Here is a 72,089-nt window from a genome sequence, read left to right as displayed (position 1 = left end):
GAAAATTGGAGAAGAGGAACAATATTATATCTATGAAATGCAAAGGTCTCTCTTCTCAAAATTGTGTCATTCAACTTTAGAGCCATTATATATTTATAAATTTAGGCACTATTGATATTATGGGTAAATTGCAAAGTGCAACCAATTAATGCTTCAGATTAGTGATGCAGAAGGTGAGGACACAATGGACATCGATAATCTTGGAAACAGCCTCTCTACGTTACTGCCAAAGTCCTTCAACATAATCTTTCCTTTCTAAGGGGAACATATTCAGATTACAATAATTGATGGAAATTTTTTCTTTGTTTTTTAATATTTGAATTGGAGTGTGTGTGTGTGTAAAGCTTATCCACAATTAGAACTTTGCAAGTTGACATCCTATGCCCATCTTGTCATTCACTAGATCTGGATTATCTAAAATGAAACTTCACGTTCCAGATCTTTTTACTATAATATTTTGTAATATTTTATTTTTTTCCTAAATTTGTTTTAAAAGATAGTCTTTTAACTATTTGTCTTTTTTAAAATTTTTACATTAAAAATTAAAAAATAAGCTAATAAAAATTAATCCGCTCGATAAAGATATAAATCGATCATATCCCCCAAAGGCAAAGGTTTGAATTGCACTACTACTGGTATAAGAATGTTGTTAGTAGGTCCCGGCCTGTTCCTTATTACAAGTTATTTACAGGGAAAGTTTTTGGCTCTAAGGGGGTGTTTAACAATCCTCAAAAGTGCTTTTCAAAAGTATTTTTCCGCAAAACGAGACAAACTCCTCTACATATTTATTTCGTAAACCATAAAAGCACTTCTAAAATCATGGTTTGGTTTCTATTCAAACACCCCCAGTATACATTATTTGGAAGGTATTTAATAATTATTTTTTAATTTTTATTGAAAAGAGAGAAATTAAAGATAAGACAGATGTGATAATAATTTGTAATAAAGATATACAAGTGATAATTTGTAAGTATTTTTTAACCACGAAAGCTTATCATATTTCCCATAGTCCTTGGCACCCATTACACAACTCACATATTCTATTTGAAAAAAAAATATAAATGTAAACCATGTAAATTAATTAAATTTAAGTCGGCTAAATCTCGTCTAAAAATAAATGTAATCCTTCAAATGAGCACCCCCGGATAGGTGCAACTAGGGGCGTAATTAACGTACTTACAAGTTGCAAGTAGCTTGCTAGTGGCAAGCCTTTAATTCTCGTTTAATATATGTGGCTGCAATTTGCAAAGTACCCATCAAGTGATATATTCCTGGCAAAAAAATCAAGGGGTAGATATATTATTTCTAATACATATCACTTCTATCCTTGTGAGAATAAGATATCTCCAACTACTTTATTAGAATAAAAAAAAAATTCAGAGTTAAGATGCACCAACACTCTGAAATATTTTATGATGCATTTAGTATCGTAAAGTATTTTTCGTGGTATGCTACTGCGAAGCTGGAAAGTGGGGCTTGTTCTGTGTGACAGAGAGGCCAACGCAGTTGCTGATGCTATTGCTGAGGAGGCCAGAACCTTGATGCATGATTTGAGGATCCTGCAGAATCTGCCAGATGGTGCTTGACATTTGATTCAGGAGGATGATACGAACTTGGTTTCTTGTTTGAACTGAAGTGGGTAGTTGCTGTAGCGTTTCCTTTCCTAATAAAAAAACAGTATTTTGTGATGTATCCAATATTATAAAATATTTTTTAAATACGTCTAGCACCCTGAAAGTATTTTTTTGCCTTGGTGCTAGATGCATCAAAAAATATTTTTAGATAATAGATGCACCTAAAAAATATTTTAAGATATTGGATACATCAAAAAATACTTCACAATTCTAGACCCACCTAAAAAAAAATACTGCAGGATGCTAGATGCACTATAAAATACTTTAAAGTACTGGATGCACCTTAATCCAAAAATTTAAGTCATTAAATTTGTTTGAAAATGAAAAAAAAAAACATCAATCTTTATTGAACACTAATGAATTAATAAACCATACTCATTTGGTCTAATTTATAAGTTACTTTTAACATGTTTTATTGAAATAAAAACAAATTTAAATCTTGTTAATTCTGCCTTAAAATTTAATAGCTTTGCAATTTTGTCCTGATTTAACATATATTATATATATATCTCATGAGGGCAAAGTTTACACAATAATAAATGAATGGAAAAATTATACATTCATATAAAAATTTAATAAAATTACTTATGAATTGGGCAAAAAAATCTTTTCTCTTTGTTTTACAGCAACAATATCTTGAAAAGTGGAGCATAAAAGTTGCATCAAGTTCCAAGCCTGGACAACCTTAAAAGGCACTCATCCGGTCCTTAATGTATAACATAAGTATTGAGTTAATATTAGTTCTAAATATAAAACTTATTTCTTATATTTATTAATTTTTTTAAATTATTCCTATTGATATTAGCTCAATCATAATCAAGTATAGAGGAGAGGGAGGGAGGATCTTAAGCAAGATAATTATGGTATTTTAGAAAAAATTTATCATATTTTTCATAATTAACTAACTTTCCTAACTTTATTAATTTAATCAAATTAATTATATAGATTTTATATTATGTGTACTATTGTTAATACCTCACTTAATGATTTATAATAAGAACTATTTGTTCTTTCTAGAAATTGCTTTTATGATAGACACGGGAGTGATCAATAATTACTTAAAGATAATATCTAGGTCGAGTTCTTTATATCTATTATGTCAAGTTATCTAATCACACATAATTTTATGTTCTCTTTTCAAAAACTTTATCATTAGTTAAATTACAAACCCATATAAAAAAAAGACACATGACTATTTGTGATTGGAGAATTTCATATATAAAATATGCTTCTCTAGTCCTATTTACAGGGTAGAGAGAGAATACATTTTTTGATCATATTTATAGGACACTCAGAAATTTTTTTTATATAGATGTATAATTTTATCCTTTATTTATTATTGTGTTAAATTTGGTTATATGAGGTATAATATATATTAAATAGGAATAAAATTAAAAATTTATTAAATTTTAAATAAAAATTAATAAGTTAAAAGTCTTTCTTGATCAGTATAAAATAAATACATTAAAAATGATTTATAAATAAAAAGATATGCGGACAACGTCCCAATAATTCATAGCCTCCGTACCCACATGCCAGTCGCTGTATCAATGCAAAGAAAGCAGAGAACCCGACTCCTCTCCAATCATTGCCCTGCATGTCTGCTATACGTCCCAAAAAAAATAAACGCTTTACACACGTTTTATAGGACCCAGCTATAAAATTTTCGACTCTTCTCCTAAATATTATTGGAATAAAATATTTAAATATCTCAAAAGTATTTATAAATAAATATTAAATACCTGAAAGATTTTTTTGGTTCTTTATGTCCTTGAAGTTTTATATCACAATATTTCTACCTTGAAAGTTATCTATTACTCGTATTAATTATTAAGTTTGACTGTCAAACTATGATCAAATAATGATTAGGATATTTTTGTTACAAAAATAAATTTTCAAAATATATAAGAGTTAAGAAAACTTTCAAGTGTTGAGTATTAAGCACCATATCCCAATATCTTTTACCAAGGACCCCATCCTTCGTTTTTTTTTTTTTTTAAATTCTAACTGGATATTTTTCTGAAATAGTAACTTAAAGGGGTGTGTGTATGATAGGACAAAAGTGAGTTTGATAAATATATAAAAATTTTACGATAAAAAAATTAGCACTATTACTTCTAAGTATGAACACTAGCAGAGCGTGTTTGGTTCGTTGGAGTTATTGGAGGGAAAAGATATAAACAGCGAGTACTATTCAAGCGAAGAATTTGGACAAATATGTAATCTTACCTTAATTTCCGTAACGAACACAGTATTACAGCAACATTAATTCCATCAGTCTATTGATGGAATAATTTGTTGGATGCTTTTAATTCCACAGGGAATGAGGAAAGGAATAAAAGTCATCATTTATCTCAAAAATGCCTGTGCCAGGTTCATTTGCCTTTTCCCATGCCAATCCATTTATTTTCTATAAAAGTCGGAGTTCTCTGATCACATGCGATCACATATTTTATTTTAAAAAATATTTAATAATATTTAAATATATATTCATATAAAATAAAAAGACATATGACTCTATAATTAGAGAATTTAACATAATTATAAATTCACATGAAATAAAAAAAACATACATTTAAGTAACGCTGCACAAGCTTTTTTCCCAGAAAAATAGAAAAGAATATATATGAAGTGGTCAAACACTGTGGGACCTAGGAAGCGGTTAAAACAGAAGGCTTGCGTCTATATAATCCTACATTTGATACACCATGTATATCATATACCTCTTAGAAAGTAGCTTAAAGTACACATTTGCTCTTATAACTTTGTATAAAGTTTTAATTTAGTCCTTTAATTTTAAAAAGTATATTTTTAGTCTTTTAACTCTAAATTTTTTAAAAATGATGACATTAAAATCTTAAATATTGATAAAATATTCTCAAATGCTAACATATTAAGTTTAATTTTTAAAATATTCATGATTGTTACAAAAAATTATCATTGAAGCCTAATGATTTGAGGGTTAAAGGACCAAATGTATATTTTTTAAAGTTAAGGGATTAAATTGAAACTTTGTATAAAGTTAAAGGACAAAAAGCATACTTTAGCCTAAAAAGTATTATACTCCCCCTCCTTAATATAAAAACTAAATAACTAATTTAGGAAGATTAAAATAATTAGTTAAATTAGTTAAATATAATAAATATTTGTTGATTTTTTTAAATTACCCTATTTCATCATGTGCATGAAATTGTCCCTTGTTAGGATTATGGTTTTGATGATAACAAAGTTAGATTAAAATTGGTTAGGTATGTTGATCGATCATCTGATCGATCAAATGATTATCGATAAGCTGTCAGATAATTGTTCAGTATAAATCAAATCTATGTTAAGTATTTTAATCGATAAGATGTTCGGTAATTCATTAACAGATAAAATGATCGATCATCGTTAACGTGAAAGTCATAGAAGGTAACTGTCGGTTATCGATAGTTTAATCGATAATCTCAGATGATTGAACAAGTGACAGACAAAAAGAAGTGAATCTGGACTGATCTTATCGATCAAGTAATCGATAAATGCATTATCGATAACGACATCAATAAATGGTAAGACACTCTACTGTTTGAATATTGTTTCTAGCATTGTTTATCGATCACATTATCAATCACCTTATTATCGATAATATGATCGAAAATTGAGCTTTAACCCTCTTAAATGCAGTTACTGATTTTAGACTATTAATCGATAACTTTATCAATCATCAAGTTATCGATAACATGATCGATAATCTATGTGCCAGTTGCTTCTACTGAGTTTTCTTTAGAACTAAGTTATCGATAACCTTATCGATAATTAAGGCTTCCCTACTTACCCTGTTTTCAGATAACATGATCGATAAACAGCTTTAGTACCAATTCTTCCTATCACTATTTATCGATAATCTGATCGAACATGTCTTGATCGATCACCTATTCGATAAATCTTGAATATCCTTGTTTCTCACGAAAAGTTTTATACTTGACTTTTATCGATAATGTGTTCGATCAACATACACTAAAGTTTTAATTCTGTAACACTTGAATTATCGATAAATTGATCAATCAACCTTTACTCAATAATCTAATCGATCATTTGATTCCTGTCAGTTTATTTCCAGCAAGCTATAACATTTCACATACTCACTTGACTACTCACTTTCAAGTTGTTTCTGCTTGCACAATCCTCATGATTACTGAAATAAGTAATGCATATTTAAAGGAACTCTGATTTACATATCAATCGAAGATTTCCTGTTGCCCTTTATCGATCACCTGATCGATAAACCATTGCTCCATCATTTGATCGATAAACATCTTCAACTAATCGAATGTTTCTCTTTTGGTTTTTTCTTCGATAACCAAATCGATCAATCAGTAATCGATCACCTCTTCGATTAACCATTTCCAGAATTTCCTTTTACAACTTTTACGGATAATTCATTTCATCTAGAATCATTGAGTAATCAATTAGTCATTCATCTTTATAAGCTTACACCATATTATTCTTACTTGTTTAAGTTTAAAATATGGATGCAGATTACTAAGAGAAATTACAACGGCTCTTCAACGAGATTACGTAACCTGTAACCCGTAGTGTCAGAAAGCTCAGACGCATTAGTGGCGGAACCGTTGGAATTGGCTAAACACGCAAGCGGAGTCACAACGACTAGAAGTTCTTCCGTCTAACGGATACTCAATGATCTCAACTATAAAAGACGCGAAGAAGCATTAATGAGAGAATTGAATACTGGAGCTACCATCTGTGATTATTAAGTCTAGCATTCAATACTTTGTTTCTTCAATACTATTGAGCATCAGTGTTTATCATTAAATTTCACTCTGTAAGAGAGTCGATTCCTACTCTTTATTAACTACTATTGAGTGATACTCAAGAGTGTGGACTCTTGAGCGGGTTTGTATCCTTACGGGAGTAAGGGGGAGTGATTGAGTGATTCAATTACTTATTGTACTGAGGCACCAAGAGCCCGAACAATCTTGGAGGATAGTGGAATACTCAGAGGTGTTCTGAGGACTGGACATAGGTCAAGTGGTTAAGACCGAACCAGTATAAATCCTGTGTTTTCTCTTTGCGGTGAAATCTTCCTTAATTCTATCTCTCTGTTTCCGATATTTTTTTATTTCCAAGAATTTTTTTTACTCACCCAATTCACCCCCCTCTTGGGTGAGATTAGTTCTAACATCCCTTGATAAGACCCTTTACAATTAATAGGATATTTTAGAAAAAAATTATAAATTTTAGAGAGAAAATGAAATAATATCTTATATTTATGATTAAATTCAATTCTCAACTAGCTTTTATATGAATATTATTAAGGACTAAGGACCAAAGGTAGCACTTTGTTTTATGAAGAGAAAGAGTGAGAGACATAATGAATGGAATGATACAATATGTTTTTGAAAATTTCAGATATTCCCTAAATATATCTCATAAATAAGATCATGCCTACCACAAAAATTGTATTTTATATATAAAGACTGCTGGAGGGAGCTAGGCGTTTACTGCTAAGAAAGACGAAATGAAATTCTCAAGGACAAAAGAATCACCAGATCAATTATTAGATCTCTTATTATATACTAGTATTTTATTTGTCGAGAAGATCTTTTATAAAACAATATCTTTTCTGCAAAATATCTTTCTCAATGTCCCCATTACTTCACTTTCACGACGTAAAGATATAATAATAGTAGTAGTAAATAATAATAAAACCCATTAAATCACATTTTAATTTGTGTTCTATAAATTGCTCACATCTTCTCTTTTTTTCCTCACCGCCACAATAATAATCCTTGGTTCCTCCTATATCCCATTTTCTGAGAAAGATGAAGACATTTTCTTCTTCTACAAACCATTTCTTCATCTCCATCTTCATAATATTTTTTTCAATAATCTCAATCTCATCATCTACTTCTGAAAAACCCTACCAAGATGCGAACACATACTTCATCAGAACATCTTGTAATTCCACAGCCTACCCAAGGCTCTGCTTTGCCTCCTTATCAAAGCACGCTGGCTTCATACAAACCAACCGCGTCCTCCTGACCAGTGCCGCCCTGAACGTGACTCTGGCGTCGGCAAAGGCGACGTCGGTGATGATTTCGACGATGTCCAAGAGCTATGGGATAATGAAGCCAAGGGAGGCCGCGGCGATGAGAGATTGCCTGGAGGAGCTGCGTGACTCGGTGGATGAACTCAGAAAGTCCATTGGTAAGATGAGTCAACTCGGAGACTCCAACTTTGAGGTCACCATGAATGATGTTCAGACCTGGGTTTCTGCTGCTTTGACTGATGAGAGTACTTGCACTGATGGGTTTCAAGGAGTTAATGGAAATTTGAAGAACACTGTGAGAAGCCGAATTGTGCAGGTGGCTCAACTTACCAGTAATGCTTTGGCTTTCATAAATCAGCTTGCTTCTTCTCATGCTTAACTAATAAATTAGATAAAATCCATGAACTTTCATATTTTCCTATAGATTTCCTTTCAAGTTTTGAAAACCAATACTTTTTTTTAAAATTACTATGAGGGCTCAATGAAAAACTGCAATCATAAAAAATTTTCGATGACGAGTAGGCAATATAAACTTGTCATTTCTACACTGAAAATTACAGAGTTATTGTGAGATTTTTTAGAGATTAAATTTATTTCTCGTGACCTTATAGGTTGAGAAATTTTGTGTAATTTTTCAAGATTTTGTATTGCTTGTCTCCAAAAGTGCGGAAAACGTTGCGTGTATGTGTCTCATGTATGTATGTATGTATGTATGTATGTATGTATGTATGTATGTATGTATGTATGTATGTATGTATAGCATATAATTTTAGCTATTTGATGTATGTAGCCAGTAGTTCGGTCAAGTGTTAATATATGGCTCCAAGCTGGTGGTTATAATGTTGTATCATTGTAAAGTTGTACTATAATGCAATACCTTCTCCGTCTCTAAATGTGTGTAACCTAAAGTTAATTTGCTGCTTTACTTCTCTCGTTTCAACAGTGCATTAATTACATTTGTAGTTTTGCAAGTTCTATCCATAAAATATGTAAAACTTTGTACTCATCATAACAATGGGGAGCACTATGATAAAGTGATAATCATCAATGTGGTAGGATTTATATCAGATAAATATAATTTTAATGTTCTAGGTTTAAAATTTTCAAGCACTGGTATCTAAATTAAAAATTATCTTCTAAAAAAGGGTTAAAGTACAAATCTACCCATGAAGTATATCATCATATATGTCCAACATCATAAGCTTTTCTTAGGTACAAAAATACATATAAAGTTTTAAAATGATGCAAAAATGACATGACTATAAGTTGCCAATAGAGGTGTTCAATTTGTCCTTTCCTGGTAATCCCATTTTAGTCCTGGTGGGTTCGGGATGGGATCAGATGGGACGAGACAGGACAAAAATTTTTTGAAACTAGATAGGACAGGGGACGGGGTTGTCCTGTCCTGTCGTGGGTTTTTTTTTCTTTTAAAAATTATTTAGTAATAACTATTATTAGATTATTTAATGTACTTGTCAATAATTATTATTATTTTTATAGTGATTTTAGCTCTTAAATTGTAGTATTATCTCAACAAAATCTCTTTCCTCAATAAAATAATTCATAAAGTCATTATATAATTTTTTTTACGGCACTTTTTCTTTACAGTATTGTTTTTACGCCTTTTTTATACTATATAATTGAGCTTTCTACATAATAATTTTTATAATGTTTTTATCTTCAAAAGCCCAATAAAAAATAAGCATTATAACATAAAAAATTCATATAAAAAATTATAGTATTTTTTTTTAAAAAAAGGGGGAGCAGGAAGTCTCGGTCCCGTCTCGGTTCTGTCCTAGTCCCAAGGGGATCGGGACAAAACCGAGACTGGACGGGACAATTGCCAACATTGACCATTTAGCAAGCACATGGGTAAAGAAACTTGTGCAAAAATATACATGAAGTTTTCATAATGATACAAAAATACCATGGGTCTTGGAACCTTCATGTGTATTTTCACCATTTTGAAAAGTTCATATATATTTTTGCATCATTTTCTTAGCCGACATGTTTATTAAACACCAACATTAGTTAACTTAATAGTTGTGGCATTTTTGCATCATTTTAAAAATTGTGTACTTTTTCACCCAAGAAAAGTTTACGGTGTGTGATGCCGGTAGAATATTTTATTGGTATATTTGCACTTTAATCCTTTTAAAAAAATGAACAATTAAAAAAATTAGTTTTATAAAATTTTGGGAAGCTAACACTTCTTAATGCCAAAATGAGAGGAAAACCTAAATTGTTTTTTTGAAATTAAGATAAATGATAGAAAAGCCCTTTAAAAAAACCCAACCCTTATTGGAGACCAGCCAGTGTCCCTCCACCTGCTAGCGAGATGGCCACCAAAGAGGGCTTTTCTTTTGTGGGAGGGAATTTTTTTAAAAGGAGGTAGAGGTGGGATTTAATCCTATCACCCCTTAGCAATGTTCGCAAAACCAAACCAGATCGGACTGGCTGGTTCAGACTAGAAATCGACAAACCAGCCACTTGTCTGGTTCGATTCGTCGCTTAAACTAGAAAAATTTTGAACTGGTATGAACCGGGTATAAACTGGACAACTTGTTGGGTTTGGCAGACTAACCTGGTGGATTAAAAAAATAAACAAGAAACTGAAAGAGAAGAAACTATCATCTATGGAGCTGAGAAGAAGAAGGAAAAAAAAAGAAAGAAAGGTCACCATCTTCTTTTGGCTATGCAAGTTCACCTTTTTTATCCTTTGCAGCTACAAGTCATATGATCTTAATCTATTCACTTTTCTATGACCCTGCAAGCGTCTCTAAAACGAAGGCAAGGAGCTCTGGACTATGGCGGTATGAAAATGAAGAATGGATGAAAAGAATCTGAAATGAAAAAGAAAAGGAAAAAGAATAGAGAAAGAAGAAAGAGCAAGAAGAAGGGAAGAAAACAATTGAAATACGAGAAACAGTGATGTGATTTGAATTAATGGTTAGACATAGAAAATCGTGAGAAGCACTGAAAATAATAAAAAGGAGGGGAGGAAAAAAATAAAATTTAAAATAGATTAAAGTAACATTAATAATATAAGTTTGCCACCTAAAAACCTTCAAGGCATCAACGGAAAACACAGATTTATTATATATAATTTTTTAAACATATATTTTAATTATATATATTATTATAATTACAAAATAAGTCACACTATTTGTTTTATATGTAAATATTATGTATTTATTATTATTTAACATTTATTTTTATATCTTATTTTTATTTTTATTTAAAATAACCAACATAAATTTGAAAACATATTATTTTAATTAGTACTGGTCTGACTCCAATTCAACCCCGGTTTGACTCATTAACCCTTAACCCTCTATCTTAACCTGTTTAGTGACCGGTTCAGTTTTCAGTACCTTGCCTCTTAGTGGTTTAGGCCAAAATATAAGATAAAATATAAAATGATCATTGGGTTTCCAACATCTTGCTAACTTCCTTTAACAATCTTCAAAATACTATCGAGTATTAAATATGAAATTTTTTTTAGTGGAGATTCAAATTTTAGTTCACCATGTTGTGAGGAATAGTCTATTTTGTTAGATTTAGGGTGTGTTTGGATGAAACCAAACCATGGTTTGGAGAATAGCTTCTGGAGAATAGATTCTGAAAAAAATAGATTTTGTGAAGAATAGATTTGTTGAAAATGTAATTCTGAAAAGTGAGAATGTTTGGATAGTTATTACCAGAAGCACTTTTTATATAGAAATTACCAAAAGGGTATAAGTTAATATAATGATTATATAAGAGATATTTTTATAATATATTTTGATTTGAAGAAATAAAATTGTTAATAAATAATTTTTTGATATATTCAATATCCTATAATATTTTTTATAGATACATCTAACATTTATAAATATTTTTAATAGATTAAAAATATTTTAAAATATTAAATATATCTAAAAAATATTTTAAAGTGTTCGATATATCTAGAAACTATTTCGGGCTCCTATGTCACTATCTAGAAACTACTTCGGGCTACTACATACATTTTTAATTATACCCATTTTTAATTATACCCTTATTTAATAAAAGAGGATATATTAGATATAATAAGCAAAAATTAACTTTAAAAAAAAAAGTTAGTAGCATATAAACGACAGAATTTGTTTCCCCCCCACACACAGATTGTTTCAGTAATAAGAACAGCATGTAATTCGTTTAGTGAAAGCATGGATAACTGATACAGCAAATGAATCCAGAATTTTCTGGCCAATTCTGGAAACACATTCGTTTCTCAAGCGCAACACTAGTTGCAAAAATTAATCAACCAATCCAGCATATACGGTGTTTCCATTACCACTCAATTACTGATGATACTATGATACATATTCTTGAATTTACAAGGTCTCACAAAACACTAAAAGAGAAACAGAAAAATTGCTGGTCAAAAAAAAAAGAGAAAAAGAAAAAGAAAAAGGATTGAATATCAATTAGGGCCCTAGCAGCTCAAATACATGATGGTTTTGAGGGACTCTTCGATCTACTTGAGTTTGTCAGAGTTGGAAGCCTTGAAGGTGGGAGAATCGAAGGCATTAGAGAAGCGCCTGACCTGCTTGGAGGAAGAAGAAGAAGCAGAATCACGGAGAGATTTGATGGCGGAGTCGCCGCACTTGGAGCCACGATCTTTCATTCCCTGCCAGGCGCGCATCCTTGTTTGGTACACTATCCTCCACACGTACCTCAAGCTCATGCCTAGCGATCTCTCTCTCTCTCTCTCTCTCAATCACACAGAATATGAACGAAGAAGCAACAAAGAGCTGTATGCGAATTGAAGATTGAACTGAATTAATGGCGCTTAAGGGAAACTTGCTAAGTTCAAGAGCGAGAGGTTTTATTTCAGCGATCGAAATTTAGAGAGAACCACTCCAGAAGAGCGAAGCGGCGAGCAGAGAAAGAGGCAAGGTTCCTGAGTGAGTGAATCCGCGAGCAGAGCGAAGAGCGAAGAGAGCGAAGAGTGAATGTGCGAGCAGAGCAGAGCGAATGTGTCGACCAGCACTGCAGATGAAGGGTATTTTTGGGTCAATGCCGTTGCCTTCAATTATTTCAGCCAGAAGCAACAAATTCTTGCTTCTGATGAAACCATGGTTTCACCAGTGAAAACCATGGTTTCAACCTGAACCACGGTTTCACCAAAATGCTTGCCTGTTTGGATGATTTTATGTGCAAACCATGGTTTGGCCTTCAAAACCATGGTTTGCAATGTCATCCAAACAGAGCCTTAATCCCTCTTGGTTGAACTTTTTCTATTACATGAGATATGACAACAACAAAAAGAGTGTGGGCCACGGGGTCAAACAAATAAGTAAATAAAAGCATGTAGTGCTGGTAAACAAAAAAAAAAAACAAAAAGCATGTAGTGTCTCATCCGTCCAACAAAAAAAAAAAGGAATCAAGAATAAACCACGAAGAAAATTAAAAATTAAAAAGAAAAAGGAGAAGTGAATTGAAGTGACAATAAACCATGAAGCAAACACAATACTTGAAAGCAAACAACTTGACTGACTAAATTAAGGAAACTTGGAAGGACGCATTAATATTCATTAATTGAACAATAGGTTAAGATGCATCAAGCACCTCGAAGTATTTTCTCAGGTGCATCCAACATCCTAAAGTATTTTGTGATGCATCCAATACTTTGAAATATTTTTTTATGTGCATTTAGCACCGTAAAGTATTTTTTTGGTGCTTCCAGCATCTCAAAGTATTTTTTTAGGTACGTCTAGCACCAAAAAATATTTTTTGGTGCATCCAGTACCCAGGCAAAAAAAATACTTCAAGGTGCTGGGCGCCCCTAAAAAATATTTTAGAGTGCTGGATGCACCACAAAATACTTTAGGGTACTGTTTGCACCTGAGAAACTATTTCGGAGTGCTGGATGCACCTTAACCCTTGAATAATTATGAATGATCAACAATAAATCAAGCAACAAAAACTGGACTGAACATTAAATAAGTTGAGGCAGTAGTTTAAGAGTCAGTGAATTAGACCGAGATTAACTCGAAGTCAAATTGGTCATATTAAAATAACATAATTTAATTAAAAATAATAAATTACAACAACATTAATACTAATTAATAACAAAATACAAGAAAATATAACAATATTAGCTTGATTGTAACAATAACAAAGTATAATAAGAATTTTGATCTTTATAATTTTTCAATAATAAAATTAATAATTATTGACACTAAAATCAATATTAAAATTCATTCAAATCTGTAATAACTAAGATATTAGAAGTTGAATGAGGAAAAATAGCATCCATAGCAACATAATAATCTAAACCGATTTATTACCGGTTCACATAGGTTTTCACCAGTTTTTGTTGGTTCGCATTGATTTGACCACTTAGATAGTAGTTCAATTTCTAATCGGTTGAGTACTTAAATCACATCGAACCACTGGCTGATTCACTGGTTTTCTAGTTGAACATGCTGGTTCAGTTTGATTTTTTTTCTTGGAATAAACTTTAAAATAATATTTTTAATTCTTGAAGTTTCAGCTGGTTTTTTGTTTTAGTTTATAAAATTTGAACTTATTTTGGTCCACTTAAAGATTTTTGATATTTGAACAATATTTTTGGTATTTAAAACCTTATTTTAGGAACCAAAACCATTATTGATTTCAAATTTTAGAGAACGAAGCTAAAGTAAGACCAAATTTCAGGGACTAAAAATGATATTAACCCAAATTAATAAGTACATTTTCCAACTCAATGTGTAAATTCTCTTTTAGGAAAGAATATGTTAATGTTAATCTTGGGCGTCATTTTTTGATGACATTGACATAAACTTCTTCATGACGGAACAATTCAGGGAGGCTTATAGGTGGTCTACAATTTCTAGATGGAACAACCTGGGAAATATCTTTTATGTCTATGAAACTCGATCTATCTAAATTTTGATTTGTGATTATTTTACTGCACATTTACCTTTTGGTGCTTTTTGTGTCAAGTATAGTGGATGATGAAGATTCTATATTTAGATTTAGGACCAAACCACATTCATTATGAGTTATATATATACCCCTTGAAATTAATTTTGAAAGACTCATAACTAGCCAATTCTTACCATTAACTATGCTTCTTTCACCTGTGTTTACTTTGTTTCATAATTAATGTGTTAGCCTCATTGTTTAATTGTCAGCCTCGAAAACTTTTCATGTTAAGTTGTCCATGTGATCCCTTTAAGTGGATAGAAGTGAACTAGGATAACATCATTTTCATGAACTCTTGGAGAAATTAACTTTTTGGAAAAATATATTTTTTGGCGACTGAAGTTTTGAAAAGAGAAATCGATAAATTGAACTAAACTAGTTGCAAAGTGACAATCATGTAACAACTTGAATAAGACATGGATACTTTCAAAGGAGGCAGCCAGGAACGGTGAAGCAGCTATCAACTTTAATATAGTTATATGCCACAATCAAACAAAGAGCCACCACTCACATGCCAATCACTGTATGAATGAAAAGAAAGCAATAATAATACGCCCACTTGTTCAATTATTGGCTAGCATCCATGCATGCATGCGTGTTCATGAATTTAATTGGACAAAACATATCTCCTTGAGATACATCTTTCTTTTTCTTTTTCTTTTTTTCAATTTAGAGAGATCTATGCATGTCGTATATAGAATACTGAATTTTATGAAATTTATAAAGACTATTCCCACTACAAAAAAAAACCAAACGGAATTAGCGACAGAAAATTATTCTGTTGCTAATTTTTTACGAATTACTGATAGGAATTCCGTCACTAAATTTAGCAACAGATTAGCGACAGAATTTCTATCTGTCATTAATTTGTCAAAAACTCTACCTATATTGTATAGCTGGTCCCAAGCCCGGATAAAGGAGGAGGGTTGTGTTAGACCCTCGACAGCCAACGTAAAAACCTGTCGAATCTCATGAACATGGATCAACGAAGTAATTACGCTAATGCTAGGTCGTTGTCCAGAAGTGACGCGTTGTATGGCTTGAGTACAGTGAGAAATGAGCTAGAGCCGCTGCATCGTCGCCCGGATGTAGTGTTAAATGAGCGAGGGCTACCGTACTCTCTTGGACGGAGGCGGCTAAAGAAGTTAGTTCATGAGACTGAGATTAGATTTGGCACTTGGAATATTGGGACGCTGAATGAGAAATCTATGGAAGTAGTAGGAGTTATGAGGGACAGAAGGATTAATATCTTGTGCCTCCAAAAAACCAAATGGACTGGAGAAGCTGCCAAGGAACTTGGAGAGTATAAACTTTGGTATACAGGAAAGGTGAGTGCAAGGAATGGGGTTGGTATCATCGTTGATGGAACATGGAAAAGAAACATGGTAGAGGTTAAAAGGTTTGAGGATAGAATAATATCATTAAGAGTAATTGTTGGAAAAGATACTATCAATATCATTAGTGCCTATACACCTTAGGTTGGGGCAGAGACACACCTTAAAGATAAGTTTTGGAAAGATATGGAGGGGTTAGTTCAAAGCATACCACTCAAAGAAAAAAATTTTATCAGTGGGGACCTTAATAGACATGTCGGTAAGGAAGCAGGACAATTCAGCAAGGCCCATGGTGGTTTTGGTTTTGGGGAGCTTAATAGTGGAGGACAATCTATTCTCGACTTTTCTCTTGCATATCATCTTAAGATTGTCAACACTTGTTTTAAGAAGAGAGAGGAGCATTTAATCACGTACAAAAGTGGTGTCTCAAAATCACAGATTGATTTCTTTTTGGTTAAGAATCCAGACAGAAGATTGTGTACTAATTGCAAAGTGATTCCAGGAGATGGGGTGACTGCCTAACATAGAGTACTTATTCTTGATGTACGTTTTAAGAGTACCAGGCAAAAGTACCATCAAGTGGTAAAACCCAAGGTTAGGTGGTGGTAGTTAAAGGGTGAGAAACGAGAGTTATTCAAAAGGACCCTTGTGGAGGAAGGGATTTGGGAGTCGTAGGGAAATGCAAACATGATGTGGGAAGAGATAGCTACAAGGGTTCGTTTGGTAGGTAAAGAAATTTTAGAAGAATCCAAAGGTCCTGGTTAGAGAGATAAGGAGACTTAGTGGTGGGATAAAAGTGTGCAAGAGAAAGTCAAACAGAAAAGAGATTGTTTTAAGGCCATACACTTGTGCAATAGTGTAGAAAACCGGGAAAAGTATCAGTTGGCTAAAAAAGAGACGAAGAAAACAGTGAGCGAAGCACGTACTAAAGCTTACGAAGGGTTTTATCAGGAGTTAGGAACAAAGACGGGAGAAAGAAATATTTACAAGATTGTGAAGCAAAAGGAGAGCAAAAAGAGAGATTTGGACCAAGTAAAGTGTATAAAGGATGAAGATGGTAAAGTGTTAGTTACTTATAGTGATATTAAGGACAGATGGGAGGCTTATTTTTACAAGTTGTTTAATGAGGGAAGCAATTATGCAACTCAGGACTTACATGACTTGCTAATTAACGAAGATGATCAGAATTTGGCTTTCTACCGCAGGATCCGTATCGGAGAGGTTAAGGCAGCTCTCAAGAAAATGGACAATGAAAAAGCCGTTGGGCCTGATGGTATCCCTATTGAAGTTTGGAAATGTCTGGGAGATGAGGGTGAGGTGTGGCTAACTAAGCTTTTTAATGAAATTTTACGCTCTAAAAATATGCGGATGAGTGGAGGAGAAGCATTTTAGTTCCTATTTACAAGAATAAAGGAGACATTCAAAACTGTGCAAGCTATAGAGGGAACTTATGAGTCATATAATGAAGTTGTGGGAAAAAGTGATGGAATATAGGTTGAGGCTAGAGACTTCTATTTCAGAAAACCAATTTGGATTTATCTCAGGGAGATCTACTTCGAAAGCAATCTATTTACTAAGAGGGTTAATGGAAAGATATAAAAGTAAAAGAAGGGATTTACATATGGTCTTTATTGACCTGGAAAAGGCTTACGATCGTGTGCCAAGAGAAGTAATGTGGAAGGCTTTGGAAAAAAAAGGTGTACGGGTTGCTTATATCAAAGCCATACAAGATATGTATGAGGGGGTAACTACCAGTGTAAGGACGCCTGGAGGTGAGACAAAGGACTTCCCTATTCAGATTGGCCTACATCATGGATCTTCTTTGAGTCCGTATTTGTTCAACATTGTTTCGGATGTTCTAATTGAACCTATTCAATAAAGAATCCCTAAGTCCATGCTTTTCGCGGATGATATAGTTCTCATGGCCGAATCAAAAGAAGAGATTAACACTAGATTAGAGTTATGGAGAAGGACGTTGGAGTCAAAAGGTTTCTGCTTGATTAGGAAAAAAACAGAATATATGCATTGTGATTTGGGGGGGAGGCAAGGCAATGGGGATTTGGAGGTGAAGATGGAGGAGCAAATCATTCCTCAAGTATCAAAGTTTAAATACCTAGGATGTATTATACAGGAGGATGGAAAAATTGATGAAGACGTTTCTCATAGAATACAAACTAGCTGGTTAAAGTGGAGGAAAGCTACTGAAGTTATTTGAGATAAGAAGGTACCTGAGAAACTTAAAGAAAAATTTTATCGGACTGCTATAAGACCGGCTATGTTGTATGGTAGTGAATGTTGGGCAATAAAGGGAAAACAAGAGCATAAACTTAGGGTAGCATAAATGAGGATGTTAAGATGGATGTGTGGTCATACAAGAAAAGATAGGATTCGAAATGAAAATATCAGAGCAAGAGTCGGTTCGGCACCTATCGAAGAGAAAATGGGTGAAAATCACTTAAGATGGTTTGGACATATGTAGAGAAGGCCATTGGAAGCCCCGGTGAGGAGGGTGGATCAGACAAGATGGAGTCCCATAAAAAGGAACAGAGGAACACCAAGAAGAACGCTTAATGAGGTCATTGAATGAGACCTCCTAGTCAACAACATATCTAAGGACTGGGTTGTTGACAGAGCATGATGGCGTCGTGTGATTCATGTAACCGACCCTACCTAGTGGGATAAGGCTTGTTGTTGTTGTTGTATTAATCTGTCAAAAAATTCGTCAGTAAATATTTAGCGACAAAATTTTTTTTGTTAGAAATTTCCATCACTAAATTGTTTGTCACAAAAGTTTTCATCACTAATTCCGTCATAATTCCATCACTAATCCATTACTAATTTTAAATTTTATTATTTTAGATTATAATCTTACAACAATTTATATAATAATATAATTAAGAATATAATGATTTAAATATATTTTTAGGATAAATTTGAGGTATACAAATTGGATATGGCACGGAGAAATTAGAAAGACTACACTTTCTGCAAAGGAGAAGATTGTGAATGAAGACTTTGGTGATAGAATTTTGGATATGTTTCGTGATATAAGGTCTAAATCCTCTACACAGTTCTCTCCCACTTTTGAAAATTTGTGTAGTGATGCAGAGACATATTTATAACCAGGGTGCAAAGATGATTACACAGGGTTAACAACTGTGTTGAAACTGATAAACTTGATGGCAAGAAGTGGTTGGACCGATGCTAGTTTCAGGGAATTGCTTGAACTACTGAGTGATATTCTTCCAAAAGGGAATTCACTTCTGAAACAAATGCATGAGGCAAAGAAAATTGTGTTCGATGGGTTTGGAATATGAGAAGATACATGCATGTCCTGATGACTGCATATTATTCAGAAATGATTATGAAGGCTTGAATAAGTACCCTAAATGTGGGACTTCAAGATACAAAGTTAAGAAAGATGATGGTGATTATAATGAGATGACCAAGGGTTCTCCTTTGAAGGTTTTGTGGTATCTTCCAATAATACCATGATTTAAGCATCTATTTGCTAATGCCATAGATGCAAAGAACTTGAAATGGCATTTCGATGAGAAAATATGTGATAGAAAGCTTCGTCACCTAGCAGATTCTCCTCAATGGAAAACAATAGATCAAAAATTTTGTCAATTTGGTGGCGAGCCAAAAAACCTTCGGTTAGGGCTCTGTATAGATAGAATTAACCTATATGGTAATCTTAGTAGCACACACAGTGCTTGGCCAGTGCTCCTCGTAATTTACAACTTGCCTCCTTGGTTATGTATGAAAAGAAAGTATATCATGCTATCTTTGATGATCTCGAGGCCAAAAATAGCCAGAAAATGATATCGATGTGTATTTGGTACCTTTGGTTGAGGATATGAAGAAATTATGGGAGGAAGGCATTGATGTGTTTGATGCATATAAACAAGAGACCTTTAATTTACATGCCATGATCTTCTCCATGATAAATGACTTTTCGGCATATGAAAATTTGTCAAAATACAATGTTAAGGGGCATAAAGCATGTCTAATATGTGAAGAAGGCACCCACTATATGCAACTTAAACATGACAGGAAGATGGTATACCTTGGTCACAGAAGATTTCTTAGTTGGTATCACCCTTACCATAGATTGAAAAAGACATGTAACGGCTCATTAGCATATGAAATGGCTCCAAGACCAGTAACTAGAGAAGAAGTTTATCAGCGGGTGGAGGGAATTAATGTGGTCTTTAGTAAAAAGAAGAAGAAGACTGTCGGTGAGAGGAATCTATGGAAAAAAAGATCTATCTTTTTTGGTCTTTCATATTGGCAAAGTCTTGATGTGAGGCGTTGTCTAGATGTGATGCATGTGGAGAAGAATGTGTGTGAAAGCCTTGTTGGTACACTTTTGCATATAAGTAGAAAGACTAAAGATAGAATCAATACAAGACGAGACTTAATCAAAATTGGAATAAGAAATGTCCTCCACCCACAAGAAAGAGATGGTAAGAGGACTTATTTACATCCAGCTGCACATACATTATCAAAAGAAGAGAAAAGAAATTTCTGTGGTTTTGTCAATAGTATTAAGGTGCCACAAGGTTATTCTTCTAATTTAAGCAAACTTGTTTCAATGTAAGATTTGAAGATAACAAGAATGAAGTCTTATGATTGTCACGTGTTGATGCAATAATTATTTCTACTTGCTATTTGAGGCATTATGAAAACCAATGTGAGAAATATTATTACAAGACTTTGTATGTTTTTTAGTGCCATTTGCAGCAAAGTCATTGATCCTGCTGAGTTAGATGAATTAGAGAATAAAGGTTATCTGATCCTCTCCCAATTGGAAATGCATTTTCCTCTATCATTTTTTGATATTATAGTCCACTTGATAGCTCATCTTGTGCAAGAGATAAGACATTGTGACCCTATGTGTTTAAGATGGATGTATCCTTTTGAGAGATACATGAAAATCCTAAAAGGGTACTCTAAGAATCCTTATCGGCCTGAGGCATCAATTGTTGAGAGATATGTAGTTGAGGAGGCAGTTGAGTTTGGTAACACATATCTTGATAGGGTAAAGGCAATTGGTCTTCCTCAATCTCGACATGATCAGGGGAGAAGCAAGGGAACACGGGATGTCATAGTGAGGTCTATGTCAAGAGAAGTTGTAATGCAAGCACATCTATACATTTTAAACAACACGGATGAACTTTTGCCTTACTTGAATGCTCACAAGAATATGCTGAAGAACTTAAATCCAAAAAAGAACGATATGAAACTAGCTAATGAACATAATAAGTCATTTGCAGAGTGGTTCAAGCAAGAAGTGTTAAAAGATGGCAATCCTTCTGAGACAATACAAAAGCTAGCTGCAGGGCCTTCTTTTAAGGTTTTGTATTAGGGCAGATATGACATAAATAGTTATTCATTTTACACAAAAACCCAAGACGATAAGAGGACTATGCAGAATAGTGGGGTGATGGTAGTAGCGGAAGCTATACATTTTCCTAGTTCTAAAGATAGAAACCCAACATTGGCGGCAATGTCCTATTATAGAATAATAGAAGAGATATGGGAGGTTAGTTATACCAAGTTTAAAGTTCCCATCTTCAAATGAAAGTGGGTTAATAGTAATGCTGTGTAAGTGGATGAAGAATTTGGATTTATTTCGGTCAATCTTGAGAGGTTTGGATATGGAGATGAGCTATTTATTTTGGCAAGTCAAGCAAAACAAGTGTTTTTCATTCCTGATTAGCAAAAAAGAAATTGTCTATCATGCTTTAAGGTAAAAGGCAAGGAGTTAGTGGAGATGATGGTGACTTAGAGTTTAATCTTGATGAAACCCTGCCTTTCACAGCTACTTGATCTAAAATATTTGAATTAGATTTGGTAGATGATGACTATGCTGTTAGAGATTATCATTGTGAAGGAATTTGGGAGGATAATTGTTGTAAGGCTTAAATGAATTACTTGATGTTTTTTGGTTAAATATACTTAATAATGTTTTATATTAATTTGATATTTCTTATTCTTACATTTATTAATTTGTTGTTCTTTAAACAGGAAATGGATGGATCCAGTCAACAGGGTTTTGGCGATGACAGCTCTTTTACTAGCCAGAGAAAGGGTAGAGGGCCAACCTGTATGAGGCATTTGGCTTTACATGATGAGACCACACAGCCTATGAGGATTCCAGTGGAGTTTGATGATGATTTAAAGCCTATAGGAAAGACTGGGGTTTAGGTTACTAGTTATGTGGGTTATATCGCACATAGTAAGATTGAGATTGACATTCCTAGCTGGAAGAAAGTAGACAAAGATTTGAAGCAAAACATTTAGGAGGATATCTTGGTACATTATGAATTGTTTTCTCTACTTGTTTCAATTATAATTGCTTATTTACTTTATAACTCTATGCTATTGTATTGTGGCTGACATTTGATATTCCCGTCACTGAGCAAATAAAAGACCGTCTGTTTAAGCAACTTGATGAACGGTGGAGGGATTTTAAATCCATGCTTACAAAACATTATATTCGCGGAAAAAGAAAGGGTGAGCATCCTAAGAAACGATACCCGTTTATTAATGACAAGGTATGGGAGAGTTTTGTGAAGCAATGTGAAGACCCTGCATTTCAAGTTTGGTTTCTTCAAACTTAGTTTTTAATCAGGTCATATTTTATTTAACTAAACTAACTTTGTTGAATTTGTTTCATTGTCATAAGCATTGAGTCAGAAGAACAAACACATATCTGAGCAGAATGTATACCCACATACCATGTCTCGTGCACGGTATAGTGGGTTGGAAAGAAGTATGATGGAGGAGCAGATGAAGAATGCACAGATGGCTACTGCTTCAGATCCTACTAGCTACATTCTACCCATTGAGCGTCCTTCTCACCAAGAAAATTAGAAGGCGACAGGGATTAAAGAGGGTCAATACATTACTCCACAATTTGTTGTTGTTGCTGAGAGAATTATAAGTAATATTTAATAATTATGCTTCATTAATTGCTTTTTTCAATTATCTTAAATTGGATTTGTTGCTTTAATGTTATAGGATACACTTGAGGAGCAATTATCCCAAGGTACATTCATCCCTCAAGGATGGATGGATATCTTGGCCACTGCCATTGGAAATGTTGACCATCCTGGTAGAGTTAAAGGAACCCCTAAAGGGATTGGTATTAAAGAATTTTTTGGCTCTGCTTCACGAAGAAGCACTGGATCATCCTCCGCTAATATGGTATCTAAACAGGAGCTCGACCAATGATTACAGGAAGAAACAGAGAGAGTTCAAGCTAAATTCAGTCAACAATACATGGTAGAGATGCAAAAGATATGTGACGAATTCGATGCCAAGTTTCAACAGGCTCTGATGATGATGGGCACGAGCGGATTCTAGATGCTCTGAGTATCTGAACCTTCCCAGGTAATAATCACACATCTTTTCAAATCTTCTAAAGATTCATTTGATTCATTTAAACTTATTTAATGTGCCTTAACTAATTTGACATTATGTTTCAGGGTTCATCTATGATAAAAAGCGGGAAGGGTAGTAATAATCAGACATAGCAACTGACAGTGTCTGACCTTGACCCTAGCCCTAACCCTATCAAAGACAATGGAATTCCGCGTACTCTCTATGTAGATTATTAAAATTCATCTGTTCATGTCGCTAGTAGTAGAGCATTCATGGGCACAACGATTCACGGCAACAAAATTCTGAGTGATCAAGCAAGGGTGACAGTGGAGAGGATTGTTCGTGGTCAAGGCGGTATACTAGTGCCCAATCCTACTGATAAGGTTCAACTCTTGGCCCAAGCTAAATGATATTTCATTTTGTGGCCAAAGAGACTTATTGCAAAGCCAATGATGAAGAAGGTACCAACGAAGAAGGCCACAAAGAGTGCATCATTAGATCCTGTACTTTGCCTCTTCCTGGTGATGTTGTGCTTATGTATTCCAGTTTAGAGGTTCTTTATTTCATAGTGCCAAACATGGATAAGCCTGTTACTTTCAAGATGCCGCTGGGGATTGTGGATTCAGATATAACATACAACTTCACTATTGACAAGAAGGACCTCGTTCAGTTCCTCAACTTTGAGGAGCTTGATATAGTCTTCATGCAGCTCGCTATTTTGTAAGTTACAATATCATTTTCTTATTTCATGTTATACTTTATGCATGTCCTAATGTTTCTTATTTAAACAACATGCACTACACTCAAATCTGTCAGAACGGAGGACTTGAAGGAACATGTGATTTTATGTGTCCTCCAAGGGTGCAGAAAGAGCTTAATACTATGGAAGCGAGGTCAATCTACATGATGACCACAATGACTCAAACCAGAAAGCCAATATATTTTTTACCTTACGTGGAAGGGTAAGTGTATTATTGTATGTGAGATACACAAGTTGTATGTGTAGGATTATAATTAACATGATTTGTTTTTTACAGTTATCATTGGACTCTAATTGTTTGTGCCCTTTTTGATAACAAAGTCTACTGGTTTGATTCACTCTGTAGAAGTCCATCTGAAGAAACCAAAGATATCATCAACACATTAGTTTATGTTTATATATTTATTACGTATGAAGTTTATAAAAACATACTCTAATATCATTTTCTTTTATATTGTTGATAGGGTTTTTCATGGTTTCAATGTTATGGCAATTAAACGAAATAGATAACCACCAATATGGATTCTCCCAAAGGTATGTTGTTTTGAACTAAATATATACTTTAAAACCTTTTTTAGATGAATTAAAGTTAATGTTTATAATCAATAATGTCTAATATTCAATTTTATATTTTATTTTGTTAGTACCGTTGTCAACAAGGACATATTGAATGTGGATATTATGTCATCTGCTACATGAATGACATCATTGAGATAAGAGTGACTGAGAAATTAGACGAGGAAAAGATAAGTTACATTGCATGACATTCTTCAATTCATTTCATATTTTTGATTAAGTTCACTATGTTATTTTTTATTAACAGGTATTTCAAAATGTTGCACTATATCCCATAGATGACATCAACTTGATGAGGGACACTTTGTCAACAACATTGCTACAAAATGTTGAAACTTTCAAATAGTTAGGTCATCCCCTAAAAAATTCATTGTTAGATATTTTCTCTTGGTTCCCTCCTATACATATTCATTATTTCTATTGTACAGACAGAAGTAGTTACTTTTCTTTCAAGATGTTGGTTCTCTTAGTTCCTATACGGGTTCTTTGGTCTTAGGTTCCCCTTAGTTCTCTTGGTTCTCTATTTTTGCTGTGTAAAAGAAATTTCAATGCTTGCTGTATATATTAACTAACTAGTTGATTACTTGTTCATATAGTCTTATTTTGCGTATTCTACACTATCTACATTTATTTGGAATTGTAAACTGCAGGGTGATAAAAAAGAAAATCACGCAGAATTTTTTTAAAAAAAAATAAATAAATTTTAACAGCGGTTATTCAAATAACCGTGTTAAAACAATTTTCCACGGCCGTTATGTAAGAAACCGCCGTGGAAAGTGAACTTTCAATAGTGGTTTAAATTAAACTGCCATTGAAAGTTAACTTTCCACAACAGTTTCTTACGTAACTGCCATGGAAAATCAATTAGAAAACTGTTATGTTTTGTAAACCTTTCAACGTCGACTGTATCAACTTCGCCTCTAAAACTGCCATGAAAAACCACTAATAACCGCCATTAAAAGCCTTTTTTTTGGTACTGCCTCATAGGAACTTGACATTTAAAAAAATAATTAATAATAACTAATAACTAAATTATTATTTTTCTTCAAATCATGTCATTGGATTAAAAAAGGGTAAAATATTTTAATATTACTTTTAAATGTATCAAGTGTTGTTAACCACAATAAAAAAAGATATTGGGGGTTGTGTTTCTTAAAAAGTATGTCAAGATAAAAAATAAAAAGAATTATTTTATTTGCATATAAAAATAAAATTATTAATAATAAAAGAAGAGCTAGCTTGCCACAACCCATGAGCTATGTGATGGTGGGAACATCCGTACCCTGGCGAGGCGGCACCTTAGCCTAAAAGGTGGCACCGGCTATTTCCTTCTTCGGAGGATTTTGAGATAATATGTCCAACGTCAAGGTTTAATCCAGACTTTTTTTTTTCATTAATGTAGCACTGGTAATCATGAAATCCTCTTTGCAACTTGATAAAAAAGCCAGCTGCTTGCTTCTTTGAAGCTGAAACAAAAAGGATATAACCAAATATCAGTAGTCGCATTAGCATATAACATGGGGAAGAGACTTCGTCGTCACTGCTCATGTTCATTAAACACATTCCTCCTTGCAACTGCCATATTCAATTGTTTTTTCAAGAAATGGAAAGATCACGAAGCAAAGATGACAAAATGCCTGCTTGAGAAATATCAACACCTTGCAAATAAAATCTTCCTTCTAACAGCAAAATATTGTTCTTCATATTTTGCTCAAGATAAGAAAGAAGTACTTTATTTTCCACATGCTTGGCACCTATTAGAAAATTTCATATCAAGCACAGTTTTCTTTTTCCTTTTAACCCAAACTTTCACTAGTTCTGATTGGGATATCTAATTGCCACTATCACCACTTTAAAAGCAAAGCAATATGAATAAGTTATTAAGAAAATATACAATTTTTTTGGAAAATTTTCATCTTTGTTTCCCTCCTAGAGACTTGTTTTGTGAAAGTCTTTTTTCTTTCACATTTTGGTTAAGATAAGAAAGGAGTGCTTTATATTTTTCCCATGTTTGGCACCTATTAGAAACTTTCCTATCGAGCACAGTTTTTGTTTTTGCTTTTGACCAAAACTTGTAATAGTAAGAAAAGCAATATAAGTAAGCTATTAAGAAAATAGACAGCTTTTTGGAAAGTTCTCATTTGTGTTTCCTTCCAAATGACCCATTGTTATTTGCACGAAACCCACTTTCTTCTTGACCCATTTACTCTCCTATGATCACATGTTATTTATAAACAGTTGCTTCTGCTCTCACCAAAGCAACGTGAGACTTTATTTGACACACCTACATACCACAATTTATAACAAAATATTTTGCAGTAGCAATATAATCATTTTGAGTATGGTTGTTGTATTTCAGATTTTGTAGGTGTAATAGGGGTGTTAGGTTGGATCTTGCAAGTTGACATATTGTAAAAAAGTGCATGGTGAATTGTCAGAACTCAAACTTGACAAACAACAAGGTATAATCTTATTAGGTGGGGTGTGTTAGATAAATCAAATAATGTCATTGTGTTCTATTAAAAACAAAATCCTTTAATAGATTGTTAACCAAAAAGTCTCATTCAAGCTCTAAAGTATTTTATATTTCAAAACTCAAGTTACCTATTTGATCTAAGTTTGTTTGTTTTTTTTTTTATTTTGTTTTATTTTGAGTTTCTCTATTGGAGAAGAACTTTAATATTTCCTCTTATACACCCATTGGAATTAATTAAGCCATGAGTTTAACATCTCCATTTTCTTCGAGGATAATATATGGCCACTGGATCTAGAAGCTCTCAAATTCCTTTTTAATAAATGTAAATTAGCATAAGCAATTAGATTCAACTGACAACACCGTACCTATATGTAAAGAGAAAGCGCATGATGTCATCACAGCTAGGAACAACTTGTATTGAGATTAGATGGGCATATTGCTTATTATAGCTTTGATGAAATGAGCAATAAATAAGTACTCCTCCGGTCCTTATTATAAGACCCAATTTGACTTTTTATTTGGTCCTAATTATAAGACCCAATCCATTTTGTCTCTTATATTTATGCATTTTTTTTCAAGATAATCCTTCTAATAATGATAGTTTTAGCCAATATACTTAATTAACAAGGATATTTTAGGAATGACAACACTTATTTATTATAAATAACCAACTTAACTTACTTCCTTAATCTCCTCAAATAAGTCAATTGGGTCTTATAATTAGGACCGGAGGAGTACTAATTAATCTTTTCTAACCAGTTAATTAGTATTTTGATGTTTGGATGAGTTTGCTTGAAATGTTTGATGGGACCTTGGTTTTGTTTTAGATCCTTCTTTTTCTCTGAACAATGAGGAAAATAAGAGAAAAACATTTCATTCACTAAAATCCTTACCCTCTTAGTTTTTCTCAGACAAATTGTAATAATTTGTAGTTTTTTATTCACTATAACTTCTTGGTTACTATTTTTTTCCTCAGCTCCTTTGGATTTTTTTTAATAACTACTTTAGAGTGCACTTACATACAAAATGTTTTGTTAGTTCACCATGATATATCTATCCTATGAAGATGTCTACCTCATGGGTATAAATTTTGTAGATTTTATAGAGAGATTTTTAGATTATTTGCTTCACATTTAATTATTTTTCACTCTGTTTATGAAATATATGTTATTATATATGCTTACTTATGTATTTAAATTTTATTAGTATGGCTCCAATGAAGGCGCTTGTCACAAATATGCTACTACTACTAATAAGAATACTGCTGATAGGAATAACACTAATCAGAGTTTGATTTAGAGTTCCAAGATGGATGATGGCCTAATTGATGCATTTATGCATGAGCTATATCTTGATAAAAATGTGAATGGAACATTTACAACTAAAACTTATGATAACATAACACAATATTTAAGTGCTTTGTTTGGGTTTAAAGTTGACAAGGAAAAGGTCAAAAATTGTTGGAAGACTTTAAAAAAGGATTTTTCATAAATTTATGATTTTTTTACAAGGGTATGAATGGTTTTTCATGGAACTCAACCACTAATCGATAGGAGGCTAAAGACCAAGTATTGGACCAGTTGATTGAGGTTAGATGAGTAAAGTTTTTTTGCTTTCAATTATGCAATATTTGTAAGTACTTTTTCACCTTATATATTTATTATATATATTTTTAGGTTAAACGAAAAGCAGCCTTTTAGAGGAATATCTTTTACTTAACTACGAGAATATGTTGGTTCTTTATGGAGTTGATAGAAACAATAGAGATGAGGCTGATACTCCTTCAGAAATGAAGAAATAAAGGCATGTAAATTTTCAAGAATTTGTTGAGATTGAGGTTGATCAGCATACCTCTCATAATAGGTGTCTTTGGAATTTTTGAATTTAAATTTTAGTGTCATATATTTTATTTTTGAGCATTAATTCATGTGCCCCAAAAATATTCAATAAAATTATATGAAGTTAAAAAAAACTAAAATGAAATAAGGGCAAAGTTGTCCAGATAAAAATATTTTCCCTCCCCTCTCTTCCTGAACCAAACAAGGTAACATGAAAGTCCATCACCTTTCCTCTCTTCTTATCAATCCAAACAAGGTAATGCTAAAATCCCTCTCATCCCTTCTCCTCTCCCCTCTCCTCTTCTCCTCTCCTCCTCCTCTCCCTTCTCCTAATTTGAGCCAAACACCCCCTCACCCTTTAAATCTCCCAATATTTGAAGGGAAGTATTAGAAGGAGAGGGGAAATTTTAGAGGGAGCTTGCATTACTGGCCTTGAAAAAGAGTCATTGTAGAGGGACAAGCTTCCTTAATAGACAAGTGGAGCTTGCATGAAAGAGTCAGATACTTCATCTATTTTTTTCCTTGGCATAGCTGGGCCATCCTAGGCTTGAACTGGAGACCTCGTCCATGAAGTAAACCATCACACCTACAATCCAACCAATTAGGATAGAATCAATATATTCCTTTTCGAAAGTGACTCATCCTTTCCAAACACAACATACAACTCTTTGTTGTACTGTGCTCTCTAAGTGTGTTTCTTATTCCCCTATTCTTCCTTACTATTAGGGGCGTTCAAAATAGGCACGTCCCTCTTTGGCCATAGTAGGATGGAGCAGACTTGTCCCAAAATTTTTCGAGATGGGACAAAAAATAGGATCGAGACGGGACAAGACACCGAACGGGGTCGTCTCATCCCGGTAGTAATTTTTTTATTTTTTATCTTATTATAATTATTAAATGTTAAAAATACAAAATGTTTAAGGCATATGTGATACAAAATTTTTGTATTTCTAGCTTTTAGTATATATGTAATTGGATGGTTATTATTTATTTAGAGCTTTTATAATTGCTCATGACTTTTAGAATAGTGAAAATGAATTTTGGAATTATTATGTTACCAACTATTATTTATTTGGGCTTTTGTTTAAAATGGTTAGGCCCAAAAAAGTAAAAACAAAAAAGAAAGATGCTTTCAAAAAGGCCAAGCCCAAAGAACTAAAAATAGAAAGGAATTAAAAAAATAAAAATCCATTACAATAGCCCAACTATAAGGAAAAAACATTTTATCCAAAAAAAAGAAGAAGCAAAACAGGACATCCTAGTGTCATCTTGTCCAGAACGGGACCAGGATAGCACTGGGATAAGACAGGACAGATTTCTTGTCCCTTCTTTGTTCATCAGGACAAGACTAGTACAGGTCTATCCCGGTCCTGTCTCGTCTCATGAATAGCCCTACTTACTATGACAAGTTTTTGTGAAATAATTTCCATGAGAAGAAAAAAGGTGTTAAGAGACTCTCTAAGCCCAGCCCTAGATACTCTAAAATCTTTTTTCAAACATGCTCCCACTTCGAGTCAAAAGATAGATAAATAGACACATCTCAAGAAACAAATTATTTATCAGCTAAGCATTCTATTCTTATTATGGTTAGATTCAATCTTTTAATCCCTATAGAAAGGAAAAAGAATTTTTCATTCTTCCTTTTGAAAGGGGAAGATTAGAAAAATCTTATTGATTGCAATTTTTTCTAGACCCCTAGGAAAAGCATGAAAAAAAGGTTCTAATGGTATAATCTTGCTGTCATCCTAGAATGAAAAGGGCGATCTTATAATTCTTGGTTTGTGAAGATATATTGTTAGGTGTCCCGTTTTTATTTTTCCATTGAGGCCAAACCTAAACCTTTGTTTGATAGGTAACTATTTATATACTGATAAAGAATATATGAATTATTGAGAAGAGAGGAGCCGTAGTGGCCCTTTAGACTACCCTGATCCCACAAGTAAAATAGAAAGTTAGATCTACATTGGATTTTACTTGAATCGCCCCATCTATTCTCTTGGAGGAAAAGTTTAGTTTCATTCGACTAGTATCATATGGCCAAGATTTGTCTTTACTCTTATGAGTGGATTTCTCTAACTATTATGTTAAATTTGTTTCTTTATCTCCTTTTTTTTTTTTTTCCGGTTGAGTTTAAGATAGTAGTGAGTAACCTCTTTTTATGGTAGACTTTTCTAAGAAGTTTTAGTATTGGTTATGAAACCCTTTTCATATATACCACTAAGGATCAAATAGTTAAAAAACTCAGCTAAGCACTAATTATGTTAGGTCTTGTGATTTTTTCCCCCCTTGTATTAGTTCTTCTAAAGTCATTTTGTCTTTCATTACATTTCAATTGATCAGTTTTTCTGGACCAAAAAAAAAAAAAACAAAGTTTGTGTTGGCTCATTTCCGTTTTCCGAAAGCCCGTTCGAACCGTTTCTGTATACTATTTCGGTTCTTCCTCGTCCGGCCGGCGCCTCCCTCATCTTTCACTTCTCTTCTTGGACCTGCTTGTGGATCCTCCGTCGGGCGTCCTCGTCGCCGCCTGCAACTGCGTTCTTCATCATCATCTTCTTCTTCTTCCTCCGTCATTGTTTTCCGTCTTCCTCCGTCGTGTGTTCCCCATCCTTGTTGTGCACACTTGAGCTTCACCTTGTCAACGTCAATACTCGTTCCTCGCTTCCTTCCCAAAGGTAAGTCCTGCTTGGCTCTTGAACTCCCCCCTTGTTTGCTCGATTTCTGGTGGCAACTCTGCATTTAAATCCTTCTTGGGATGATTGAAATATGTCTTCGGATTTAGATCTGGTTGAAGCGACTGAAACTGAGTGGATTTCAGCTTGTATGCAATTCGGACTGTTTTGAATCTGATACTGGTGTCCTGCGCGTGTTGAACATGATAAGATTTGGTGTTTGGCTTTTTTCGCTCCTCTTTTTGTTGATCGGGGAATTTTTACTTGATGTGTTATTTGACATGTTTCATTTTTTTTTTTTTTTTGGGGTTACAAGACATGTTTCATTTTTACTACTTAACTGTAGCTGTCTTCTAGCGATTATTCTATATAAGATCTTGCTGAGAAGTAGTTTAAGTCACTAAATTAAATCATATGTCACAATGCAGTATAACTAGAAGCCTATCTGGTTACTCTTGTTCTCATTTTCTTTTCTGTATTGCTCAGAAGTATTGCCATCAGGGTCAATGAATGAATGAATAAAAGTGATGGGAAGATGGGGACGAATGAATGTGTGAAGCAAGGGGGAAAAAGAAATTATATTTTGTTGAAATTACCTTGGTTGTCTGCATTGAACAACTTTGTCTTCTGTTGCGTTTCCTTTTATATATGAGATGTAAGCTAAAGCATCTTATCAATGAGTACCCAAAAAAAAAAAAAAGGCAGCAAGAGATGAACCAAGGGGCTGGACCGGCTGGACTCGACCGCTAACTCGTTCCAGTCCACCCAACCTGTTGTTCACCTTGTTCCCCACTGTCGATTATTGACGCTATACCTATATATGCTGCCTGAAGTTGTTTGGATTTTATCTCTTCCAGTAACTCTGACTCGGGGGCAGTTTGAGAACTGCATGGAAGCACTTAAAAAAATTGCTTTCATGCAAGTCCGGACAAACTTCTCTCACATATTTACTTTGAACACCATAAAATCACTTCTAAAAGGCCAATCCAAACACCCTCTAAATAACATTATAAGCTGCCTCGTTTATGACCTACCCCACCATTAACTTTATGATGTTGACTGAATTCTAAACTCTGACTCGGGGGCAGTTTGAGAACTGCATGGAAGCACTTAAAAAAAATTGCTTTCATGCAAGTCCGGACAAAACTTCTCTCACATATTTACTTTGAACACCATAAAATCACTTCTAAAAGGCCAATCCAAACACCCTCTAAATAACATTATAAGCTGCCTCGTTTATGACCTACCCCACCATTAACTTTATGATGTTGACTGAATTCATACCTGATTGCATAATGCATGCAAGAATTGCTTGGATTTTATTTCTTCCGCATTTGCAGCGTTCATGTATTGTAACATTCTAAACTTTCCCATTAGCCATTTGCAGTCGAGATATGATTGAATCTCGTTTGTTGATGATAGTTTGCATCTAGTTGCTTGGATTTTATCTCTTCCGGTAATTCAGATTCTCTGTTATGCCTTTTGCTTTTCAGAACTAAGTCAGGCCCTTGGGTTTGACAAAAAGGCAGGTTATTTAGTCATCCTCTACTTTCCTGTCCGACTAATCAGATTTGCAGCCTAATTTTCACAATGACTGAGGTAAACTGCTTAATGTATCCAATTTTTATGATTACTTTGATTTTCTTTCTCTAATATTATCTCTTCATTTTTTTTTTAAATCAGGTTTCCCCCTTTATGGACAATTAAGCTGTCCAAAATTTGTACCTTTAAGATTATGACATCGTAAGTCTGATAATTAGAAGTTCAACAGATACAAAGTAGCCCAGGAGATATATATTTTGGTTTTTTTTCTGACCAGTGGGTGGGAAGCCTCTAAGTTTACTTTTAAACTTTCATAGATCATGCTTTACTGTCGTAACTGCTTCAGTCATTGAGATTTTATGGGCATAAACTAATTTTTAAACTAATTAGTAGACGATAATATGCAACTACATATCCCTGTTTATACAAATTCCAGGGTTAGGATTTGTTATGATAACGTACTTATGGAGATGTACCATCTTGGCTCTTTCTGACATGCTGAAGTTAGACTTGTTTATCATTGAATGCTTTTGTAGTTTTTTTCATTACTCCTTTTCTTTTTTCAGTATTGGGTCAGCCAGGGTAATAAATGGTGTGACTTCTGCAAGATCTATATATCAAATAATCCAGCTAGTATTAGGAATCATGAACTTGGTGAGCGTCATAAAGATAATGTTGCTAAGAGACTTGCTACTATGCGAAAAGAGAGCGCTGCTAAGGAGAAAGAACAGAAAGAAACAGCACTCGCCTTGGAGCAAATTGAAGCGGTAAGAGTCCAGGAGTTTTATTCCTCATTTACGCCATTGATGTTTCTTGTTTGTTGTATAAAAATAAATAAATAAGCAAATGAAAATTCTTAGTACTTGCAAGGTTTAGCAGCAATAAAATATGACAATTGCCGCTTTCGATGCATTAGCTTTGGTTTATAGCATTGTTTGTCAATTTGTCTGTCAAATGCAGTTTTCAAAATTTGCATATTTGAAGTCATAATGATAATACTATAATACAAAAAAAGTTACCGAGTCCTATTAGGTCTCGCAGATTGAACTATATGTGCTGGTTTGGTATGATGGAAGTGGAAGTCATGGTGAAAGTCTAAATTTAGGGTGTTTGATATGTTGGTAACCTCTTCGCTATGGAATCCACTTCAATCAAAAATGAAGGAAGTGGCTTTCATAGGGGATGCTGTGGAATTCTGAAAACTTCCGTGGAAGTTAAGTTGAAAGACCAATATATTCCTCCAAATAATATTTTAATAGATATTCGTCCTTGCCCATTTTCACATCCAAACTCCACCTCATTCTATAGACATAGAACTCTTGTGATTGAAGCTCCATGAGCGTGAGCTTCTGGCAGCAACAATGAAGATTGCTTCCAGTGGCAATGGTGCGGTCCTAGTCCCTGACCTCCGTTAATTTTCATTGCTGCCAGCCTCCATCAAGAAGCGGAGGAGCCCTAATAATCCAAATCCAAATTGAGGGTTCATTCTTCTAGGCGGAGAAGGATGGTGATGACGGTGAGACTGGTGGTCAGGACATAAGGATTCATTTGATGAGGCTTCTAGGATCTTCGTTTTTTATTTCTGGTTCTGGTTCAATTTATGGCTTATGGGCGTTGTTCAATCTCTGGTGCTGTTGTGAAGTCAATTTTGAAATGAAATTTATGGATGAACTGACGAGAAGAGAGGAAGAGGTTGGGTTGGGATTTTTTTTTCCTTAACTAGGGTGCATTTTGATCCTTTGATATTTTAAATAAATATAAAAATTAAAAATAATACATGACTTCAATAGGTATACCAAACATACTTTCAAGGGAAAATCGCAAAAAAGACTACTGAAATAGAAAAATTGCATACAAGGATCAGTTCATAAAAATTGTTGTTAAAACCCATACTAATATTGTCATGAGTCCCAATTTGTAATTTTTCTATTTCGATGGTCTTTTTTTTGCCATTTTCCCTGCTTTTAAACCCATTTCCATTTCCTCCTCCTCTTTTACTTTTAGTTCCACTACTATTAAAAACTCTTCCATCATGCCAAACTGGCATATAAGTTGAACTTTCAGTTGATTGCAAAATGAGACCCCACACTTTGTAAGCTGTTTTCTATCAATTTCCCCAGGATCATTGAGATATACTTCCTCCGTTCCCTATTATAAGAGATGATTAACCGAGTCACATTAATCAAAAAGTTGGTTAAAATTAGTCAGAAGCAATAAATATGCAAAAAATGCAATCTATTTTCCAAAAATGCCCTTATTTATGGAAAATGAGGGTGGGAGAGAGAATGAGTCGAAAAAGGTATGAGAGAATGTGTGAGAAAATATGATGAGAGAGATGTAATTAATTGAGGGTAAATATGAAAAAGGTACATTAAATGTCTAAACACCTTCAAATTGTCTCTTATAAAAAAGAACACGCCCTTTCAAAAAAGTATCTGTTATAAACAGGAGCAGAGGGAGTAATAGATTGCATCTAGGATAAGACGTGGGTTAGGTAATGTTCCTTGGGTGTGTGCCTTGAGTTTTCCTAGTGAAAAACGTGTCATACGGAGAAGCTTTATCAAAAAATTCAGTCATATAATTTTAAGTTGTGAAATATCTTTGCTTGTGAATTGTAATGTTTTACATGGGGAATTTTGGAGCTAATTCCTAAAAACTGTACCTGACTTTTCGTATGTAGTGTATGCATTCTATTTCCATTGGACATGCATTTGACTTTTAATTTTACTGCTTTTACAAGTTTGTAACTGTTACAATAAGCAAGGTTAAACCATAATTTGACCGATTAATTGAAGCTAGCTGAATACTGATGTAATAGATATTTTGGGGACTACAACAAGTCAACAAGAGGAACTGGAAAAATATGCATTGCAGGTATCGTTGAAGACACAGTAAGCTGACTTATGCACTTAGTGATAAAAAATGTTCACTTAGGAAATTTGAACATACTTGCATACAAAAGAGATGGGAAATATACTCTCACGCTTATAATGGATACATTCATATTTCTCTCTTTATAGTGTCGTAGTCACCAGAATAGTCTTGTCATACTTTCAAAAAAAAATTTCTGAAGTTATCTCCTTATCATTTGTACTTTGTGTGAGAAACACAATCACACGGGTATCTAAGATTTTTCCTTGGCACACCACATATGGTGGTTGGTTTGAAATTTATTATTTTCACCTCCATCTATATTTACATATTCCAACATTCCAATAATAATATTTAGTGTTCATGAACACATTTTCAGATATGTTACTTGTCAAGGTGTTCATGTCTTTATATTTTATCGCAGAAAGCACAGCGTAGCTATCAGAAGCATGTAGCGAAGTTTGAAGCAGCTAGAGAATCACAAGCACCAGATTTCCAAGGGGATGGTCAAGGTTGTAAGTAAAACTATTCATTCATCTTCACAGATGTTATAATGATGATTAATTTGCATGTTCTGAAGGAAGTTGTCTTATCTGGACTTGATTCTTTTGGAAAGGACTCATTGTGTTGACCCTGTTCGTCGTGCTATATTTTTGGAATTTAATTTAGTTCTTTATTAATTCTATATAACTTGAAAAGGCTATTTGTTTGGGCTGATCTTTTTGGTGTTTTGTGTTCATAGGGAACAAAGGGCTTGGGAGGAAAAGATACTCTATCTTTACCCAATGAAAAGCTTTCCTTGGATTTTAATCAATTGGATATGCGAACATCAACTTATAGTTTAATGTAGTTTTTGAGATATTTTACCATGCTATCTATCGAGCAATTGACCCACTTTGTATGGGTCATTTTGTTAATGGTTTATAACATCTCTTGCCTTGGTTATGGCTTAATCGAAACTGATTATTGCTGGCCGATTTTACAGAATGGGAATTCGACAGTGGTTCAGGCTATTATTACCATCAGACAAATGGTTTCTATTATGATTCAAAGTCAGGATTCTACTATTCTGATGCCATAGGTACGAGTTGCATACACTGCTGTTCCATATGTTCTTTATGTTTGGTTTTGTCATTTTTCCTGAAGCGATTCACGTGTGACAATACCGTAACTGTATTGATAATCGGGTATTTTACTTAGAGAAATTGCTGCAGGCAAGTGGGTGACTCAGGAAGAGGCGTATGCGTCACCTCACTTTTCTTCTAATGCTGGGCACAAGGGACCCACTGTTAAAAAACCAACGTCAGCTTCACAATCCAAATCAGTTGAAGATAAAGGCGCAAATAAGTCTCAAAGTGTACCTGCACCTGGACCTGTAGTGTCAACTTCTTTGAACCTGATGAGATCTACGAAAGCAGCACCTTCATCTCTTGCTGTGGGAAAGAGAAAGAGAGCACCAGATGCAAAATCCAAGGTTATGTCCGAAGAAGAAAAGGCAGCTCTCAAGGCAAGAGAGGCTGCAAGGAAGAGAGTTGAAGAGAGGGAAAAACCTCTGCTTGGGCTCTACAGCAAGCCTTACTAAGCAGGGAGAATACTCTGAGCCGCTTGGTTTTAATGGTTATAATTCTCACAGAACTTCAAGCGGACTTTTCTTATTACAAGTGAGAAATCACCAATGGCATATACAACATCTGATGAGGTAGAGCACTATGATTCATGGTTGAAGTTGTGGGCTCTTTCTACCCAGATTGTCTCATTTCTTCCTTTTAACTTGGGTTGTTGTCCATGAGGATACTCTGATTCCTTGTGCTTGTCCGGTGACTGCGCCCTGTATGCTGAAGTGTGACTTATGCTTCATTCTTTTGCAGTACATGTCAAATTTTCAGTTCTAGGGTGAGGAAAGACTTCTCACAAGGACTGGTAAAATAGATACAATCGTGATGCACATGCTTGGTTCAGGGCAAAGTAGTTGTTGCAAGGTAACTTTACTTTTAGAAGCCTACGAAGGGGTGTCTAGGTTAATTTTTTGAAAGTGATTCTAAAGTGTACTGGGTAAGTGTACAAGAGTAGTTTTTTTATATGAAAGTGTTTCTGAGATGCTAATTCAAACAAGCTCGAGCAATGCATATGTGAGCTTTGGTTAGGTCTCAGAAATTAAGCCACGATTAAAATGAATGTTCTCCACAAAAGCAATGACATGATATCTTAGTGACATTTTTTTAATAATCAAAACAGGAAGGCCATGGCATGAACTATAATGCCTTTCATGATTGTTCCTACGATCGACCATCTTAAAGCAGCAAGAGAATCGATTGTCATTGGAACAAAAATTACTAGCATTTACGTGAGCAAGGTAAGGTAATTAATTGGATCGTTACTAAATGAATTGTGCAAATTAGGGAGTGATAAAGAAGAAAAGAATAGTTTATTTTTCTCCAACAGAAAAAATAATTTATGTAGTATAAAATTTACAATATTTGTAAATGACAAAAACGACTTTTTTTTTTTTTTTTTTTTTGTATTTTGCGTAATATAAGGAGGTCACACTTCCTAGTATAAAGGGAAGTTACCTGTACTAATGCTTGTTTGAAACTGCTCAATATAAGTACTTATAAGCATGTTCGCATAAGTCTTATATTCCGTGAATACTATTTAAAAGCCATTTTTGAAGGGGTTATTCTACATGGATGGCACGTGATTTTAAAGCTAAAATGATCATGGACTTAAGTTAAACTTCATTATGGACTTTTGGTTTGGAATGGCTTATAGAGTTTTGTTTCGACTTACATGAAACGTGTTTGTTAAACTTAAATGTTTATAGATATTTCAACAGTCAGCACGTGATTTTAAAACGGGATCAGAAGCAAACTAAGGGCAACGCCTTCAATTACCAAACTCAATTAGGATAATAATATTTGAATGGAAAATGTGATAAATGAAAGGAAAAATGAGATTGAGGTCTTACAAAAGACAAAATACAGCAAAAAGATACTTTCAAACTTAATAATTGCATAGGAGTTCAAAGGAACTTGATTGGGTTAATGAAAAAAATGATTAGACACTATTGCCCGTCCAAATAAAGAGCCAAAAAACATAGGCATAATTGATTTCCTTTATCTTCTTCATAGAGCTCCTATATGAGAGAGAAAAACTTGACAACAAAAGAAGCAAAGTGGGACCATCTTCCTCATCACCATTATTGAAGTCAAAACACCTTCTGCTTCATTGTCTTGGTTGATTTTGAGGTTCGAGACTTTCTTTCCTCTCTTCTCCTAAAATATTTTGGTTTTCGGATTGGGTTTATGTGGGGGGTATATAGAAAATCATTTCTCCCTTTAGGCTGTTGCAAAGCTTCCCCCCCCTTTATGATCTATTATGACAAAACTTGTGTTTTTTGTTTGGTATGTGTTGGTGACTAAACTTGGGGTTTCATTGTGGGTGGATAGACTGATGATGGATGATTTGTTATTAGGTATATTGTGGATGGATTGGTTGTAGATTTGCTCTGTTTGGTCATGATTTAGTGAGATAGATTAAAAAGATGAAGTTGGCATGGGTAAGAACCCTAACTGTGAAATGGGAGAATGTATTATAAGTGTAAGCCATGATAGTTGACATTATAGCTACTTGACTTGTTAGTGACATTAAAGATAGCGAGTATGTCCAGAAAGAATCCATTTTGTATTTTCATATAAGGGGAAGTTTGTAAATGATGGAGAAGATGATATGCGATATGTTAGAACTTAGAAGTAGCATGAGAACAAGAAGTATAAAGAAAGACACAGGTTATGAAGAGTTGAAGACAATGACATCATTTTTTTTTTTGGAGACATTAGAAATTAGCATAGGTAATCTGATATCCATATATTGTTACAAAGTATCTAATACAAAAAAAGAATGAAAATTCAGTTTTTTATTTCGTATAATTTTTAACAAGTTGATGGAGGTTCCCAAAGTTCAAGCACACTTACTTGAAATTAAAGTTTTGTAAAACTTAAATTAGTAGATATATTGAGAAGTGACAGTGCCAATATTGACAAGTAAAGAAAGGTGTATTGACAAGGGAGAGTGCAAATAATGACAATTAAATAAATATCAGAATGTAACATTTTGGATTATATTATTCTTAGTTGTCATTGCATGGTATTATTATTGCCATTTGATTTTGTCTTACTCTGTCTTCCTTGTTTATGTAAATTTTTTTTTGCAAAATAATTGTTTAACCATAGCTTGTTGCATGCTATTAAGCCAGAATTGTTTGAGAATGAGGGTAAAATTGATAACAAAGTAAAATGGGCCAAATTTTATGTCTAGTATGATAACTTAAGTTTATTTGTTGGATTGAATTAATTTAGTTATTATGGTTTACAATAAGGTTCACATGATCATTATATGTAAAATTCTGTTTATAGTGATTCATGTGGCATTCATGTTCTCTCGTGGCTATAAGAGTGGGATGACACTTTTTGTGATGGTGTAGGATATGCCATGGTACTCGAAGAATAAACTATAGGAGCTTAAAGTTGGATGCCTATGGTGGCTACTTATAGAAATAAGCAAACATAGGGATATAGTACTATTAATGCCATTGGATTTCAACCAAAGCAAGAAAAGGAGATAAAGCTACTGACAATCATGGGTGTTAGAAATGACTAGTAATAACCCTCTAGTTGACAATTCATTTTCTAGTAGGAACTAATCTAATTATGTTGAATTGTATATAATATGATTACTTACTTTCTTATTCATATTTTAGTGTTTCTATTTGTCACATGTAGTAGAATTCAGTCCAATTATGTTGAATTCCATTTATTTACTTACATATTAAACAATATATATATCATAATGGACAGTGCAATTACTAACAAGTCGAGGTGTATATATTAATAATTAATACAAGAAATATTAACAACTAAAGGTATTCTTAATTTCACATTTGCAATTGAATTATATATATGTTAAAATATAACTATCATAGCACATTATAACTCATTATAACAAGAATGCATTACTGAAAGTTATATTAATTGAATGCTATTAAAAGGGATAATTCCAACTATTGACAAGTTATAATGTCACTACTGACCAGTGACAGTGAAGCTATTGACAAATCTAACTACAACTAGTAACAATTCAAGATGTAGTGAATAACAAGTAATTGTATAATTTCATATCAGTGATGATAAGTATGTTATAAGTGATTTTATATGACATTATAATCAACCTTATATCATATGACATTGTAACCAACCTTTATCATTAGATAAATTGACAAGTGATAGTGTAATGATTGACAAGTGGGGAAGCATATAATGACAATGCAAGATATAGATAATTACAACTGATTGCACATTAAAATTGAATATACCATTTTATAGCCAATTTTTATTAATAGCTTCACATACATGTGATTTCACCAATTTCACAACCCATTCCAAGAAAAAAAAAACATGGGTTACATGTATCCAATATCAAACTAAATATTGGTGCATATTGTCATATATACAAAAATTTTCTTCACACCATTTACAAAGAAAAAAAGGCTTTCATAACATGTTCTCAACTAGGATTTGAGTTGCTACATGTCTTAGCACTAGGTCCAATCTCATTGCATCTTCCATAGTACATGGAATTGACAATGTCTCTCCAATCTCATTAAACGAAATAAGTAGAGACATAGACAGTCCATTTAAACCTCCAGAAAAATTGATCAATCCCACAGTAAATGACAAATTAGGATGAATATAATAACAACTTAGTAGCATGCCAGTAACAACTTCTATAGCAAAAAATGACAATAAAAAACATTTGTCCAAACTAAACCTATGCATCTTGCTTTTTCTTTACATCATCCCTTATTGCTTCTGTATAGTCATTACTTCCATTATCTTCTACGTACACATAATCACTTTTTTCGTTAATCTTTATTAAATGCTCTACCCCTTCATCATCTACCAACTCCATAAATATACTTTTATAAAAATATAGCTAAAAATTTCAAAACAAATAAATTACTTTCTTTTTCAAGAAGTCTTCATAACATGTGCCTTTCTTTATTTTTTTGTTCTTACACTACCCCTAACATACCACATATCATCTTCTCCATCATTTAGAAACTTAACCGCTATATTAAAAAAAAAAAAAGATGCTTTCTAGCTGTACTCGTCATCTTTAATGTAAACCTGCATCATCATTAACAAGTGAAGCAGTAATATTGACAACTATCGCAATTTATATTGACAATTATCGTCGCATATATTGATAACACAATATCTCATTTCGCAGTAAGAGTTTCTACTCATACCAACTTTCATCCTTTTCATCTATTCTCACTGAATCATGCTCAAACAAAGCAAACCCACAATCAACTCACCCACAATATACCCAAAAATAGAGCATCGATTATTATCTTACCTACCTATAGTGAAACCCTAACTTTAATCATCAACACACACTAAATCTAAAAACACAAGTTTGGCATTACTAAATTCATTCATATTAGACCAAAAATAAAAGTTTTATAATAGCTAAAGGGTTGAATAATTTTCAGCATAGTCATATCCAAACCTAATCTGTAAACCAAAATGTTCTAAAAGAGGAAAGGAAAGAAACTTTTGAACCTCAAAATCGACGAGATGATGAAGACAGAAGGTAAAGGGTAAAATGATACCTGAACCTAATCTATCAACCAAAATGTTCTAAAAGAGGAGAAGAAAGAAATTTTTGAACCTTGAAATCGATTGAGACAATTAAAATGGAAGGTGCATGGACTTCACTAATGGTGATGGGGAAGATGCTCCATGAATGGCTGCTTGCTCCTTTCTCATATGCAAGAGTTTCAAGATGCATGAAATGAGTTCTTTCTTTCCTTTTTCTATTGTTTTTTTTGGGGCCTACATTGCCAAGGGCAAAGAAGTTTGTTTGCATTTAATTAAATTGCAATGAGGTCTTTTTGGGACTTGTGATTAATTAGAAGATTTCTAGGGACTTTTTTTGCCATATTTTCTCTTCTATAAGACTTCAATACAACTTTTTTCGAAATGAATAAACTTCTTGTCCATTCTGACATGTAACTCTATTGTTTTTCTTTTAATGTTGAGTCAAAAGAAAAAATATATCATGTAAAAACTTTAGGAAAATAGTAAAAGAAGATGGGCGTATGAATCAACAGACTTTCTATTATATTTTATCCCTCCCTATTTCAAGAAAAATTCATTCACCCTCAAAAAATTTATTTTTTAATATCTCCTTTTGAAACTACAATTTTAAATTTTTAGGATAAATTTATGCCCAAAATATTTTTGGGTGTTCAATACTCTCGAGTAAAAACTTTTAGGGCAAATTTGTATGTTAATGTTTTTACTAAATATTGGTTACACATTCTCTTAACTTTATATGATAATAATTATTCATTGCCACACTCCAGATTAAAGTGTAATCATGATTACTTGTGATCATATAATAATGTTTCTCATTTACTTTTATCCAGAATTCTTAAATATTTCTTATTTACGTATTTATTATAGTAATTTACCTTTATTAATTCTCTATGAAATAACTATAAATTGTATTTCAAATTGTTGGGAAAATACACAAAAACAATAATAATATATGGTTCGAGTCATGTAATAGGAACATTGTTTTTAAGAAGTATTCCATAACCTCTTAATGATTTAGGGAGCGATACTCTTTAGGATTAAACGAACCTTTTCTACAAGAATATAAGATGATAGAACAACAAAAGGTAAAAGAACTCTCAACAAGAGATTTTTCTTCTTCTACAAATAGAATGATGCTAAGAGTATTTGTAGATAATGAAGTGATGCATTGTGGTGTTTTCTTGAAGTGGTATATCTCTTTGATTAAAAGTTGTAAACATATATTAGATTCATAAACCCCATATGTTGATTTATGAACTAATATAAATTCCTTAATTTATAAGAACATAAACATATCCCCTCTTAAAAAAATATTTCAATAATATTAAAATGACTCTCTTTGACATACCAACACACAATATTTATAATATACACAATCCAAATCGCATGCACTAACACATAAAATGATAATCTAAGGGTCTTAGATTTTGAAATACTTTTATGCTAGAAAACAAATTCCACAATTTCAAGTGAGCCAATATTTTGGACAAAGAACAAAAATGCCATATCTTGTTGCTTCATCAGAACTCATTACTTCAAAATTCTTTTAATCTGACTATTGATATTGATTCATATCTTTGGAATTAACATGGCTAACATGCCAATATTTTTTCCCCTTTTATTTTCACATTCATACCTTTTCGAGAAAATCACCCCTGTTTTGCTATTTACATGGATTAACATGTTTGTCATATTCACCACATAAGCGATGGAATAGAGAACATATTGCTTGAATCATGAAGGACATGATATTTTTTCCCCATTTATCCTCTCCAATAACCTCTAATAATTAAGATTCCAGATTTGAAATCCCACGACTTCTGATGAATGTAGGAGAATCAATTATTGCTGATAACAGTCAAATTCATTTCTACTCACTTAAACGAGACTCGGTTAATGTTGTAAGTATGAAAATAAGGTATCTTTGCACTTTTTAAATTCAGAGTGGAAACTAAAAGCAATATATTTTAATCCTACTATTTTGGCTACAAGTGATATATTTTCTATTTATTTCGAACCTGTTTCCTCAAAACCCATTAAATGGTGGTGCTTATATTAAAGAATGAGACATCTTCATAAAACACTCATCTTGCAGCCTCGCTAGGGAAAAAAATAAGGAAACCAATCTTACTCCAGAAAAGAACAAAGAACCCAAGCTTTCCAAAAGTTAAATAAAGAAACTAATATATTACTCTTTAAATATTGCAGCATTTGTTTTAGATCACAGTTTCACTAGACTCACTTTTTTCCCTCTCAAAATGCATTGAATAATATAACTTTATCTTATACTAATATAGGATTATAGGTAATGCACATATCTTTAGGATACTTTGGCAAATAACTAAGTGATCAAACTAATGATTGTGAGATCACCCCATGATACTACTTTCCTCAACAAAATAAACACTTCCTCTATCATCAGCATACCAATACATAAACTGATGGGTTACATCCTTTTTTGTTAGAACATTACCTTGACTATGCTAACAAAATGAAAGAGAGGTAGATGACGTCAAAAGGGTCTATATGCCCCCATCCTCAGTGAATCTATGAGTAGGGTATGTTGATTCGGCAAGTTTACCTATATACTGCAAACAGTACAAAAAAAATTACCCAAATCCCATAAAATATAGATAAAGTTTGTTACTGCTTGACAATTTTCTTTTAAAAATTATTTCATTTTCCATTTAATATTTGTAAATAAAAGATCAATCTATCCTCTATAATAAATCAATGTCTAATAAATTACTACCTTCAATCTCATATATGAGATCTCAATCCTCACAGTCTCCTACATTTATTCATTTTTTTTCTAAAATAGTTCTAGTAATAAACGCTATTGAAAAATAATTCAAGCCTTTGAGGAACTAGATGCAACTTGGCCCACCAAGATATACTATCTCTAGTATGTAATACTCTCCTGATCCTTAATGTAAGACCTATTTAACTAATTAAATTAAATTAAGAAAGTTAGGTAAATTAGTCAATCATAAGAAATATGACACATTTTTCCTAAAACACCATAATCATCTTTCTTAATATCCTCCCTCCCTCTTCTACTTCATTATGGTTGAGGGAAAAAATTAATAAATAGAGAAATAGTTCTTATATTTAGGACCAAAATTAGCTTAACAATTAGGTCCTATGTTAAGGATTGAACGAGCATAATAACTAGATAACTAATTTGTAAATATTGAGAAAGTAAGTTAAATTAGTTATTTGTAATAAATGAGTATTGTCTTCCCTAAAATACCTTGTTAATCATGAGTGTTAGAATGAAAATTCTTTAACATATGCTTTCACTATGAGAACTACTTTGGGGGCCAAAAAAAAGAACAAATATAAGAGACCATGGGAATTGAGATCTCATATACATGATCAAATTGAATATCCAACAAATTTTTATATTTAAGACCAAAGATAGTAATTTGCGGAGCATTGATTTATTATAGAGGGTAGATTGATTTTTTATTTACAAATATTGAATAGAAAATGAAATACTTTTTAAAAGAAAATTGTCAAGTACCAACAAACTTCATCTAAATCTTATAGATCAAATTTAAAAAAAAAAGATTATAATTTAGAAGATTAGCTATAAACTTGAAATTATGAAGTATATAATTTTTTTTTCTTGATTTTTAAATTTTTATATCCTTTTATTTTTAATCTTATGAATCTTTATATCTTGTTATCTTCATACATCATTTATTCATTCTATCTACATGTGAGAGTGCGGGAGAGGAGTGAGGGAGGAAAAAACAAAAAAGTAGGAGACAAAGGAGGAAAGAAGTCAGGAAAGAAGGGAAATGGTTCACCGAGTGAATGATTTTAGCTTTTTAACATTAAAAAAAATTAATGTTAGAATTCAAAGGAGAGAGAAAAGAATGAGAAGGAAAAATTGTTCACTCTAAGAACGGCTTCTTCACAAATTTAAAGTTGTTATTTGCATGAATGCTTTCAAGTGTAACATTTTAGTAAATATTCTTCACTTTATAGGATTTGGATAATCTTTTGTTTTTACTGTTTTAGTATATAGGTAAATTTGCCATGTTGATCCCCCAATGGCAGCTTTTAGGGGATGGAACCCATCCTTTTTTTTATTTTAATTAAATTTTTTATTTATTTAAATTAAGTTTTATTCAATATTCTGAAATATTTTTTCATAGTACCCAAAAAAATTAATTAATTTTTAGTACATTAGTATCATAAAATATTTTTTTCAATAACATTTAGTATCCTAAGTTCATTAATTATTAGTGCATCTAGTGCATTAACGTTCTATGTATTTTTTTAGTGGCACATGGTATTCTAAATTAATTAATTTTTAGTGCATCTAGCACCTTAAAGTATTTTTTTAGTAGTACTCATTAATTGAAAAAATTTCTTTGGATCCACTAAATATTCATTAATTTATGATACTGAGTGTGACTGAAAAAATAATATGAATGCACTAAAAATTAATTAATTTTTTATGATAGATGATACTAAAAAAAAATACTTGAGCGTTAGATACAACTTAACGCAACTAACAAGGAAAAAAAATAAAATAGAGATAAAAATTCAAAAAATAAAAATAATAAAAGAAACATGGTATCTCACCCCAAATGTTTTGGGAAATGAGCATTTCCTATTTTTTGATTTAATGAGCAAAGAATGTGGATTTATGTCAAAACTATTGCAAAGAAAATTTTCAAACACTGATAGCATTAGTTGTTGCAGTGGTAAAGTTGTTTGCTAATTGCAAGCTAGAACATCAGAGTGAAGTGACAAATAGGATCATGATTTAGGTGATAAAAAATCTAAAGGTTAAAAAAACAAAAAAGGATGAAGTGCAAGACAAAATGAGCAAATGGTTCTAATAAAGACCTATTGTCATTAGATCAGGTGACATGCTGTGTAAATGCTAAGTGAAAAGAAATTATAACATTGAAAATTAATGATTCAACCAAAATGTATAGTACTGGATCAAATAGCAATGGCTTATGATAAGTAAAAACATAGACTAAAGATCTATTTCCATTTCCAATCATTTACTAAATCATTAGACTAAATATATATGAGAGAAGAAAAACTAAACTGTATAGGAGCATCATCTTAAAATGAGCAAGGATTAGGTAAGGACAAATTTGAAAATCATTATCACATGTGATCATGGTTAAAGACCTGTATAACAAAAAAAAAAGAAAAAAGAAGCACCAACCACCCAAAAATCACATAGCTCCTTCTTTCATTTGCATTCGTTGTCTTTTAACTTTGATCAGAATTACTGAGGCAATAAGAGGGAAGGGTAAACAACTTACCATGAGCCTAATGCCATTTTTATCAATTAACCTCCATGTAGGATCTGCCAGCTATCTCAAGAAAAAATTGAAGTGGAAAGGAAAAAAATATAACCAAAAGAAAAAGTTGGAAGGCAACTAGATGAAGAGCTAGCAAGATGATGAGCCAACAATAAGAGAGGCAAAAGAGATAAAGAGAAACCAAGGGAGAGCAAAGATACATGTCTAGCACGTAAGAAGGAAACATATCTCTCTCTTGATCCTAACTAGCACGTGCTACCTGTGCGATGCACGAATAGTTGAACAACTAGCAACATTTAACCATGGTAACCTTAACTTAAATAGCATTTTGGGAATACATATTTAATTAGCAAACGATATTAGAACATAACATTTTGTGATTGCACCATATGCTAAAAATTCCTAAATATTTTGTGTTGTGCTGCCATTGCCCTTGCCATTACCATAGACAACTACCTTCAACCATACACCTGACTCTTGACAAAGTAACATATAATTGTCCATGTGTAAACATGGGCTTGCATAGATATAACCCTACATAGTGAAGAGATTGCCCTTGACTTTTGTTTATAGTAATAGCAAATGATAGTGTAATGGGAAATTGCCTCCATTGCATGCAGAATGGCCACCTACTTTCAAAGGGATTCATATACATCCTATGTATGAGAACCTTCTGGTTTAGATTTGACCATTCAATATGATTGCCACTACACTGCCTTGCCTATCTTTCATATATGGAGACATGCCCTATTGCATAAACTTGATGCTTCGTCAATGTTCTGTCATAACATAATAGGAGTTCCAACTTTGAGCGTTAACTTATGGGGATCCGTGCTAGAACATGTTATTGTGTTTAGGAATTCTATAGTATATAAATTATCGAAGCTGTCACTATTGTCTGCAGTCTTGCACACTAAGTCACAACTATAAAATCCATATGCCTCTCCTATTAGCATAGAATATATGTACTCATTGGTGCCATTGACCATCTTAATATTAGGTGCTAAATAGCCCTATCATTGGAATATTCATTACAATCCAAGTTTTCTAATAGGCTTGAATAAGTAGAATGCACAATAACATGTGTGGAGTCTTCAAAGTCACGCAGAATCAATTTATCTGATATTTCAATATCATCAATACTATCATTTAAGACCCCTAATGTCCCATGGCTAACTTCCAATAACCATTCTTTTTCTTGGGTAATTAATGATAAACACAAGTGCATGTTCTGTGTTAATTTGAAAAGTTTACAATAATCCCCTAACCGTAAAGAATTAATGCATGCATTAATAATGCTAGCTCTGGTACCTTTTGGAATGATAGGGAGAATTTGGCAAAAGTCACCACCCATAATGACATACTTCCCACTAAAAAGTTGCCTATACAGCATAATATCCGAAAGCGACCTGTCAAATGCTTTTACATGGAAGCGTTGAACCATAGAAGCCTTATCCCATATAATTAGAGTCGTATTTTTTATCAATTGCGCTAGAGGTGAGTTTTGTTTTATCAAGCATACTGAAGACTAGTTGATCTGGATGGGAATAGCAAACCTAGAGTGTGTAATCCTTCCTGATGGTAATAAGGTCATTGCAATCCCACTATATGCCATTGTAAGAACAATTTTACCCTTAGCTCAAAGAGCAAATGTGAGTACATTCCATAAGAAAGCCTTTCCAAATACCACCATACCCATAGACAAAGAAGAATTGCTGATAACACCGTGTTGAAGATAACATTACCCCATCATATATCCACTTTTATTCAGAATTAAGCGATGCCAATAATCTCCTTCCCTGTTCTTTTATTTTATTTCTGTCATAACTTAATTCTTGCATGATCAAATGATTTCTTACATCAAGTGGTTGGGATCCATCTAGGGTTGGTGAAGACAGAAAGTTAGAAAGACTTTTCCAATTGATAAAAAAGCATGGCAAAAATCAAAGATAGATGTTAGATCAGATTGAGTATTGGTTACGTTATGTTACCTTGATCTTGAGGGTTGATTGAGGCGTGGTTGTTATCTATATCATTAGTTAGAAATAAATCTGATAAAACACATTCATCAGCATTCATGTTTGTCTTCAAACTTGTATTTAAGTTAACCTTGGAAGTTAAGTGAACACTAATGATAAGTGTCAGAAATGAAACTAATGGGCTCACCTTGTTTAATAGCTGGATGTACTCTGTTCCTCCTCTTAACAATAATCTTAGCATTACTCTTCAACCCTCTCATTCTCACTCCCTTATGAGTTAAAGGTTTCTTTTGAGCTGCAATGGGGAAGTGAGCATCGCCTTAAAAAGATGACTGCAATGAGTAAGTGATGCAATGATCTAAATAAAATATAAACATTATTTGACAAAGATACCAGTATTAAATTGGGATGACAAGTTTGCTACAATATTTGTAATATCTTGAAGAGTAGCTGTTTGCTTGGCTCATTTTCTTGTCCTCCTCACTTGTTAGGTGAAAACACTAGAAGGTTAGATATTATTCTCAAATGGTGGGTATAATATTGTTGCCATCAGCTCACAGGATTGCGTATCTATGATTGAAATTAGAACACAACAATATTTCCTTGTTAGTATGAGATACATATATGTCTCAAAACAAAGGGGGAAAAGTTTAACTAACCAAATGAAGAACATTGACAAAGATCGGAGTTCAAAATAAGACATTGGCTTGAGTCTAGCAACTTATTAATTGTACGTCCACTCTAGTTCATTGAATCCGTTCTTTCATTCATATTAAGCTAGATTAATATGAACGGACGAGAGACAATTAAGATGACTAAAAACCAAAGAAATAAAGGGGTGTGTATTTGTATCCAAGTGTGAGCATGTAGATTTTTGTTAGGACTGAGTGCATATATACAGTTGAATGATAACTAAGTATGAGAGTCTAATGGTTAAACCATCCGTATGTGGGTAAACAGATAAAGAGATACATGACAAGGACATCTTTTCTTGAAAAAGAATTTTATACATAAGCTATGTATGAAGAGCCAAAGTGATGCCACATTGATTATCATGATTTGGGAATATTCCTGTACAACTTCATGTACCATGAACACTATCATCACACTTGCAGCCCACGTAGTCCATAAGCCCATTAGTATGCTGAGCAACCATTCCGAATGACTCAATATTGTGGGCCTATAAGTTACAAATGGGCCTGTCTAATAGAAGAACAAATTTCTATGCTTAGTAGGCTTGTCTAATATCTTCAATATCAATTTGAATTACTTTATCTATCACTAATTTAAATATCCTTTGTTAAGGGAAAAAAGGATATGATGCATATTCTTTTTAATATATGTAAATTTGTAATAAATTATATTGTTTACATATCCTTAATATATATATATATATATATATATAAGATGTTCTTCACTGGACTAATTCTAACAAATTTATCTATCATCTAATATAAAAAGTATGAGCATTTTATTTTCAATGAGTTCACTAATGATTTTTATTCAAATTTAATAAAGCATGCCGACATCTCTATGACCATTGAAAGAAAATAAAGCTGGAAAAATAAAAAGCTACGTGCCGTGGATTGTGGAGATTGAAACAAAATTTTCTTCTAACGCATGATGACATGCATGTCATATCATTGAGGTAAGCAAGTAGTTATCCTTACAACATGTAAATATAAGTTAACTATATAAAAAAAATTACTTATTGTGTTCAATATACTATCTCCGGTCTTAATTATAAGACCTCCTTTGTAGTCTACAAATGAGGTCTTATAATTAAGACCGGAGGGAGTATATATAAATTTATATATATGTGTACTCATCTATCATCTTTATAGTGTCAATCAATATCTTCTACACAAAATAAAGAATAATTTTAATCTTTATTACTATCAAAAGCACTTGTATAAAAATTATTACGGACATTAGTAATTTAATATTAGATCTTACTATAATAATAATCATTAATAATCTATATTTTTTAGGCTCGAGTCCAAGCTATTAAATTTTAGATTTATTAATAATCCATGTACAGGCTAGACACTCTGAGTTGCTTGACCTTATATTTCACTTCATCCTATCATCAAATCATATATATTCTTGATCCCATATTACTTGCATTCATGTCATACGTGGCTCATGTCAAAATAAAATTTCTAGCATGTGTTGAATGCATTAAAATTGAGCTGAAATACAAAGGACATAATAGAGAGGAAATAAAGTTCAAACACAATAAAAAGTAATCAAGACTGAAACAGAGACACAAGGAGCAACGGCTAACAACTCCAACAAATGAGGACCTAAAACTTAACAAACTACTTCTCTTTCTTAATCAGCTTCTGAACCTTTCCATCCGAGGTGCTAGCTGTATCCACTTCCGGGTCATTAACATTTTCCTCCCTAACAATGCACCTCTTATTATAAGACCTTTTCTTTAGTCTTGTAGGAGCAGGTGTGGCTTGATTAGCTGTGTCAATAATATTTATGTCTTCATCTAAATCCATATGTGGAGGCACAGCATCAAGTACCAGACAAGTAATAGCATCATGATTTTCCTGGCTCTTAAACCCTACCACGTGTGTATGTTCCTGCAATACAAAGTAAAATGAAGCTATTAGGAAAACTACAATTTCCATCTCCCTATGCACTCAAAACAACATCTGTTAATGTCATTTGACCTATACCAATTTGTTTCCCTCATCAACATATGACTACAACACGGAAGATTACCATTTGCATTAGAAATACTTAACCATCTATAAAAAAAAAAGATTAATTTAACCATTAGAAATGTAATTGACATCATTTATAGCCACTATGAATTGTTCCATTAAGTCTTCACACATAGTTACTCAAGTGATGCCTATACTTGATGACGGATGACTCTTGTTGTAATCATTCAGCTTAAGTTTAATAAGGATATTCTTGCCAATAGGATTGTCAAGCTCGTCTGGGAAATCATACTCGCATCGCTCGTGACAATGGTAATAGAGTTCACTAAGTTTATAACATAAGAGGATATTATAACCAATCACGCTATGAAAAGTACCTAATAAAGGACACATTTCATCTCCACTGTTGACTTATAAATTAACTGGATGACAAGCTTGTCCCAAAAGATTATAGATGCAAATCTAGTCTTCATCTTTTGCTAAATAATGAACACGCATCCTAATATATAGAACAAATAAGATATAATATCTGTACACATTCATTATGACTGAAGGTAAAGCAAAAACCTAACAATAGGTCTTACTTAGCTTTAATGCCATTAGATGTTCTTTTTCACTTTGGGCAGATAACAGTAGTACCCTCAAGTCTGGTTTTTGAAGCACAGTTCATACATCTATCATATGTTCGCCCATGTCTTGTCTCAAGCTTCACAATTTCACACCTAACAACGAAGTAATCTCCCTTTATATAAATAAAATGTAGGTCATTAATCTTATGATTAAACTTGTAATATTGATAAAGCTCCAGTTGTATGACACTTTACTATAAGAGCTTAATAGGACTGACCACATGTTGGTTAGGAATCTCAAATATCGTGATCTTGGGCTGTGTGTGCAGTGAACTTGTGCTTGCAACTTGGGTTAATATAGATGGCATCTGTTGACTGTATGAGTGAATGGTAGGGGAACCTCCATCGGTAGCAGTACATGACAAGTCATATGGTCAATGATAATACCCAGAGCCTTAAGTAAATAGTGATAAAGCAAAGGTTAACAATAAGAGAATAACATGTCATTATCCACATGGTACCTTTTAATGAATTCCTTAATTTCCTTAATTAGAGGACTGAAAAACACCCTTGCAGCATTAAAGGAATTGCAAATAGTTAGACCCCCATATTCAAATGAAATATGCTTACTTTCACTACATGGAAAAAATAATATAGCATAACATGTTTATCATATAAGAGTTGATCATCCTTCAAGAATCCAATCCTAGCTGAAAATGCGTCATTTGCATATTCATGACATAGTTAACCTTATTTTTCCTGTAAGAAATAACACCATAATTATCATGAAGAGAAGACAACACTAGTTAAAAAAGAGATAGCATTGCAATACAAGATCAATACTTAGCGTCTGTCAGAGTTATCCTCAGCTTGGTTTCTATGTCATTATCCTTATGGAATTCTTCCAAGCTACTAAAGGCTTTCACGAAAGCTATGACATCTACATGAACAAAAATAGGATGATGATATCTGTCACACCTTCATTTTAAACCCCATTATATGTCATTTGGAACCATTCGGAATCGTTACACGATGCTCAAAGGAGGTAAAAACCAAGATGTAAAATTTTGATTTTGGTTACTATTCATGTAACCCCTAAAAATTAGGTCAACTTTGAAAAATCATAACTAAATTTAGCAAAATCAAAACAAAGTGGTTCCAAGTCTCACACGAAGCTTATGAAATGCTCTACATAGGAAAAATACTCATAGGTATCAATTTCTCACAGATTAATGCCAGTTTCCATGCAATTATGTACTGTTTATTTGGTAAATTCTGGAATTTCCAGTATTTTTGCCCAACTTTGGACAGGCATAACTCTTTGCACAAGATTCCAAATTTAATGTTCTACCACTTGATTTAAATATAAGAATGTGATCTATAAGTATGCCAAATTTCAAGTCCAAATTCAAACATTTTCTATTTCTTTTGTGTGTACCAAGTTTGGTCCTTTCTAGGGAAAGTTCATCCCCTAACTACACTTGTTCTTCCTTAACCTTTTACCCATCTTTAATCATTTCGGACTTAACACATGCTTGAACATACATTCTATTATACTTTCACATGTTTAAATATAGGCATACATGCTTGGCTCCTATTAGGAGCTATTATCCAACAAACATTTCCAAGGTCATATAATATTACATAACAAGCTCCAGAATTTACACTAGGGTACATTAATTGTTCATTAGGCCTCCGGGACAATTTCTTTGCCTTTGCCCTTGCTTGAAATTCCTCCTAGATGGTGTTAAACATAAGAGTGAGATTTCAAACAAATCCCAGTAGCACAAAATCACAATTATCATGCATTCCTGCAAACACTACGTGCAATGCTTTTATGCATTTATCTTGTTTATGGGTTCATGCTTTTGTGCCATAGAAAGTAAGCTATCATACACATATTCAGTGCACATAATGCCAAGGCAACATAATTCAAATATTGCAATCAACATTTGCAATAAAGCTTAATCACATCATGGCACACATTGCACACATACACATTAACACATCAATGTAAGCAAGAAAACAATCAAAGTGTAATTCAATGCCACCTTTTGGTACTTGGTCCTTGATTTCCTTTAAGTTCAAGATGTTTTCTTGAGGATTTGGCAAGGTCCCTATCAAACCAACACCAATACCAATCATTCAACAATTATTTAAACACATTCCACATTACTTAAACATTAAACCCTTTTTCTTTGGATTTTTGGCCTAATTGTTTTCCCTTTGATTCAAGAAACCTCCTTGGCCATTCCTACATGATTTTTCATATAGAATTCAAATATCAAATCAAATTTTACAAAATCGAATCCCTTCCTTAAGTTCTGGTCAAAACAGAAATGAATTTTTACAAGGGAAGATGTCAAAATTTCCAACTTTGATTTTTAATGCTTCCAAATTCAATTCCTCCACATAACCCTACACAAAAACACCCAAGGAATTCAATAGAAGTATCAAAACCATCAAAATCCAATCATAAGTCCATGAATTCAAGATGGCCGAACACCTCCCCTCAGGTTCATAAATTTCCACATTTGATTCCAATGAATTCAAACATACTTCCATGGCATAATCCTACACAAAATCACATTTTAAGTCCATTAGAACCATTAAAAATTATTGAAAAAATTCCTACCCTTGAGTTCTTGAGTTGGCCGAACTGAATAGTCATAGGTCCTAGGGTAATTTCTTCCATAACCCATTCAAAACAGCACCAAACATCAATAACACAAGCTCATACTCAATTTGCTATTCTCTCCTAGAACTTCTAGCATAATAGAAATGGAACAGCACTTCCTCCTCAATTTAAGTCATGATTTGGCCATGGAAAATGCATCAAATTAAAGCCTAAACATACCTTAAGGAGTCTTGGATTAAAGCTCGATGATTAGCCTTGGATTGAAAGTAGTTTGAAGGGTGCTTGGAAGTCAAGAAAAATTTGTGCAGAACCTCCCCTATTTTTCCATATTTTTGCACGAATTTTGGCTTAATTATGGGGGTATTTATAGACCTCATTTGCTACCCCAAAAGCTACCCTTGGGCAGCTATTTCTGCCCCAAAATTAAGTGCATAAATCGGCCAAAATGAGGGGATAATCCTAGCCACACATGCTTTGACTCAAGTTTCAAGAGAGTTGATCCAATGGTTGAAAATTTGCCCAGCACACAAGCCAGCTATTCTGGTCATGATGGACACGAATTTGGGCCTTTTTAGATGCTAACTAAATGGTGAAAATTGGTTAGGAAGCAATGAAATTGGTTAGGGTAATTTTAAAAATCATCTGGTCACATAATACCCAATTTCTTGCCCCCTATTAGGAAAAATAGCTAAGGGCTTCAAAAATTCTATTTCTTTTCATGATAAATCTCTATTTATTCAAAAAGTGTGATCTAGAAGTTTTGGGAATTTTTTAAGGCCTCTATGTATTTATTTCACATTTTCTCCGAAATCGGGTCTTTACCGATAAGAATTCGGAAGTAAATTTCACATAAATTATTTTCTGCATTTCTAGTGCTTGAAAATTTTTTTATAAATTCATATATATTCCTAGGGAGTGTATCCATTTTGTCCTTGAATTTTTGGAGTCCTTGTGTAATTAAAATAATTATATCATTTTAATTCCCCTTTATTTTTCCCTATTTTCCCAAAAATAATTAATTTTTTTGGGAATTTTCATCAAAATTTATTTTGAGCCATTCTAACTCCCAAAACATCATAGGTGACTCAAAAACCCCTAATTCCACCTTTTCCTATTTTTAGGAAATTTTTTAGAACTTTTCTCAAAATTACTGTTTTACCCTTAGGGACCCGATAAAGTCGGTTTCGTCCCATTTTGGGTTTTCATGCTTTACTCACACCTTATGCTTATCAATCATGTCTCATTTCTCACATTCCCATTACTAGGGTTTCAAATTTTGGGATGTTACAACATCAGCTACAGTGTAGACAACTAAGATGAGTTTAATGCTCGTGATGCTACCAATAAGATAGTCGACATGATGATCTTGATTTGCCTTCAGAATTTCAGCGATAGGCAAAAAAGAGTATGAGTTAGTAGGGAGGCACACTTGATGCTCTACGACGTAGGTTTGTAGGGTAAATGCGATGTTGAAAAGATGACTTGTTGCTCTATATTGGTTTACATTTAGAGAAATCACAAAGTTAGCAAAAAGATAAGTATTCCTCTTAATTATTGACTTCTAGAATCTGCCGTGGACGCTCTTATTAAGCACATTTGCTTGAATAATGGACCCCTATAAAAAAAATTATATTATTACGTAAGATAAAAGTTCAAAATTAGAAAAATTTAAGATGAACCACATAAATCTAAATTGCATGTAATACCTCTTCATCAAGGAGAAGAATTGAAATGCAAAATACATTTGCAGTAGAGTCTTTTTGGCATACATTCCACTTACGCATAACTCTTACTATTAAGCTCCAATGACCAGTTCCATCGTGTAGGTTCTTCAACAAGGTAAGATGAGCCATAGCTTTTCAGTCCTGTGTTTTAATAATTACCAAATAAATAGTAAACTACTAACTTCAAAGTGCATGATTAGGAGCAAGGCACTATAATAACATCACTACTAATATAAGTATATACAAATAACTATAGCTATAACCAGCAGCACTTAAGAACCATAAGAACTATTAGACCACATAAACCTCTTCTGGGAAGAAGGTGGATGTGTAGTGGGAACATACACTAGTGTCCTAACTTATATAGACATATGGAGGGACAGAAAGAGCAGGAAACATTTTAAAAAATGACCTCATAATGGCGCCATTTTGCATGCTTCTAGGGTTTGTTCCAAATACAGCCCCATCTTTCCCCCCTTCGTGTCAACGAGATCCATGCTTAAAGGGTTTACTCAAATCTACATCCACAATAACATCTAACCCTGTAATGCTTACACACCAACTAAAACCTTTCAACTTTCCATTTACCTAATATTATTTTGTCATCTAGCACTGACTCTCTAAATCTTGCATTGACCAATAACAAAATCTAAGTGATATATGACACGGCAAACAATGAAATATCTCTATTCTGGTACAGTAGTAGGCTAAGATGAGACACCGGATAATGCCATGTGTTACATCCCAAAAATTTTCATGTGGCTATAAAGGATTAAAAATTGGGATGAGGGTCAATGTAAGAACTAGATGAGGAAATGAAACAACTTTTGATGTGAAACCCTGATAAGGTCCGGGCTAGCATTTCCATAATTATCGGTCTTGGAAGGGCAAAACAAAAAAATTAGAGAAAAAGTCCAGAAAATCCCTAAAAAATAGGAATAGTGTAGAGTAGAGGTTTTGGAAATTCAGTTGAGGTCTAAAAGATGGAATTTCAGTAAAAATAATTTATTATGGAATTTCCCGTAAACAGAGGTTTTTTGGAAAAATATTAGAAAATAAGAGGAAAGTAATTATTTTAATTAGTTAGAGGCCTCAATAAATTTGGGAGATTGATGGAAAATTCATCTAAATATTTATTTGAATTTATAAAATTAGTTTTAAGCCTTGGAAGTTTAGAAATTAATTTTAGGGAATTTATTTTCCCGCAGTGATACTAATAGAGGCCTAACCGGAGAAAATTCAAAATAAATACCTAGAGGTGGCAAAAAATTCTGAAAATTTCCAGACATATTCCCATATTAAAAGGTATATTATGATGGAGGGAAATGAATTTTTGGAGGTCTGAAAAAATTATGAAATATTACTAATGAATAGTAACTGATAAAGTTTTAAATTGGTTTGGGATAGTGATTTAGTTTGTGGGCCAGCTTTTTGGGCCAGCCTAAATCATTTGTGGGACTCACAATGGACCTAAGAAGGGCCCAAATTTGTGCACTTTCCAGATCCTTACTTTTTATTAAATAAAAAGTGGAAAATAAGGGATAAATGGTTGGAAATATCTAGTAAAGGGACAGTTGTTCAAATCTAAATATTTTCCACACTTGATGGCTGCCACATACACCTTATTAGATGTCCAATTTTAGCCAATTGAAGAGGGAAGGGGAAGACTTGAATTTTCTACATATACCCCTTAGAAAATACATGAAAAATGTTAGAAAATTAGGGAAAACAAGGGGAGACTCTGTCACTGTTCATCCAGCCACCTTGTTCAAAAATATTGAGGTGTTTTAGGCAAGAAATCATCCAACATACACCAAGGAAACACTAAGGTATGCCTAAACATCATTCTTTGTAAGTTTCACATTGATTAAATAAGGATTTTTGCTTGGAAAAATGCTGGAAAATTCTGAAATTTTTGATTGAGATGTGTGATGCTTAGGAAAGGATAGAAAATTTAATAATCAAGTGGAATAAGAAAGATTAAGTGGTGTATGGATTGATTTTTGGATGAAATCAAGATTAGGGTTAAGGGGAAGCAATTTGGTCAACACTGTTCATGCAGAAGCAATTTCATTTTGCTTGATAGGGTGATTCCAATGGCTTTAAAATATGTTTTTGTGTAGGGATATTGTAATATCCTAAAAAAAAAAAAAAGTAATTGAAAAATAAAATAATATAAGATAATATGATATAATATAATAATATTATTTTAAAAAAAAAAAGAAAGAAAGTCAACTTTCCACCGAAATTGGTGGAAAGTTGGGGAAGGGGGCGGTGGAAAGTTGGGGGTTGGGTTGAAAAACCCCTCCCCCCCAATAAATGAGCAGGGGGTGTTAAATACACCCCCAACAATTCATTCTTTCCCCCACGGCAGGCGAAAGAGAGAGAGAGAGAAGAAGAAAAGAGAGAAAGAGAGGGCCGAAGTGTGTGAGCGAGAGAATCATACCGGTGAAGCAGAGGGCAAGCTTTGAAGATATTTTAGGTACATGAAATTATCTCTTTTCATCAAACTTTCTTCATAAATATTTCATATATATTTTATGCTTCCTAATAGCAGTATTACCATAGTGATTAGAGAAAATTTTGAGACTTATATATGATCTAAGTATTGAGTTTTTACAAAAGATGACTATAGAAATTTAGAAGTAAATGAGTTGTTAATTTTAATCGGTTTAGATTTCTCTATTTGTTGGTTTTTAGTATTTAAATAAATTTTTCTAGTTGAAAAATCTGTTATATATGATTTATATTATATTTTTACTGATTAAATTTAAGTTAAATAATTTATTTGGATTGTTTGATATATTATTGAGATTTTAATCGGTTTGGATTGGTCCATTTGTTGGTTTTAGTGCTTAAATGGATTTTTCTAGTTGAAAAATATGTGATATATGATTTATATCATATTTTACCGATTAAAATTAAGTTGAATAATTTAATTGAGGTGTTTAACATATTATTAAAATTTTAATCGGTTTATTTTTATTTATTGGGTGACTGGAGGTTTTAAAATAATTATTGTAGCTAAAAAGTTTATTATTTATGAAAATATATATATGGTAGTTATACCATTAAAGTTTTGATTAGATTATTTATTTATAAATATTTGAAATATTATTGAATTTTTGATAGTTTGATTTTGAGGTTTAAACTTAAATGAAGATTTTTAGGATTTAGAACATAATAATTTTATATTTGGAAATTGTTGAAAATCCTTTTTATTAAGGTAAATAATGTGGAGGTGGTAAATAAATAATTTGGGGTTGTTAGAAATTTTAAATTGTTGCTAAAATACTTAATAATTTTTGGGTTATGAGAGTTGCGAGAATTTAGAGTAAAAATTTAAATAATATAGAGAAGTTTAATTAATTAATTAATTAGTTTATATTAATATGTGGTTATATTAATTGTGTAGATTAATTATTGGTTGAGCAAAGGATTGACCTTGTGGTAATCCTTAGTATTGCTTTGGCGAGAGGTAACCACTTTCCACTTGTTATATGTGCTAATATGTTGTTTGTGAGTATTTTGCTATTTTTAGAATAATATTTGATATTTGAAACTGAGTAGATATGTTATATCTTTTGAGCTATGAAAATTGTCTTGTGGGATTTTTGGAATTGTGATTGAGAAGTTTGGAAAAGATATATGATTTATATCTTATGGATTATATTGAGAAAAGATTGAGACATTTTTATTATATTGTGAATGATTGGTTGTTATTTGGATTTTGGATTGAGTCCTATCCTACCACGTGGTAAGGCCGCCATTGGTGCACATTGGTTGGCTTCTTCTTTCGTCCCCCATAGTGAGGGATAGGCCTTTGTGGCTTCTTATTCGTCCCCCAAAGTGAGGGATAGGCCCATATGTTTGATTGATCCCCCAGAGTGAGGGATAGACTTATGTGGCTTGTGTGTTGGCCCCCATAGTGAGGGTTTGGATGATTGAAATTTTATATCTATAGTTCTTGAGAATTAATAACTGTCCCACTTGACACCTCACGAGCACGTGTTAGTATGTATGATGAGTTGGAAAGTTGGTTACTGAGGCGTTTGTCTCACCCCGTGGTTTAACATTTTCAGGCGATAGTTCCGGTGGTGGCCCATCAGGGAAGGCTCCGGAGGCATAGTGTGCTGTTATAGCTTGTATAGCCTCCCTGCTTTTGTTCTATGTGTTGACTTGTTATATATTGCCACATAGGGCTCATCTACTATCATGTTGTAAAATAATACTCTTAATTACTACTATCTGGTATGATAGGGCCGTGAGGAGGTTCGAGACATTTTAGACTTTGCGTATTACACTGATTTGATAGTGTTGATTTTTCACTAATGGGCTCTATGACTTATATTAAAATGTTTTATCAGTTCGTGTGTTTGAAAGTGTAAGTTTGGTTTGGGCTAATGGTTGAATGATATTTCTGGACTTTGAAAGTCCAAGGCCCAAGTGAACGATTGATGTGGCTCGTAATATAAGTTTATTTCTTTTAACCATGATAGCGATTTTAAAATTTTAAGGTTTCTTCTTTTCTATCATGGTTAATCATTCAAATAAATTGTTGGATTTAATCTAAAAATGGTTTTGAAAGAGCGGTTGTCACAATTTGGTATCAGAGCCAAAGATTCTGTGAAGTGGGTTGCATTACATTGCATTTAGTGGCAATATATAATAATCTCACATAACCTTCCCTGTTACTTTGTGTCGTGTTTGTCCTTACTTTGTGTTTCTTTTGGTGGGTTCCATCCTTAGGTGGGGAGGATGGTACGGACGATCCCGACAAACCGATCAAGGTGGGGATGAATCCACAAACCCGCCTAATCAACCACCGAATCCTGTGCAGTTTAACCAGGAGACTTTACTGCAACAGTTAAGGGAAGTGGTAGTTACGGTGGTAGATGAGAGAGTAAAAAAGATGGAGGAAGATTTGAGAGTCAAGAAAGCTGTGGAAGAGTTTGAAGGGAATGGGCTTCCTGGACCGTCTGTGAGAAATTCTGTCACCCACAGGGGTTCTATTGAAGGAACCAGAAGAGAGTAGTTCACAAAGGCGACCAGGAAAAGAAGAAGCGTGAACCTTAAAAGTGTATGGAAGGATATAGAGCGGCATCACCCAAAGACTTTTGATGGGGGTATGGATCCTGACAAAGCTGAGGCTTGGATCGATGACATGGAGACAATATTTAAAGCTTGTGGCTGTAATACCTACCAAAAGGTACAAGCAGCGGTAGTTTTATTGAGGGATCGAGCTAAGAGGTGGTGGAGGAGTGTAAGCGGCATAGATGACTCGGGGATTACTTGGAACGAATTCAAACAGATGTTCTTTGATCACTACTTTCCCCCAGCCATGAGACAAGAAAAAGAAACAGCTTTTTATGCTCTTCGACAGGAGAACATGCATGAGGATGAGTTTATTGCCAAGTATATTGACCTCTCCAAGCATGTTACCTATCTGCAGCATAATGATAACCCAGAATGGATGGCCCGACAATTGATAGAACGGGCGAGGCCAGAGTTGAAGCAGCAAATGGCCTTATATGAGTTTAAGAGTTTCGAGGATGCCTGCACGAAACTCAGGATGACAGCTCGCAGAACCCGAGAGGTAGAGGAGAGCCGACGTCGGGATAATCAGGGCAGATTCTCTGGTTTTATGAGGCCAATGGGAGGAATCAATAAAAAGAATAACTACAGTTATGGGGGCTCAGGTAACTCAAGCAGAGGCAAGAGCCAGAATCAGAAGAATTCAGCCCGTGGAGGCTTTATGCAAAGGAGACAGCCTCAGGGGAGCCGTATAGGGGGAGATCGGAGTGTCCACCATGAGCCTACCAGATCCACCCCAAGTGTTAGTGGTCCTTGCATGAGATGTGGGAGAAATCACCCAGGACAGTGTTGGGAATGCTACCGATGCCATAAGTTCGGACATATAGCTCGCAATTGTCCAGAGATGCAGCAGCAAACTCCTAGTTTCAGATCCACGGTGCCGGGAGAGTTTTTGCTTTGACTAGAGAGGAAGCTGGTATGTCTCCTAATCTGATTAGAGGTACTGTCTCTCTTCAAGGACATGATATACCTGTGTTGTTTGATTCTGGTGCCACTCATTCTTTTATTGCTGCGGAATGTGCTCAAAAGTTTAAATTTCCCATGCATGATTTGTCTTACATGTTGAAAGTGTCAACTCCAGCGGGAGCCACTGTGTTAACCACACAGGCGTGTTTAAGTCTTGTGCTTAAATTTGAGAATCGTGAGTCTGTGATTGATTTGATTTGTCTACCCCTCAAGGGTATTGACGTGATTATTGGTATGGATTGGCTATCAGCAAATAATGCCATTCTGGATTGCAAAAGGAAGATAGTAACTCTTCCTTTGTGCACTACGATAGTTGAGGCTATTAATGGTCGTTTGTGGTTGTCTGCTACTCAAGCAACTAAGTGTATTCAAAGGGTTGTCAAGCGTATGCTGTTTTTTTTCCGTTAGTACGGATAAAGAAGTTGGTATAGACCAAATCGAGGTAGTAAAGGAGTTTCCTGAGGTATTTCCTGAGGAAGTGTCCGGTTTACCTCCTGAAAGGGAAGTTGAATTCTCCATTGAGCTAGTACCAGGGACAGCTCCAATTTCTAAAGCACCGTACAGAATGTCACCTTCTGAATTGGCAGAGCTGAAAAAGCAAATCGAAGAGTTACTTGAAAAAGGATTTATTAGACCAAGTGTCTCACCGTGGGGATCACCAGTACTGTTTGTGAGAAAGAAGGATGGGAGCTTGAGATTGTGTATAGATTACAGGCAGTTGAACAAAGTGACTATCAAGAACAAATATCCTTTGCCTAGGATTGATGATTTGCTAGATCAATTAATGGGGTCAGCAGTGTTTTCTAAGATTGACTTAAGGTCGGGATATCATCAATTAAGAGTTAGAGCAGAGGACATCCCAAAGACGGCCTTTCGTACCAGATACGGACATTACGAGTTTCTAGTAATGCCTTTTGGTTTGACGAATGCTCCAGCAGTGTTTATGGACTATATGAACCGGATCTTTAGGCCGTACTTGGACAAGTTTATTGTGGTGTTTATAGATGATATCCTGATATACTCCAAGAATGAGGAAGAACACCGAGAGCATCTTTACATTGCATTGCGAATATTGAGGGATCATCAGTTATATGCTAAGTTAAGCAAGTGCGAGTTCTGGCTTAGAGAAGTGAAGTTCTTAGGCCATGTAGTATCTGCCGAGGGAGTAGCTGTTGATCCTAGCAAGGTCGATGCCGTATTGAAATGGGAGACACCAAAATCTGTGACGGAGGTACGAAGTTTCGTGGGCTTAGCTGGGTATTATCGAAGATTCATCAAGGGATTTTCTCAGATCGCCATGCCTCTAACTAAGTTGACCAAGAAAGACCAACCGTTTATTTGGAGTGAAAAGTGTGAGGCGGCTTTCCAAGAACTGAAAGCTAAGTTGACCACGGCTCCAGTGTTGACTATTCCAGATCCTAGTAAACCGTACACCCTTTACACTGATGCTTCACTTAAGGGTTTAGGGTGTGTCCTGATGCAGGAAGGAAAGGTGGTTGCCTATGCATCTAGGCAATTAAGGCCACATGAGGAAAATTATCCTACACATGACCTGGAATTAGCGGCGGTGGTTTTTGCATTGAAGATCTGGAGGCACTACTTATATGGATCACAGTTTGAAGTCTTCAGCGATCACAAGAGCCTGAAGTATTTAATAGATCAGAAGGAACTGAATAATAGACAACGCCGGTGGATGGAATTCATCAAGGACTATGACTTTGAGCTTAAGTATCATCCGGGTAAAGCCAATGTGGTTGCAGACGCTTTGAGTAGGAAAACGGTGCATGTGTTTCACATGAGTCTGGAGGAACACTACTGCTTAGAGAGATTGAGAGATCTCCAAGTAGTGCATGAGGCTCCATCCACTCTACAATCAATTTTGGGTGATTATGAGTTCTTTCGAGATTTGAAGGCTGCACAGATGGAGGATGACCGGTTACTAAGCATCCGAGAGGAAGTGGAGACCCATGGTGTGCCTGATTATGAAATTGGTGAAGAAGGAATCCTGAGGTACAAGAAGAGGATTTGTGTCCCTAATAATGAGGAAATCAAAAGGACTATTCTAGAGGAGGCGCATCGAAGTAATTACACGATACATCCAGGGATAACCAAGATGTACCAAGACCTGAAAAGGAACTACTGGTGGCCAAAAATGAAGAGGGATGTCACGGACTTTGTAATGAAATGTCTGACATGTCAAAAGGTCAAGATAGAACATCAGAGACCTCCAGGACTATTAAAGAATCTTGATATTCCCCAATGGAAATGGGATAGTATTTCTATGGATTTCATTACTGGTATGCCAAGAACCCCGGCTGGCTATGATGCTATATGGGTAATTGTAGATAGATTGACTAAGTCAGCGCACTTCCTGCCTATCAAGAGTACTTACTCTTTAGAACGATTGACAAAGCTGTATATAGATGAGATTGTTCGACTTCATGGAGTGCCGGAGTCTATCATTTCAGATAGGGACCCAAGGTTTACATCGAACTTCTGGCAGTCATTACATGAAGCTATGGGCACTAAGCTCAAGTTTAGTACTGCTTATCATCCTCAGACTGATGGACAGACTGAGAGGACTATTCAGACTCTCGAGGATATGTTGAGGGCTTGCGCTATAGAGCTAAAAGGCAGTTGGGACACTCACTTGTCATTAGCAGAGTTTGCCTACAACAACAGCTATCACGCTAGTATTCAAATGGCACCATATGAAGCTTTGTACGGGAGGAAGTGTAGATCTCCACTTTGTTGGACTGAATTAAGTGAAAGAACAATTATTGGCCCAGATTTAGTGGACATCACAACCAGAAAGATTGAGCTGATCAAGCAGAAGTTGTTGATGGCCCAAAGTCGACAGAAGAGTTATGCGGATCGTCGAAGGAGACCTTTAGAATTTGAAGTGGGTGATCATGTATTTTGAAGGTTTCACCGGTCACTGGTGTTGGTAGATCCATCAAAGCCAAGAAGCTTACACCCCGATTTATGGGTCCTTATGAGATTTTGGAGCGGATTGGACCTGTTGCATATCGAATTGCGCTGCCGCCACATCTTTCCAGTTTACACGACGTGTTCCACGTGTCACAGTTGAAAAAGTATCATCCTGATCCATCTCATGTTATTGAGCCTGAAGAGGTGGAATTGCGAGATAATTTGACCTATCCAACAGAACCAGAGCGGATTTTGGACGTTAAGGATAAACAATTGAGGAACAAAACTATCCGTCTTGTTAAAGTCTTTTGGAAGGGCATGAGTCCCGGTGATGCTACTTGGGAGACAGAGGAACGGATGCGTTATGAGTACCCTTACCTGTTTTCTTAGTAAGCACTTTGAGTTACTTTTGTTTTTATTTCTTGTGTGGTTGTTTGAATTTTGGGGACAAAATTCTTATTAGGTGGGGAGAATTGTAATATCCTAAAAAAAAAAAAAAAAAGTAATTGAAAAATAAAATAATATAAGATAATATAATATAATATAATAATATTATTTAAAAAAAAAAGAAAGAAAGTCAACTTTCCACCGAAATTGGTGGAAAGTTGGGGAAGGGGGCGGTGGAAAGTTGGGGGTTGGGTTGAAAAACCCCTCCCCCCCAATAAATGAGCAGGGGGTGTTAAATACACCCCCAACAATTCATTCTTTCCCCCACGGCAGGCGCAAGAGAGAGAGAGAAGAAGAAAAGAGAGAAAGAGAGGGCCGAAGTGTGTGAGCGAGAGAATCATACCGGTGAAGCAGAGGGCAAGCTTTGAAGATATTTTAGGTACATGAAATTATCTCTTTTCATCAAACTTTCTTCATAAATATTTCATATATATTTTATGCTTCCTAATAGTAGTATTACCATAGTGATTAGAGAAAATTTTGAGACTTATATATGATCTAAGTATTGAGTTTTTACAAAAGATGACTATAGAAATTTAGAAGTAAATGAGTTGTTAATTTTAATCGGTTTAGATTTCTCTATTTGTTGGTTTTTAGTATTTAAATAAATTTTTCTAGTTGAAAAATCTGTTATATATGATTTATATTATATTTTTACCGATTAAATTTAAGTTAAATAATTTATTTGGATTGTTTGATATATTATTGAGATTTTAATCGGTTTGGATTGGTCCATTTGTTGGTTTTAGTGCTTAAATGGATTTTTCTAGTTGAAAAATATGTGATATATGATTTATATCATATTTTACCGATTAAAATTAAGTTGAATAATTTAATTGAGGTGTTTAACATATTATTAAAATTTTAATCGGTTTATTTTTATTTATTGGGTGACTGGAGGTTTTAAAATAATTATTGTAGCTAAAAAGTTTATTATTTATGAAAATATATATATGGTAGTTATACCATTAAAGTTTTGATTAGATTATTTATTTATAAATATTTGAAATATTATTGAATTTTTGATAGTTTGATTTTGAGGTTTAAACTTAAATGAAGATTTTTAGATTTAGAACATAATAATTTTATATTTGGAAATTGTTGAAAATCCTTTTTATTAAGGTAAATAATTTGGAGGTGGTAAATAAATAATTTGGGGTTGTTAGAAATTTTAAATTGTTGCTAAAATACTTAATAATTTTTGGGTTATGAGAGTTGCGAGAATTTAGAGTAAAAATTTAAATAATATAGAGAAGTTTAATTAATTAATTAATTAGTTTATATTAATATGTGGTTATATTAATTGTGTAGATTAATTATTGGTTGAGCAAAGGATTGACCTTGTGGTAATCCTTAGTATTGCTTTGGCGAGAGGTAACCACTTTCCACTTGTTATATGTGCTAATATGTTGTTTGTGAGTATTTTGCTATTTTTAGAATAATATTTGATATTTGAAACTTGAGTAGATATGTTATATCTTTTGAGCTATGAAAATTGTCTTGTGGGATTTTTGGAATTGTGATTGAGAAGTTTGGAAAAGATATATGATTTATATCTTATGGATTATACTGAGAAAAGATTGAGACATTTTTATTATATTGTGAATGATTGGTTGTTATTTGGATTTTGGATTGAGTCCTATCCTACCACGTGGTAAGGCCGCCATTGGTGCACATTGGTTGGCTTCTTCTTTCGTCCCCCATAGTGAGGGATAGGCCTTTGTGGCTTCTTATTCGTCCCCCAAAGTGAGGGATAGGCCCATATGTTTGATTGATCCCCCAGAGTGAGGGATAGACTTATGTGGCTTGTGTGTTGGCCCCCATAGTGAGGGTTTGGATGATTGAAATTTTATATCTATAGTTCTTGAGAATTAATAACTGTCCCACTTGACACCTCACGAGCACGTGTTAGTATGTATGATGAGTTGGAAAGTTGGTTACTGAGGCGTTTGTCTCACCCCGTGGTTTAACATTTTCAGGCGATAGTTCAGGTGGTGGCCCATCAGGGAAGGCTCCGGAGGCATAGTGTGCTGTTATAGCTTGTATAGCCTCCCTGCTTTTGTTCTATGTGTTGACTTGTTATATATTGCCACATAGGGCTCATCTACTATCATGTTGTAAAATAATACTTTAATTACTACTATCTGGTATGATAGGGCCGTGAGGAGGTCCGAGACATTTTAGACTTTGCGTATTACACTGATTTGATAGTGTTGATTTTTCACTAATGGGCTCTATGACTTATATTAAAATGTTTTATCAGTTCGTGTGTTTGAAAGTGTAAGTTTGGTTTGGGCTAATGGTTGAATGATATTTCTGGACTTTGAAAGTCCAAGGCCCAAGTGAACGATTGATGTGGCTCGTAATATAAGTTTATTTCTTTTAACCATGATAGCGATTTTAAAATTTAAGGTTTCTTCTTTTCTATCATGGTTAATCATTCAAATAAATTGTTGGATTTAATCTAAAAATGGTTTTGAAAGAGCGGTTGTCACAGATATGTTGTTGGGGAGTGTTTAAAATCATTGGAATCAAAAATAGAATTTTTGGAAGTTAAAAACCCCCCATTTGGCCAAGTGAAGTTAATGGGGAAGGAGTGTGAATTTCAAAAATCTGATTACACCATTGGATTCCTCATAAAAAATTGTGTAGGGATGAGCCATGAGATGATTGATTCTAAAGAAAGAATCATTTTGTTAAAAATCAAAGAAAAAGGGGGGGAATTGTTAAGTCAATGTTAAAGTGTTGGAACCAAGTTGTTTTGTGATTAATATAGCCTATGTTTATGCTTGGTTTAATAGACATTGAGAGGAGAAACTAAGGAGAAGCATTGTTCTTTGGAGTAATCATTTGGACAAGCTTTTAAAAAGGTAGCTTTGAATTATAATTTGATTGTTTATCTTGCTTGTTTGTTGTGATTATTGTTGCTTGGATTGGAGGAACTTTGTGGTGACCTTGATTGTTTGATTGACATTGATTATGCTTTGGTCAAATACTTTGTAGTATGTCAATATGGATAATATGATGTTCCTCTTCTTACATCATATGTGGTATGAATTCCTATAAGTTGGGAATGGTTTGGACTGCATGACATGTCACAATCAAACTTGCATTGATTTACATAATAATTGTAATTCATATGCTACTGAGATTTCTTTGAAATTTCATTCCTCCTATGTTATTTTATGCACTAATTAGGAAGTGGACCAAGCATGGAGCAAGGGAAGGAATTGGCCTTGGCATGAAATGGCTTTATGAATATTATGTTATGTTAGAAACTTGTATCAAGTGTACTAGACTTTGGTTGATTTTGTGATGAGTTATGAATGACATTTTAATGTAAATTATATTGTCATTCCATGTTTCAATGTTGAAATTACGCTTGATGTATTGTGAAAAGAAGGTGGATGAAGGAACAAGAGGAAATAAATCAAGAAAATGGTAATAGGGGGATAGAAATTCCTAAAACGTGACAAACTTGTGACACATAAAATAATGAACAATTATTGGAGTTGGGTATGAAATTTAACAGCAAAATAGATCTCATTTTTAGTTTTAAAACAAGTGGTAATTCATTAAATTTGGAAATGTGTGCTAAGAGTTATGCCCTTCCAAAGTTGAGCAAAAATACGGGAAATTAAAAAATTAACCAAATGAATAGTACACTTTGATGAATTTCTTAGAATTATTCTGGATGGAATTGAACCTAATGATTATTTTTCCTCCATATAAATGTTAGCAAGATTTGCATGAAAATTAGAACCACATCGTTTTGATTTTTCTAGATTTAGTTATGAATTTTTGAAGTTGCCTCATTTTTCAGATGAATAGTGTACGGACAGGATGAATAGTACAATTTTGAAATTTAAAATTTTTCATATGAAAATGTTATGAAATGACTTATATTGGTTCCAATTAATGTATAATGGAATATAAAAAGAGGTATGACACCATGTATCTCTATCTAGCCTTTAAAGTGTTAAAATATACACCCATTTAGTCTTACTTGTAATATTTATAATTAACCCTCCAATAAGATGAATTATTTCCCACACTCAAAAAAAGCACGCCACTTTCACTTCTCTCATATAATAAGTCAATGCTTGCAAAGTAAATTTACGCACAAAAAATTTCATATCAGTTGATTAATGAATCATCATAATTATATATTTCTCTAAAGAATTCTTTAGTTTATTCATCACACATGATTTATTAAATGACATTTGACCAATACTAACATTATCACTCATTTTTTTCTAAAGTCTTTAACTTTGTGGGGATAAAGGTATGGAATGTGTTATGAGTTATATATAACTAATTACACACAAGCAATAGTTATTGAGGGATAACTAATTAAGGAAAAGGTGTCCAGATTTTTACCACAGTGCTTGATAAGTACATTTAGCGTAACATATAACTAATTACACCTTTGCCACATGTAAGGTAAAAGGAATGCATCGTGTTTTTTTCCCATGTAGTTTCATTTTTTCCTTACAAACATGTGATCCAAAACTAATTAAAATAGAGAATTAACAATATTTTAAAGTATAGTGGAGCCATAAATTAAATTGTATATAAATAGACCATGTGATCCAAAACTTTTCATAAATATATCACTTGGATTATAATCATAAATGTATGAAGCTATAACTTATTAAAATAGAGAATTAACTATATTTTAAAGTAGAGTGGAGCTGTAAATTAAATCATATACAAATATGCTATGTGATCTTCTTTAACAATGTTTATAAATATACCATGTGAGTCTTCCAAAACATCTTATTTTTATTAAGATTTTATAACGCCTCCAAGGAGAAATGTGGAGTTTGAGATTAATACAATAAACACACACACAAAGTATGTAAGTAGAAAAATTTGCATATTGCTTACGCATAAAAAAATTTAGCATCTTTACAAATATTAGATTTAAGGTTTTGATGATAACAATTTAAGTGTTTTCTGGTCTTAGTAAGTTGATTGATCACCTAATCGATCAAAGGTTAATC

General features: G+C 33.5%; 2 protein-coding genes across 2 annotated transcripts; both read left to right on the top strand.

Moving 5' to 3' along the window:
* The first annotated feature begins 7,437 nt into the window (after positions 1–7,437).
* On the top strand, positions 7,438–8,080 carry LOC114714934 (21 kDa protein-like). The gene has a single exon (XM_028899725.1). The coding sequence runs from the start codon at positions 7,457–7,459 to the stop codon at positions 8,060–8,062; it is 606 nt and encodes a 201-aa protein (XP_028755558.1). The 5' UTR covers positions 7,438–7,456; the 3' UTR covers positions 8,063–8,080.
* A 23,355-nt stretch (positions 8,081–31,435) lies between these two features.
* LOC114714947 (zinc finger protein ZOP1-like) lies at positions 31,436–38,350 on the top strand. The gene is made up of 6 exons (XM_028899738.1): positions 31,436–31,688; positions 33,179–33,284; positions 33,794–33,994; positions 36,523–36,610; positions 37,084–37,179; positions 37,313–38,350. Exons 2-6 carry the CDS (start codon positions 33,276–33,278, stop codon positions 37,678–37,680), a joined length of 762 nt encoding a protein of 253 aa, XP_028755571.1. The 5' UTR covers positions 31,436–31,688; positions 33,179–33,275; the 3' UTR covers positions 37,681–38,350.
* The last annotated feature ends 33,739 nt before the right edge of the window (positions 38,351–72,089 follow it).

This window comes from Neltuma alba, unplaced genomic scaffold, assembly GCF_004799145.2.
Source record: "Neltuma alba isolate B1F8T4 unplaced genomic scaffold, ASM479914v2 tig00011557_pilon, whole genome shotgun sequence".
NCBI classification, from domain to species: domain Eukaryota; kingdom Viridiplantae; phylum Streptophyta; class Magnoliopsida; order Fabales; family Fabaceae; genus Neltuma; species Neltuma alba.
The sequence above is the reverse complement of the archived record's forward strand: the minus strand, read 5'-3'. Positions and strand labels throughout refer to the sequence as shown.

Excerpts from the sequence above, each read along its gene's own strand:
- LOC114714947 (XM_028899738.1), top strand. Across the intron at positions 36,611-37,083 it reads TTTCCAAGGGGATGGTCAAG|AATGGGAATTCGACAGTGGT; the intron begins GTTGTAAGTAAA and ends CCGATTTTACAG. Across the intron at positions 37,180-37,312 it reads CTACTATTCTGATGCCATAG|GCAAGTGGGTGACTCAGGAA; the intron begins GTACGAGTTGCA and ends AAATTGCTGCAG.
- LOC114714934 (XM_028899725.1), top strand. The coding sequence starts at position 7,457 with ATGAAGACATTTTCTTCTTCTACAAACCATTTCTTCATCTCCATCTTC.